General features: G+C 41.0%; 1 protein-coding gene across 1 annotated transcript; it reads left to right on the top strand.

Moving 5' to 3' along the window:
• Window positions 1–14801: 14801 nt before the first annotated feature.
• LOC149318295 (uncharacterized) lies at window positions 14802–59085 on the top strand. The gene is made up of 13 exons (XM_089508318.1): window positions 14802–15060; window positions 31871–31893; window positions 35504–35550; window positions 35822–35986; window positions 36533–36650; window positions 41653–41703; window positions 44253–44333; window positions 47126–47182; window positions 49782–49841; window positions 51350–51414; window positions 52397–52475; window positions 53493–53548; window positions 58869–59085. The coding sequence occupies exons 1-13, from the start codon at window positions 14802–14804 to the stop codon at window positions 59083–59085; spliced, it is 1278 nt and encodes a 425-aa protein (XP_089364444.1).
• Window positions 59086–72089: the final 13004 nt, after the last annotated feature.

Raw genomic sequence — 72089 nt, forward strand, 5'->3', positions numbered from 1 at the left:
AGTACTGATTCTCACAAGCAGGGTAATGAAATTCACATTTACAGAGAAGGGTGAATCTAGCAGAAGAAAGGAGGGAAGCATAGTTGTCCTTGTATAAACATATAGAAGTAGTTTTACTCACCTGTGCATAATCAAATAGTTGGTGAGGTGAGAATGATGCGGCAAGAAAGGGCCTGGAAAAAACAAACAGGAAGTTAGCAAACATGCAAACTAACTATTAGTAAAGCCATGCAAAGTATGCATACCTTAGCAAATGAAAAAGCTGGACCAAAATGCAATCAACTTGGCCTGCCTATGATGGGATGATGTGGTTGGTAGTAGTGGCAGATTGGACTGCTTAGTGGTACTCCTGTCCATGACAAGGGAAGGGAGATGCTGCTTGGCGAGAGCCATCCCTGAGTGTGGCAAGATTTAGACTTTCACCCCAGGATACTATTACTATGGTACTAGGAAGATGAATCTGTATGATTGCTTCCCTTCTCCTGTCTGCCATGCATTATTGTATCAGACATGCAAGTAACCAGCATCTCCAGAAGGTTCTTTTTAAAAAAAAGAAAAGAAAAAACAAGCCCTTCTGTGTCAGTAAGTGGTTCAAGTGTGTTGAGGGCAGATCAGAGACAGTGGGTGAACAGACCTATACACTTCTGGCCACTACCACAGAGTAGCAATCAAGAGATAAATCCAATGACAATGAAATGTACGGACTGTCATACTGTGCCAAAAGCAAAAGCCAATAGAAGTTTGTACAAGCTGCTAAGCTGATATTGATATGGACTGCTAAACACAGCTGGATTAGGATAGTAAAAATCCATACTTTGGCAAAATTATTTTGAGAGACTACACATTCTAGAACCCTCAGCCAACAGTGACCATGCTGGCTGAGCAATCCTGGGAACTGCAGTCTGAAAAGGTACCTTTGACAAACTCTAAAAATATGCCAGCTATATTTCACTTTTGTATAATTATCTGCTTGTTCTCTGCTATAATTTCCAAATCTTTCCCTGATGCACAGGTATTCTAGCCAGCTCCCCTCTATTTCATCCAGTGCTGCAGTTTAACTCCCTGTTTTAATTGCAAACTGGTTTCTCTAATTTATTGAGGTCAACTGAAGTTTTAGCTGCCTGTTACACCAACGTGCACCCTATTGATTCATTCAGGAAGATACTGAGTCCTGCTGGTTCTAAGATTAAATCAGAACATTTTATGGTTAGAAACATTGTCAGGCAAATTTGGATTGGGAAGGAAAAGAGAAATTAACATAGTAACAAGTGTTACTGTTGGTAGCTGTCTTCAAGTTGACTTTGACACATGGTGGCCCAGTGAATGAGACACCTCCAAGCCCATCTGTCCTCAGCTGCTCTGCTCAGGTCCTGCAGGCTCAGGGCTGTGATCTCCTTGATTGAGTCTATCCATCTAGTATGCAGTCTTCCTCTCTTTCTACTGCCGTCCACTTTTCCTAGCATTTTTGTCTTTTCTAGTGAGTCATGTGTTGGAAGTATAACAACCTCAGTTTAGTCATTTTTACTTCCAATGTTTGATCTGTTCTAGGATCCACTTGTTTGTTTTTTTGGCCATCCATGGTATCTTCTCCAGCACTCTTCTTCAGCACCAAATCTCAAATGAGTTGATTTTCTATTTATTGGCTTTCTTCACTGTCCAGTTAATATGATGATCTTAAGTTGGTGTTCAGTTTTTGCAGTTTAAGATCCTGTGTACTTTTTTCATAGCTGCCCTTCCTAATCATAGTCTTATTTCTTGACTGCAGTCTGTTCTAATCAATAATTAAGCCAGGGTATGGGAAATCCTTAACTATTTCCGTTCTCTCATTTTCTAGATTGAATTCTGTAATTCTTCTGTGGTCACTATTTACATAGTGTGTACTATTAAAACACAAACAGAGCCCTGATGGATAAGACCAAAGGCTCAGCATCTTATTTTGGCTTCAACTGCCAGGAAGAAGAAGGATATGAAAGTCACAACCCTCCCACCTGCTTGTTCCCTATAGGGTGCTGATATACCAAGAGCTTGAAATGTTACTTTTGGACCACAACTCCCAGAATTTTTCAACCAGCCTAGGTACTGGCTGAGTGACTCTGGAACTTGTAGTCCAAAAATAACCTTTTCCAATCCTTGCCTTAACCCCTCGCTAAGCCTATTAATGTTGAATTATAGCTTGTATCTCAATGAATGACTGAATAAAGGTTACGTCTGGACTGACTTTCCAACAAATTATGGCCAATGTCCTGTATCATAGGATACAATGTATAACTTTATGATATTGAAGCTACAGTAAAAGAGCCATGGTGCTTTCTCTGCTTGTGTAATGGCCCCAAGGACACAGCTAAAACAATGCTGTCCTCCAGGGAAGAAAACTGTTGCAAAATTCTGCATTTTCAAATAGCACCATAATAAATTGGCTTATAAAGCTGTAAATTCTCAACAGGATGCAATTAATGTCACTATTCACCATTGTATTTTGCAGAATGGATACCTTCTTTTTATCAGAAATATGTGACTCCATTTTTTAAAATAGAAACTTTGAGAGAAATAATACAACATTTCAACACAATCTATGGTGAGGAGGGGAAGGGACTTTTTTTGGAGTGGGGTATTGTACCATATGTATACATGAAGTAAGCATTCCGCCAGTCTATGCTATAGGTCATCACCATCATTTCAGCTATAAGACTGTCAGAATTCTTCATGAATTCATATTAACTTTACTAATCATATTTCATAAGAAAGCATATAGGACAGAATGGACTTCAGTTCATTAGGTTCATTTACAGCAGAGATGTTCAGTTTTGTGCCAGTGTTTCCTTTCTTCCTTCCTTCCTTTTTTAAGATTAATATTGCTCACTCTGTTTCTTCATCACTGTCATTCATGAAAATATAAAATTGCATGTGTGATCCCTGTTGGGTCCATATGTTTGACTTCGAGATACTGACAGCCCATAAGGTCAATAGACAGATGGTCGACGTGCTAAAAAATTGACAGAGCAGAAATTCAGCAGTAATATCCATCATTCAAGCTGACAGGCAAGATAATTATTAACCTTAAAAATCCAAGCAATCTCATGCTGTGTTTTTAATGCTGGATATATTATTCTCTCCCAAGACTACTCAGAAAGAAGGTAGAAACCAACTTGATGGCAAAAGGCCAAAACAAGAAGTTGTTGATAGTGACAACGTTGTTGATGATGATGGTTTTGAAATGGAGGTTGTAGGAATCTAAGGTTCCTGGCTCCAAGGAACGTCAGTCAAGAGTGCTTGCTCTTTATTCCCACAAGAAGTGCACCATAGGGAAGTATGATGTGATTCAGAATGCTTAATATTAATAATTAGCCTTCTGTCAGCTTCAGCCAGAAGCCATCCTGTTGCCTATCTAGCTTTGTTCTTTTTCCCACCCTTTAACCATTACCATGACCTCATTTATTACCAGCTCTTTGCCTGTTAGCTTTCCTTTCAGATACACTACTCAGAACACCTGGTGAGAGATTATAGTTTTTTGTGAGTTTTTCTGGCTATGTGAGAGATTGTTTTCATCTTAAGAGAGGCATATTAGCAAAGGTTTGGTCTAGTTCTCCCTCCAGTCCCCAAGAATACAGCATATAAGTGTCCAGAAAGTCATACCAATTAAATGTTGTCATTCAATATGATCTATATGTTTTTAAAACAAATAATTCCATGAGCTTCCTAAATGAGTATCTTTCCAAACCTAGTTGAATGCTCTGACTACAACATTATTATCCTCGTGAAATGAGAGGGCAATTTGATTTTTCTCTTTCTATAAATGTTCAACTTTTCTCCTATTCATGTGTTACTTTCATGTAGATGTTGTTGTGATATTATTTCTGACTATGGCAACCCTAAGGTGAACCTATCACAGGGTTTTCTGGGACTGATAATGTGTGACTCACCCAAGGTCACTCAGTGGGTTTCCTTGGCTCAGTGGGGAATCAAATCCTGGTCTCCAGGGTTGTAGTCCAGTGCTCAAACCATGCTGGCTTTCCTTTCAAGTAGATAAAAATATATAAACATTTTCTGTATTATGATTTTGGTCACTCAGATGACTGAAAGGAACACTATCCAAGTGAAAAAGAGTTCTAAACTCTCTTAAATGTCACAGTCCCTTACACTGAACTTGTCCCATGATTAAAATTAAGCATAAAGTGTTTTACTGGACTGATTAGGAGAAGTATGTTCATCACATCAGATTCACATTGAGTTTGTAATTAAAACCTCCTGCCACCCATTATTCTTTCAAGAGCAGTTTAATAAGGTAGCCATACAATGCAGTACCCTTGTGGTTTGCAAAGCAATATGAAAATCATGCATGCGCATAACCAATGTACTCTCAAAGCTGATAAATATGTTCGTTCATGTGCATGTAGAGTAGTTGGAGAAATAAACCATTTGCTGCTCATAAATGTGTAAGAAAGATTGAAAGCACAATGTGATTCTCAGGATGGGCCACAGTAATTCCTAATCTGCAATGATAAAAACATCCAAAATTATTTATCAAAAATAAGACTACATTATAAATTTTACAATTCTTGTATTTGCATTATGGATTTAAATCTTCATAAATTTTCCTTTCCACAGGCAAGAATGAATAAATTTATCATTTTTCTCATCACTGTGAGAAAGTCATCAAACACTGCAGTTTTCTAAAACTGTTCACAATTCAAGACTTGTCAGTGTAAAAAAAAACTTGCACTTTTTTTGTTTTTTGGTTTTTTTTGGAACACAAAATGGCATTTTGCATACAGTAACTTTCCTGTGCAGAATAAAAAGCATTTTATGTGCAGAAAAAAACACTTCTGTACGGAGAACAAATGTCCTGAAAAGATATGCTATTTTCTGCACAGAAAATGCTGTTTTCTGTGAAGAAATGTTATTTCTGTGCCTAGAATGCTGTTTTCAGCCCATAAAACTACCATATGCATTTTTCACACAAAAAGAAAACTGTGAAGTTTCCCACTCATTCAGGATTCTTCTCATTAGGGTTTGACACCTTTCTTTAAAAAAAAATCATATTTTTAAAACCTTCTCAAATATTCTTTCCAAACATTATCTGGATTGATTTGACCTTGTAGCACCTTTGATCTTTAAAACAAGGAGCAGAACCATTTAGAAACATACTAGCTTATTAGAGCTTTCTAAAGTTACTCATTAGGACTAGAACTCCCAGAATTCTCCCAGTCTGACCATGCTGGCTAAAAAAACTCTTAAGCCTGAAGCAGATGGATGGCAAGGAGTGGCTTCTGGCCACTCTGGTCATGATTGGGCCACAATCAGCCTGGGACAGTGGCAACCACATGGTCTGTTCTCAAAGTGGGCCACCACTGCATTCCCAACAGGTGGCTGCCTGAAGCAAATGAAATCCTCTTTTTCTGGTGGCTTTGGGCACCTTTGGTGGCCTCAGAGCTGCCTTTTGGGGTGCATGTCATCCAAATGCTACGCACTCAAAGCAGGCAGAAGCCACTTCTTTTGACCCATCTGTTCTTTTGGCTAGTAACCTCTTGTTTAAAGAGAAACTTTGACAAACTCTGCTTCCCCTCCTTTTGGGATGTAACTTGGCTTCTTCAATCAACCCACCAACCCTAACATTTTTACCCCAGAATTCAAAGATATAGCCATGTTAGTCTGTAGAATCAGTACATAGTGAGATTTTGTAGCCCCTTTGAGACTAACTGAAAGAAAGAAATTGGCAGCATAAGCTTTTGTAGACTTCACTACTTCCTCAGATGCATTTCGTGGAGTGGAAGCCGAGCACAGACATATATATGTCATTGGTATGTGAGGATGTAAATTCAAAATACAAATCCTTTGTGTATGGAAATGAAGTTGCAGGTTTTTTAGTTTTGGTTTAGTTTTCTAGTTTTAACAATGATTGTTAGTGCATAAAGATATAGGAAACTGGTCTTTACCCCAGCTATGTGGAAATAAAGGAAGCACGAAGGACTCAGAACTGGTGGTACATTTCTCCCTGTGAACTATCCCTTCCAAGCCATCTAGGAAAGCTATATTTCAGAACAGATTCAGGCTTTCACACTTGGCCCTAGTGGCAGCTGGTGGCTTCCATGTCAGCAGGGTGCTGGATCTACTCTGGCCTTCAGTCTGAATTTAAGACAACCACCCAAAATCCTGAATCCTATTTCCCATAATAAGATGAACAATGTGGATAGCTCCTTTAAAGCTTAGAAGAAAAACAGGAATGGATTCACTGTCTTGCTGAAGTGGAAGCTGCAGCTCTCACCTATGTTGTCTAGTTTTGCTTTTGCCAATCTGCCTGCTTTGACTTCACAATCTCCTTCAGAAGTCCTGAAGACCAGAACAAGAAGAAGAAGAAAAAAAAGAAAAAAAGGGGGGGGGAGTCTAAAGAGATTCTATAACAACGTTTAAATCCTATCATTTTACTCCTGACGAAGTCGTTGCCCAATGAACTCAGAAACACGAATTCCAAACACTTGTTGAGGCTATTCAAGGGACACAGTTATGTTAGCCTACATAAGCATATCTAGCATACATAAGCAAACATTAACTCAGCTAGTCAACTCTACAGCATTAAGAGGGCTATTACAAGATAATAGTAACAATAATAACAATAACAATAACAACAACAATAATAATAATTTATACCCCACTCTTCAGCCAAAAGGCTATCAGAGCAGCTTACAAATTGTTTATTAGACATTTTCCTGCCCTCAGGCTTACAAGCTAAAGAGACAAGACACAAAACGAGAAGGGGATGACAATAGGAAAGGAGAAAAGTCCAGCACATCTTCCCTTCCTCTGAGGCCTGGACTACAGCACATGGACTGGAGGGAGGGCCCTTCTTCTTACTCTGATTAGGCCCGATGGAGCTGGCCTGCCCTTCTCTCCCTCTGGATGGTGGATGGAGGGAGCAGTGTTGCCAACAAGCCCCGAGATATTCCCCAGAATATTTTACCAAAACCCCAAATCCCCGGAATTCCTCAATATTTATTATTATTATTCAGTCAAAATCCCCGGAAAGAAATTAATTAAATTCCCCAGATTCTGGGGAATTCGCCGGAAATTGGTAATACTGGGAGGGAGGACCTTCTTCAAGGCCTGATGGAGCTGGCTTGCCTTTCTCTACTTCTGTATGGTAGATGGAGGGAGGGCTTTCTTCTTTCAGCTAAGGACTGATAGAGCTGGCTTGCCTTTCTCTCCCTCTGGACAATGGTGGATGGAGGGAGGCCTTCTTCTTTTCAGGCAAGGCCTGATGGAGTTGGCTTACCTTTCTCTCCCTCTGGATGGTGGATGGAGGGAGAACCTTCTTCTTTCAGGCAAGGTCTGATGGAGCTGGCTTGCCTTTTTCGTCCTCAGGATGATGGTGCCTTCCCTCCAGTGATGGTGCTTCTGCTCCCTGCAGTTACTGGTGGTAGGAGGCTGGTTACATCATCCTGCAGCACTCTGCTCACCAGCACCACAGCGTTCTGTCAGATGACTCAGTTGATTGGCTTTTAAGATGGGTTTAGGGGTATTTACTGTTGTGACCAAGGTACCATAATCCTAAATGTGATCAGGAAACAGGTTTAAGTCTTTAACTAATTAAAAAGATGCCAGCCAAAACTGCCAACCAAACCTTAAGCCAATATGGATGCAGACTGTGGGGCAAAAGATTCCTACACATCTAGTCTCCCACTATACATGGTCCTGCAGTTTAAGAAAGCTGCAGATGCAGCCAGGATGACACAGAAACCTCAAGCATTTCTTTCCATTGGTTAGCTAGCTTCATACTGACCAGAACTTGCCTACACAGCCTATTAGGAATATTTGTCCTCAGGCCTTTGCAGAGAGATATAAGTGTTCACTTATTTGTCTTTTCAATGCAAGAATGGATTATTTCAGAAGTATTCTCTGGCTGAGATCATGAATGTATGGAATATTTTTCAAGCATATTATTTGGCCCTTTGAGGGGGCACATTAGGGGGGAAGTTGGTTTCCACAGGAAAATCATACCTTTTTGCTCAGAAAACAGTACATTTTCAACAAACTACTCTGTCTAACATGCAATTTTGTAAGTGCAACCCCCTTTTGCAAAAAAAAAAAAAAAAAAAAAGTCCTGAAATGTACAGACAGTTGCCTGTTTTCTGAATAGGCATCTTGAAATGCTGAAAGATCATTATCATTGAGGAGAGATTTTGTATTTAGCAATACTTCTTGGTCTTGAAAGATTGTGATGCTCTGGGCCACATGTCATGCCACCCCATCACAACAACTTGTGAAAGAAGGGAGAAGGGGTAACTGTTGTTCCATCTATGTCAGGATATGGGCCACTCAAGATTATATCACAACTGGTCCTCTGGCCAGAAACACTGACCTAAATCCTTGTCATATAACACATGTGTATGACATTTTGAAGACATTTTAATTCATGCTGCACAATGGAATGTTTCTGTGTTTTTTTTTTGTTTGTTTGTTTTTTTACTGTTGATTAGACATTATTTGTTTTTTAGACATTGAGATATTTCAGTTATTGTTTCATAATGAAACATTTTTTTTCCTGAATGAATGTTGCCCAAGGTTCACAGCTCTGTTTTATACCCTTGCTAACTTGTATAGTGTTTACAGTTAATCAGAAGAAAAGTTTGTATCAGAAAAATATATATCATCAGGTTAATAACATGTCTTAGCACCAGCATAATGAAACATCAATAATTGTACTGAGGAAAGTTAATTTTATTGCAGCTCCATAGCTACATCCTCTAGGGATATGTGACTCCCAGAATACTTTATAGTCAAACAACTGTGAAAAGTTGCTACATGAACACTGCTGAACTAACTTAAGTGACTAAATTTGGTCATAACTTTCATCATGAAAGTAGTAAGGACATGAACATAAATGTTGACTTGGCTTAACACCTGGCCAACATTTGATATTTCTACTAGCCTCTTTTAACCCAGAAAGTTACTTGCTTCCTGCTCATTGCTTTGGAAAGTAACTTTTGGAGTATAAATTCAACAATCCCTCAATCAGATGTTCAGTGGCTATGCTGCCATGTGGATCCCACTCTGGGAGAAACACAGGATATAAATGAAATAAAAAATAAATAAATCTTCCAAATAGTAATTTTTCTGATCTTTGTTCCTGCTGCCGCTGGAAATCTTGGAGAGGGAACTGGGTTAATTTAACTCTCCCAACCAGGTCTCCATCACACTAGTTAAACTGGCATGCCCAAGCAGGAATGAGTCTTGTAGGATGGAAGTCTTGTCATTTTTTGACTTAGTGTTCATTTCACAATTCATAATTTATTTTATCTCTGGATTTTGAATAGGGATGGAAATCCTTGTTTCTCTTGTTCTTATGTGCACAAATAAGAAACTGCATACTATTTCTTGCGCTTTTGACCTAAACTCCTCATGTCTGCAAGAATGTTTGGGGGCAAATTGTGCAATTGAACCAAACTACAATAGCGGTGATAGTTAATTGCACAAAATTACAATCTTTTTCATCAGTCTTTTCCATCAATCAGCCTTTTCCAAGTCTTTTTCATCAATCAGGTCTTTTTTCTTTAATCAGCCAGTTCTCCTCTAATGTGTGTGTGTGTGTGTCCCTTCACAAAAGAAAAAGTGTTTGTTTGTTTGTTGCATAAATTATGGAAGCCTCATGAAAAAGTAAAGTGATCTTTGTCTTCTTCTCATGCTGGAGGCAAGAACTCTTGCAGAGGCTGGCAATTTCTCAGGAGGCTGTATCAGCATGTTGAGATAGCCTCTTTCATAAAAAATAAGAATTTTTGTGAATATCCTTTACATTCTTAGTTTTTAATGGTTCAACCTATTAGAATCTTGAATACTTTTCTATGTTCTTTCTCTGGCACAAAAGAGTTAATCAATGTCACATTAATAGTTTAAAAGTTCTTTTTGGAGGTGGGGGCAGAATCAAACTCACTTTAAGAGTTGACCACATTTAGTGATCCCTTGCACAGCAGTGAAATGTGGGTAATAATTTCCCGTACCCTTCTTCTGAACAAGTGATGACTTTGAACACTTACTGCGCAGATGGGCATGCGCCAAGCTCAGATGGCTGCATCACATCTTTTGGACTGTTTCCTTGCTCTTGATGGCCACACTGCAACAGCATTTTGCATAAACAAAAGCAACCTCATGTCTGTCCAACTTGGTTATAGGGCTTTGGGGGCTGCTGTTTAGGATAGCCTCCCTTGAAACATTATTTATGTTGGCAAAATTAAGAAATAATAATACAGGGGGACCATGTTATCCTCTGGGGTTTGGTTCCAGGATCCCCCATAGATAACAAAATCCGTGGATGCTCATGTCCCATTAAATATAATAGCAGGGCAAAATGGTGTCCCTTATATCAAATGGCAAAATCAAAGCTTGCTTTTTGGAATTTATACCTTTTTGAAATACTTTCAAGCCGTGGATGCTTGAATCCATGGATAAAAAATCCATGGATAACGAGAGCCAACTGTATATCTCACAAGCAGTGTAATTAATATTTACATACAGTTTGAGTGTTGGATGATGATACTGGAGACCAGGGTTTGATTTCCAGCTCAGCCATGATACCCCCTAGGTGACCTTGGGTGAGTCACATACTCTCAGCCTCTGGGGAAGGCAATAGCAAACCTCCTCTAAACAAATCTTGCCAAGAAAATACCATGATATGGCACCTTAGGATTGCCATAAATTGGAAATGACTTGAAGGCACACACATTGATCAAAAATCAGTCTCATACCACCACTACAAACAGAGATAGACTAGCAGATTTTAGGTTTGCATATAGTTTCTAAATAACATTTTACTGTTTAATGTTTAATATGCTCAATCTTTATACATAGTTTCATTTTTAAAACATATTTATAGTTGTTTTTTTAAAAAGCCATCTGTAATTTGTATTGTTGTAAATTTGCTGATAGCCTGCTTGAATCCCTATATCAGGTGAAAGGCAGGATATAAAGAAATAAAATTTAAATAAATAAATAAATAAATAAATAAATAAATAAAACAGGCTCAGTCTTCTTTGTAGCAAGTAGATTTACTTACAAATACTAAAGGTTTAATAATTTCTAATGAAACATGTGCTCTTCAAAAAGGGAGGAGATAGAGAGAGAACTGAAGACTATCTGATCCAGCAAGAGAGAGGGTGTACCCAAGGCCAACAAACAGGAAATATCATGAATACATGCTGTGCTTAAACTGTTGGAGTGGCATGCAAACCACAAAGTACAGACATGCTAAAATTGCTATATCCAACTGTTAAGAATTATTGTGGCCCAGCTGAGTGAGCTTTCCCCCCAGCTAAGATTGCTTTTTCTTTTTGGCCAAAACATGGGTGAGAGAGTCCCTGAGGTTTAGATAAATGGGGGTGAGGCAGTTTTTGAACGACTGCATTGGACCCTGCAAAGGACTGCATTTGACCTGTGACCACATCTTCTTGTTGTTGTGTGCCTTTGAGTAATTTCCAATTTATGGTGACCTTAAGGCGAATCTTTCATGGGTTTTTCTTGGCAGGAGTTGTTCAGAAAAGGTTTGCCATTGCTTTTGCTAATGGCTGAGAGCAAGTAACTTGCCCAGGGTCACCCAGTGGGCTTAATGGCTGAGCTGGAAATCAAACCCTGGTCTCCAGAGTTATAGTCCAACACTCAAACCACTGCACCACTCTGCTTCTTGCGGCAACATTTCCCACCTCTGGTTTAAAGTAAAGAAATCATGTGAGTTCACGCCTTCCACTTCACTTGACAATGTGACTATTGGTACTTATACCTTTAATAATCTGGTTAGTGTACTATGGACTTGATTTAGATTTCTCTACCAGGAACCTAACTGTACAGACTAGAGCAACCCATGCACTGAGATGACTTTCTGCTTCCAGATCAGGCCTGGCAGTGGTAATGGCAGCATTGTAAGAAGAATCACAACACTTCCTTCAGAGCTCAGCTGCTTAAAAAGGTGGGAGTGTATTCTACATTGCATTCAGCTCCATCTTTCCCATTTTTAAGGTTAATGAAATTTCAAAGAACGGACTGAGGACAGAGTCCTGCCTCACAATAGGAGCCACAGTATATAATGAACATTCTACAGCTCTATAGCAAACAGAGCTCATTAGTATTGAAATTGTCTCATACATAGCTCACTTGCAATTTAGGGTCCAATAAGCTTTCTATTTAGAGCCAGCAATGCTATGAATTTATGTCTTGACTGAAAGCTGGTGTAATACTATTGCATAGACATGCAATTTCATATAGAGATAAGATACTGATCTGCTGTACTCTGATGATTCAGAACATAATTTGATATGCTTTTACCCTCTCTCTAGGATAAAGAAAACACCCTTTAATTCAAAGAAGAAAAACACAGTTTCTCTCCCCTTTTCTATAATAGTGCAAAGAGAGAAATGGACAGATTACACTAAGGTGTGAGAGAAAAAAGGGTGCTCAGAATTTCATTTCTAGGGATATTATATGTCACCCAGGGTAGTGAGCCATCCTAAAGTTCCTCTGTCTTCTATGGTTTATGTACACGAGTCACAGAAATATGTCTATAACACTGTATAATACTTGTGTGAAGTCACCAAACTGACCTTCTACCTCATGGGTGGGTAACCGCCATGGTTTTAGGGCCATTCCCACAAGAACCCATGTGGACTGCACTGAGCTACTGTAAACATTTGGTGATGTTGCTTTCCTCACACTTCTGTTTTAAAACATGGTACATAAAGAGTATGGGTCATGCTTTGAAGCTGTTTCAGGCATCATGAATTTCATGACGCTTTTCACTCCCTGAGCATTTTGTTTTAAAGCAACAATACAAAAAAGGGGGGTGTTACCAAATAGTTGCAACAACAAGCAGGAATTTGGAGGCACAAAAATAGGTGGACAGCACACCAAAGTGGGTGCTGTGTGTTGCCCACCTTTAATCTATATTGTGTAGCAAAATCCCTCTGTGGTTTCTGATAGGAAACTTTCCCAGCCTTACCTGTGATTTTTGACACAACATAGTTATAGCATTATGATTTCATTTTTCCAGCTATGGTTCCATCCTATGCTTCTGATGAATGCATATTGAGTTATTTACTTAACCTGATCCTAGATACATGCAAACTTTACACAAGTGTAATGAAGTTGGAAGCACTGTGGGGTTTTTTTAATTATTCATATCTACTGTTCAGCTGAGACTGTAATCCTATAGATACTGGCCAAAAATCAACTTTGGGTGGGATGGAGGTACTACATCTTCCAGATTCTCTGAGACAGCAAGGCCATTAGCCATGCTACCTGGGAGATTATGGGCGATATAGTGCAAAAAGCAATTGTGTTTAAGTTCTTGGGCATATTCTTCTTTAGACTAATGTTTATACCCATTGATGCATATGGGCAAACCCTTTCAGTTCACTGTTTCTCTTCCATCCCTCCAGATAGTAAATGAGAGCTGAGGTATGCATGAGATATGTCTGGGAATTTCCAAATTACAATTCCCAGCATTCCTCATCAATAGCTATGCTGCCTAAAGGTGGTGGATAGTGTTGCCATATTCCCGTTCCTCAGAGAAGTATATGCAATTTGCACATTGAACAAATCTGCATAATATGGACATTCAGCACAATGGTTTGGGTTTCAGACCCTCTCTAGGAAGGTTAAATTGCCTCTCCTGGAATTATCTAAAAGCAGCAATTTGACTTTTTAATAGGTTGCAGGATTGCCCTGCATTATTTAATAGAATAGCGTTTAATTTTTAATTTAAAAAAAAAAATCATAACCAGAAGTGGGCTCCAGACACTTTTGGGGGCTATTTTCCATTTTTGCAAATGTATGCTGCCTTCAGCGCATCGTAGTAGAAATATGGTCCACAGTTCCAACAAAATTCCCTACCCCCAAAATAAATAAATAAATAAATAAATAAATAAATAATAAATAAAATTTTTATTTCTATCCCGTTTTTTGCCAGGCAATCAAAGCGGCATACAACAAGTTAAAATACATCCATATACAGTGGGCCCTTGGTATACACGGGGGATCCTTTCCGGACACCCCCGCGTATGCCAAAATCTGTGTATGCTCAAGTCCCGTTTGTTCCCAATGGCAGGGAGCATGCACACGCGCCGCCTTTGGGAACAAAACTTCCCTGGTCTGCCCTCCTCTCCTCCCTTCCCTCCCTGCCTCCCTCCCTTTCCTCCCTCTTACTTACCTTTCTGGCCTGGGCTGGGAGGCCTCTGGCGGCTGCTTGGCCTCCTCGCTGCTGCTGCCACCGCAGGAAAAGCCGGGCGCCGGTGGCAGCGGCAAAGACCAAGCCTCAGCCTCCTCGCCACCACCGCAGAAAGACCCGATGGCGGTGTTGGAGGCCTCTTGGCCCCAGCAGCACTGCCACCGGGCCTTTCCCGCAGCGGTGGTGAGGAGACCGAGTCGCAATGGTGGAGGTCTTCAAGGCCTCCAGCGCCGGCACCCGGCCACCTGGAGCCTCCACCACTGCAGAACGGCCAGGTGTCGGTGTTAGAGGCCAAGAGGCCCCCAGCACCGACACCCAGCGGTTCCGCGGTGGTGGTGGCAAGGATGCCAGGTGACAGTGCGGGAGGCCTTGAAGGCCTCTGGAGCGGCTGCGCTCTGCCTCCTCACTGCTGAAGCTGCCGGGCCTTTCCTGTGGCGGCGGCAAGGAGGCAGAGCACAGCAGGCACAGGAGGCCTTGAAGGCCTCCCGCACTGCCATCCGGCCTCCTCACCACCTCCGTGGAAGGGCTGGGTGTCGGTACTGGGGGCCTCTTGGCCTCCAACACCAGTATCCGGCCCTTCCACGGAGGCACTGAGGAGGCCATGTGCCAGCGCCAGAGCCTTGAAGGCCTCCTGCACTGCCACTTGGCCTCTTCACCGCCGCCACGGGAAAGGCCCGGTGGTGGTGCTGTTGGGGCCAAGAGGCCTCCAACACTGCCATCGGGTCCTTCTGTGGTGGCGGCGAGGAGGCCGAGGCTTGGCCTCTGCTGCCACCGCCGCCACCACCTGGTTTTTCCTGCGGTGGCAGCAGCAGCGAGGAGGCCAAGTAGCTGCCAGAGGCCTCCCAGCCCAGGCCAGAAAGGTAAGTAAGAGGGAGTGAACGTAGGGAGGCAGGGAAGGAAGGGAAGAGGGAAGCAAGGAGAGGAGGGGAGGAGAAGGAAGTTGTCCCAAATGGCAGCGCGCGTGCACGAGTGCCACCATTCAGGACAACTTCCTGGTTTGCCATCCGCGGATGCTCCAATCTGCGGATGGCAAATCCACCTATAAGGAGGGCCGCCTGTACATATAATTCCCCCCTTAAAACAAGATTAAACAGTATAAGATTAAAAACTACATATTAAAAACCAACTAATCCAAATAATAATCATCATGGGCAGAGTTCACTAGATGGGAAGTCTTATTTGTGGCCGAGTATTTTATTCTGGGAAGTCCTGCTGGAAGAGATCCGTCTTAATGGTTTTTTAACAGCTAGATTGGTAATTTGACGGATCTCGTCCAGCAGACCATTCCATAAGCTGGGAGTGGCTGCAGAAAATGTCCTCTGGGAGGTCGCCATCAACCTGGTATTTAAGGGTTGTAGTAAATTCCTCCCTAAGGACCTGAGTGTATGGGGTGGATTATATGGAAGCAGGCGATCCCTTAGATAGGTTGGGCCCAAGCCATGTAGGGCTTTAAAGATGATAACCAACACCTTGTACTGTGCCCAGAAACTGATAGGCAGCCAGTGGAGTGACTTCAATCTTGGTGTTATATGGTCACTCCTTGCTGTTCCTGTGACCAACCTGGCTGCCATATTCTGTACCAACTGGAGTTTCCGGACTAGGCACAAGGGTAGTCCCATGTAGAGCGCATTGCAAAAATCAAGTCTTGAGGTTACCAGTGCATGTACTACAGTTTCGAGGTCACCCTGTTCCAGGAAAGGGCGCAGCTGGCGTATCAGCCGAAGCTGATAGCAGGCGCTCTTGACCGTCGCATTCACCTGATTCCTCATCTGAAATGGTGGATCAAGAACACCCCCAGACTGTGAACACAGTCCTTCAAGGAGAGTGTGAGCCCCTCTAGGACTGGAGGTTGCAACCCAATCCCTGGTTTGGGGGCCCCTACCGTAAGTACCCCCGTTTTGTTTGGATTCAACTTGAGCTTGTTTTCCCTCATCCAATCCAATACTGCCTGAAGACACTGGTTGAGGGGAGACATGCCATCTGTCGTTGTCGCTGATGACCAGGACATGGAGAAATATATTTGGGTGTCATCAGCATACTGATAATACCCAGCACCATATCCATGGATGATTTCTCCCAGCGGCTTCATATAGATGTTAAATAGCATCAGGGACAGGATGGCGCCTTGAGGGACACCACAATTAAGCTCTGTTTTTGAAGAGTGACTGTCCCCGAGTATCACCCTCTGGAACCTGGCCGAGATGGAACCACTGCAAGGCAGTGCCTCCAATTCCTAACTCTCTCAGGCGTTCCAGAAGGATATCATAGTCTACTGTATTGAATGCCACTGAGAGGTCTAGCAGCACCAACAGGGTCATGCTCCCTCTGTCGATGGCTAGACAAAGGTCATCAGTTAATGTGACCATGGCAGTCTCCACCCCAGACCCAGTCCTGAAGCCCATTTGAAGTAAATCTTAACCATTATTCTCTTTCTTTTTCCTTTTTGGTTTATAGAAGAGATTATAAGAATGAAGAATAGAAGAGTATCCACAGACCAAAAATATAATAAAACAAGACTAATAAATTAGAAAAACATGATATTGGCCAAGCACAGGCCTCATGGTTTAGCCGATAAAGAATACAAATCACAATCAGCTGCAGCATTCAATTGCTTTGAAAGGAAGTGCAAACTCATGGGCTGGCAAAAAAGAAAAGCAAAGGCATTTCAGATTGCTGTGTGCTGTGCTGGCTCCTGCTGTGCATACTTACAAGGTTGCCTTGATCCATGTCTGCAGCACCTCAAATGTATGCAAATGTGCCAGAATGCCCTTCTGGGCAATAAAACAATTCTACTAGTTAGAGATATTGAAACTCCATTCACTGTTAGAAAAGATCATTTCAAGCTCTGATCAACTAAGAAGCTAGGTTTACCTGAGGCAGCTTTGGATGTGACACATTGAGCAGAGGAGAGATGTCACTGACTATGCTGCTACAAAGCAGGAGAATGTCATCTTCCTAGTAGCACTGTTATTAGATTAGTCCTGTCTCTGTGATGTGAGATTACCACTCTTATGAACAATATGAATAGGTTTGTAATACCACATGGACCCATATTGCGGAAAAGTTGCTTTTACATACCAGAGCCCCCAGAATCCCCCAGCCAGCCTGGCCTGTGTCCATGGTGGCTGGGGGATTCTGGGAATAGGAGCTCCCAAAGTAGGCTTTACTAAAGTCAGTTGTGCAGTTAGGTACCTTTGACCATAGATGGGAGTTGTATAATTCCCCCATCACCACCCATAATAGTGTACTACAACTTCCAGCAGCTATAGCCAACATAGCCACAGGTGAAGACTGGGAATTGCATTTCAACAACATTTGAAAGAACACACAATACCCATCCCTGTTTTAAACTAATGGCATCTCCTTCTTCTGTTTATGCGGTAAGGTAAACGGGCAAAGCCGGACCTGCTGATTTGAGGACTTTCTCTTTATTTTGCTGAATAGACTCCAGGAAGTCTGCCCCAAGAACCTTCCCCAGCTTCAGCGTTTTCAGCTTTTAGACACACCCCACTGCACCCAATTTGACTTCATTTTGTACCCTTGGACACAGCTGGAGACAAACTGGTGGACATAACAGACCTTTGATTCAGTAAAGAATGACTTTGGATCAATCCACTGACTGATTTCAACAGCACTTAGTGGGCTTAAATCCAAGTATTTGAATTTAACAATATTGTGGATTGTGGGCTGTGGATATCATTATGTGAAGATTAACCTGAGTTCAATTATTTGACACAGCTCTACAGATTTAATTCAATCTATTGTGTCTGACACCCATGAGTGTGAATTCCTGTATCATTAATCCAATTGAAAAATGAAGATGTGTTTCTTTTTGCTTTCCACTCCCTATCAAAATAGCATACAATTTGTTCCCATATTTCATCCAAAAAACCTATCCTTTGTTGAACTAGATAAAGCAGAGATATCAAATGGCTCCTTTTAAGAGTGCATTTACTGTTTCAAAGTGTTTAAGAGAGCAGGAGGCAGCTCATTCAGCTATTCATTTGGACTCAGTACTGTTAGACATGGATCTTAATGGATAATATTGATTGAGAGAAGCAAAGCAAATTCCTCTCTCTCTCTCTCTCTCTCTCTCTCTCTCTCTCTCGAAAAGAAGAGTTTTCAAAAAAGGGTATTTGGCATTTCACTGTCATGACAGCACAGTACTGTAATATACAACCTTCAAAAAGCTGTGCGTAGAATCCCAGCAAAAGGAAAGTGTTAAGTGTTAATGGAGTGACAGGTCAAAGCCAAAGACACTAAAGGGAAGGTTTCAAGCAGAGTTTGGCATTCCTGTTCCCATAACATATCAAACATCTAGGCTCTTGAATTAGTCCTCCTGGCATGGGAATTGTGCCAGGCACAGAAAGACAGTGGCATCACCATTATAATTTGAGAGTGGCTTTGGCTATGTGAAGGATCATTATCACCTGACTCTTGCCATTGTATGTACCTGGAGCGTCTTAAGGAAGATTGTTACACCCTTATAAAATCATAGCTTCTTTAGTACAAAAATTTGCTAAAGACATACACTTGGGTTCTTGTCCAGGATGAAGCCTTTCATGAATTTGCAATAATGTGAAAATCCAGAAATCCTTCTATTTTTGAACACCAATTCTCATTAGACTTCTTCTCCAAGAAGATGTAGTGATGTGAAAGTGTGCATAGGAGACACGAGAGGCGGGAAGACTCTGGGTTGGCCACAGTACTGCCACAAATTCCCCCCTTTCTTCCACATTCCAGAGCAACACTGGGCAGCTGTCTACACACGTGTCCTGATGTGTCACTGAGCAGTACCACTGCTGGTGCAGGTCACTATGCAGCCCAAAGAGGGACTGCACTCTGGAACTGTCTTTTCCCTGGAAGAAAAGGAAGGGGTGAGCAGCTGACTAACATGCCTGGATGTACCTCCTCACTTCTTTCCCTTCTTCTCTGCTTTGGCATAGAACTTCCAGGCAGATTCAGAAGATGGAAAAGCTATTTCAGGATGAAAGCAACAACTTTGGTGGTGATGGCTTCACTCCTTAGTGTGGCCAAACAGTTGCTCCAACTGAACTGAAAACCATGACATCACTTGTCTACTGCCCACAGGGTTGTATGAGAATAGGTCAGGATGGGTTCTGGTTTAAGCATGCTCTTCATGGGATTTAGGCCCTTTCCATTTCCCTTTGTGTTTTTTTCTACAGCAATTACCGTTTTCAGCTTCTCTGCTAACACAGAGGTCGCAAGAAAGGCCTTGTGACGCTTGGGTATGCCTGTGGCTCATGGCCTTCTTGTCCGTCTGGCTGCTTTCATACAGCAAAATGCCTATGGACAAACCTACCTGAATCACCTCAGACCTCCAGCCTCAATTTGGGCATATGTATGTCCCTGCCCTCCTTTTAGGCCTTGGGACATCAGGCTGCTGGCCCATAGACATCACAGGGAACCTCAGCTCTAGATTGTTGGCTTTTCTAGAGTTTCAGGCTTCAATTGGTCACACCTTTGGGCCTGCCTTGTCCCCTGTATCCTCCAGCCTGTTCACAGACTTTATTCTCCCACTCCTCCAGGTCCTCAGCCACAAATCAGCCAGTCAGTTTTCTGGCTTTGTGAATCTGATCTGTCTTGCAATATTGCACTACCTTCAGTCTGTGGCCTGGGGGGAGCCTTAGTCTTTCAATTCTGTATGTGTATTACCAACCCTGTCTTCCTCTGAAAAGAACAAAGCACATTGGGAAGTCATATTGCAGCATATAACCAAACTGGAAAAGGACACAGGTTCCTTACAGGATACAGGAAAGGATGTGCTCAAACCCATTTCTGCCAGTAGTGAAACAAGGTGGTCTAAGAATTTAATGCATCTGAAGAAGTGGGCTCATGTCTACAAAAGCTTATGCTACCAAATTCTGTCTTTCAGTTAGTCTCAAGGCTGCTGCAAGATCACTTTGCATATTAAGAATTCAAGGATTACTAATAACATTTTGGCTCACCTTCTAATACTTAGGGGTGAAACAGACTGGCTAGAAATGCTGGCATCAGGGTGGAGTGGTGACTGCACAGCACATGCTCCAATTCCTCCACCAGGTGGCGCAGTGGTTAAATGCCTGTACTGCAGCCACTCACTCAAAACCACAAGGTTACGAGTTCAAGACCAGCAAAAGGGCCCAAGCTCGACTCAGGCTTGCATCCTTCCGAGGTCGCTAAAATGAGTACCCAGACTGTTGGGGGCAAATTAGCTTACTTGCTAATTAGCTTACTTGCTGTTCACCGCTATGATCTTTGGAATAGCGGTATATAAATAAAACAAATTATTAATTATTATTATTATCATGCCGTCTTCCCAACCCCATGGTGGGAGGGGTGTCACAGTGCTCCTTTGGCACTGCATCAAACACACTGCACCAAAAAAACACCAAAAAGCCACCACAGCCACTGCAAAGGCAGCTTTTTTCCCACTCTAAAAGGAGTGGCATTTTGCCGTGTTTTTTAGAGCCAGCAAAGTGCCGGATTGGGGTGTGGTGTGCGAGTGCCATGGCCCCAATCTGGCACTGAAATGGGTAGTGGAAAGTCACTTCTTTGAGGAAGTCCGATGAGCCCCTTAGTCCTTCAATTCTGTATGTGCATTACTGGTTAGAGTGTTGGGCTGGGAGATTTAACTTCAATAAGTTAACTCCAGCCAGATTTAATTCCAGTAAGGGAATGGATCAAGTAAGAAGAAATAACCAACCAAGGAGCACCTTCTACCAGCCCTGTCTTCCTATTGGAAATCCATATTGCAGCATCTGACCAGTTTGAAAAAGGACATGAGCTCCCTACAGAATAGTGGAAAGGATGTGCTCAAACTCATTTCTGCCAGTAATCTAAAAATTTGATGCATCTCAGGAAGTAGGCTCAAGCCTACAAAAGCTAATACTACCAACTTCTGTCTTTCAGACAGTGTGCTGCAAGATCCCTTTGCATACTAAGAATATTTGACAAAAGATCACATACTAGGGCAGTGATGGTGAACCTTTTGGGGTCTGTGTGGTGGGGGTGGGGTATCTGCCCTCAAGGCAGGACTGCCTGCCGGAAGCAGGACTTCTGCCCTCCGGAACAGGGCTTCTGGTGTGGGATGTCTCCCCCCCTCTCTTTCTCCAGCCTCCAGCTGTCTCTGAGAGACAGCTAGAAGCTGGGAAAAGTCTGGGAGATAGGGTTGCCAAAATTCTCTTCCACAAAACTGGGGCAAAGTGTAGGAAAAAATGTAGGACATGATGTAGGGCAAAATGTGGGGTGTTCAAGAACAATGGAGGGCATGATCAACTAAAAGCCATATGTATAAATTCATGCTGCTCAGTCATGCTCAAAATGGAGGACATTTTGACATTCTTCCTGGACAGAAGATTGAGATGTAGCTTTGTGTGGTTAGTGTGTTGGACTAGGACTCTGGAGACCAGGGCTCAATTCCCTGCCTGTTGGGTGACCTTGGGCAAGCCACACCCTCTCAGCCTCAGTGGAAGGCCATGACAAACCTCCTGTGAACAAATATTGCCAAGAAAACCCCAGGATAGTTTCACCTTAGGGTCTCCATAAGTCAGAAAACAACTTGAAGGTACACAACAAGCCAGGGCCAAAGGAAATGGAGGGGCTGGATCTGGGGGTACAGGGCCCTGCTGCCTCATCGCCCCCACCTTCATCTGCCTCCCCCCTTTACTGAGCGGCATATCAAAGTGAGGAGAAGGAACTGTGGAAGAAGGCACAGGTGCCCCAGGGAGCCATGGTTCAAGAGGATGAAGGAGCAGGCCCTCCTGATGCCTAGCCCCAGTTGAGGTGGAGGTGGAGGAGGAGGCTGCCCCGGCCATCCCTTGCCCATGACCGCCATCTCCTTCTGTTGCTGCTGTTGTTGCTGCTGCCTCCACCACCTCCATCCTCCGCTCAGCTATGGCATGGCCCCACCACTACTACTATTACCACCGGCCCTCAGCCTCAGTGGGAATTGCCGCTCTGGCTCTAAGCCGCCGCCTCCTTGGCCTCTGCCTCCAGAGGAGACTAGCAAGTGGCCCAGTGAAGCAGAGGACAAAAAGCCTGGTGGCTCTGGCCCCAGCAGCAGTAGCCCAGCCACCACTCCAGGCTCACCCTCATTTTCTTCCCACATCCCAGCCTCCTTCCCTTCCTCCCTTGCTCCACAGGCCCTGCCATTTTCCCTCCTTCCCTCCCTCCCTCAGAGAAACTTTTCTCCTCCTCCTCCTCCTCCTCCTCCTCCTCCTCCTCAGCCTCATAGCCCCATCAGTCCCCTCCTCAGCACCTGGCCCAACCATCTTCACTCATTTGGCTCCCTCAGAGGTTGAGTCCAAGGCCTCTAGCTCCAACTCACTTACCAGGTGAGCCACCCAAATCCATCCAAAAAGTCACTGGATTTCTATTGCAGGAAGAGCTGCCCACCAACTGGGCTGCCCCCCTCTTAAGATGACATTGAAGACCCACATCCAGGTGAGCCCCACACACATCCTACACCTTCAGCTGCTTTACTAATCTGTTGGAGTCAACCCTCTACTGAAAAGACAGGTATGGTCAAATGCATTGGTGGTGGGATTGGTAGTCTCAAGCCCCCCTTTGATTGTATAGGTCATTTGACAATTTTTTGGGATGCTTAGGGACCATGGACTGGGGCAGAAAGTAGTGGGATCCATCCCTCTCTGTGCCAGGGACTTGGTCAGTAGTTTGTGTCTCCTTCTTCTACAGGTCATTATGCAGCCAGACACTTTAAGCCCTTACCGTTTGCCAACCAGGCCCATCCCATAGGAGACCACTTGCTACTTTCACAAAAATAAATAAATAAATAAAGAATTGGCAATACATGGATGTTTCCCCCTTGCAATTCAGAGAGATTGCTCAAAAAAAGGTAAAGAAGAAATTTACAGCGCTTTATAAATAAAGGATAATAATAATAATAATAATAATAATAATGGCTGCTAAAGGTAAGGAACGTTTTTGGAAAAGAGAAATTTACCACATTTGGGCCAGTAGACTCCCTCTACTAATGGTCCTAGGATAGCCCTAGCAAGGCCCTCTCCCTATTAAAATGCCTTGATATCATTTATAGAAGGTAAGTAGACATACCTTCACTATGACAAACATTTCAAGGTAAGGACAGCCATTAACCTCTCCCTCACACCATCTCCAATGAGAAGAGATGCAGCCACAATTGTGAATAGGCCTAATGACACTGGCCAGGCCCTTGGAGGTCAACCATTAAGATAGTTAGTTGCTACCTACTTAACAGGGGCACCTCCAATGCATTGACCCACAGCACTAGGAGTTGGAGAGTTCAACCCTACCTGCTTGTGCTGGGAATCTGTGGCCCCATAGCATGTACAGCATGTGCACCTGCAAATATGTTTGCTTCATTTCCATAGGCCCTCACGCTTTTACATCCTTTTCCAACAGGAATACCACAAAAGGAATCTCCAGCCCTTATTACCTCCAAATAGCTACAGTCTGGTTGGGTTACTTGTTCTAGTAACATTACTTAAAAAGTATTGTGTGTGATACTGTCATTTGCAATATGGGTTTAAATATTAGACTAGAATCCCATTTCAGAGAAATCAGTATGCCTTTATGGTGAATAATTTGATTGTGGGAATGGAATAGATATTTGGAGCTGAGGCAAAATTCAGAAAAATATGGTAGGATTGTGGGCCTGTTTGTCATTCCCTGTTAGGGTTTCTTCTCTGGGGGCAATATCTCAAAATGTGCTCAATGAGTTTCACCTTATGTATCATCTCAACTTTCCTGGGAGAAGTTCGTGAATGCAGTGATCTCTGAGGGCATGTGTACAATTAGGTATACATCATGTTTGCTTGATTCATGCAGATTGTTTCTCTTTAATATTGCAAAAATAAAACTGTTTCTTTCTGCATCCACTGCCAAGATTCCGCTCCATTTTCGCAATATTAAAAAGAAAAAATCTGCTAGTGGTTTTATGATTGGATTAATGTAATCTTCTTTTGACGGGGCTTCCACTTTTCCAACTTCATCCTCTAATCTCTGTTCAACAGTCAGCTGCATGTATTATCATGTCTGTTCACTGTTTCGATCACATCTCTTGTTTACTGTCATCCCTCCAATGACTCCCTCTCCCTTTCTGTATTTGCTACCAACTTCTGTTGGTGACTTTCAAAGCTCTGTGTGGTCTGGCCCCTCTCTACCTGTTGAAGTTGGTGTCTCCTTACCTTCCTACCCATGCCCTACGGTCTGCTAACCAAGGACTACTGTAACAGCCAAGGATTTCCACTTCTTTGACTTGGATCTACCCCTTTTCACTTGCTGCCCCCTATTTGTGGAACCTTCTTCCTGCACAAGCACAGTCCATTTCTTTGTAAATAAATAATCCAGTGAGACAACTAGGGTGGTGTATAGCTGTAGGCAAGGTTCAGAGATAGAAAAACGTGACTTTAAGTCAGTCTCTTGCCTTCTCCTACCCCACTCTTTGGACTTTTTGCTTATTTTTGCTTTCACTTTGATGGGGAGATATTCTAAATGGACTCTCCTGATGGGATGTTCGGTGTCCTGTGCTGCCTTCAAAATGTTCAGTTCCTTTTTGGGAGGGCCCTTTGTCAGTGTGTAGAACTGTGATCCACAGTGACTTACCTGGACCATTTTTTATGTGTAGTCACTCACCATTTGGGACCATGTCAGCACTTTCTCCAGCCCCCTTTTCAGCTAGCTGGGTTATTGGGAATTTGCCTGGTGATGAAAATACTAAGGGCCAAACCTACTCTTTACGTCTCTAGGCACTAAAACAGATGTGCTACAACAATATTTTTAGCTTCTCCACCAGAATCTTTTTGACCTGTTTTTCTTTTGTGTCTTCAGACTTGGTGGAAGGATCTCACCCTGGGATGGTCTTCTAGAAGGCCAGCAAAGGGAAAGCAATTTAGGTCACTTTCCCCTGGCACCAGGGTTTGCTTACCATGGCATGGAGAGGGGAGGTCACAGGGACCCAAGCCCTATACAGCTACAATAAATTGAGCTCTACGAGAGAGAGTTAAATAAATAGAGATATATAAATAGTTAAATAAATATTCTGTCTCTTTCTTTGATGTGAGTATGTGTTTGTATGGGGAAGCGTGAGATAATAGTAAGTTTAGAGGAACCTCCCAGTTGTTGTGTTATGTAGATGGGAACTGAAGACCAATAAGATCTGGAACTGGACACACTCTTTTATATCTACTAAAGGATAAGCAACTGCAGTGAGTCTGGAAGCCCAGTTTATTCCCCAACTGGTAACCTCCAGGTGCTGAATGAACTGTCTGAACACTCCATCAAATGAAAAAAATGGGAATGGCTGAAAGTCCATTCCTGGTTTACAAAATGGATATTGCTGCTGTTATTGTTCTTGTAGATGTGGATGATGATGATGATGATGGTGATGATGATGAATAGTTCAGGAGGGCACTACTACATATTTCAAAGGAGAATTGCCAGTTCTTAAGTCTTCAAGGAAAGGGAATTCACTATTGGGGGCAATTGGCATTCTGGGAAATCTGGAGGGGTGAAGAGCTGCTGAAACAGCCTTTTAGGGGTTCACTGGTCACCCCGCTATACTATTGTGCTTATTAAAAATAAATAAAAGAACAACTCTGTATCATTATCAGTTCCCAGTTCCAGAAAGAAATTACAAGTCCTCTGATCTCAGTAAAATCAGCTTACTCCTTTCAGAGCCCCCAAAGAACTGACTGGTATCATTGTTGACTAGCTCAGATTCATTATCAGTCTATTAACTGGCATCTACCTGACCACAGTTTCCAGACATAGATTCAATTATGTGGCCCAAAGCTCATTCCTCATACATGGAAAACTCATCCCCTTGGGCTTCTATCTCTATCAATTAGCAGTACAGTCCCACAAGCTATGGTGAAGTGATCATTTCCCATCAGACCAGAAGTTGCCAACAATGCTGTTCTGATTGACTGGCAGCATATTCAATACACCCAAGCAAGTCCTTCTTTACACAATGCATAGTTATAGATTACAGACTCCCTACTAAAATTACTTAGAGCTGTCAAATTATAATCCAATGATCTCTCCTATTTTCCAGATTAACTTTCTTCCTGCTGGATCCCTGATTATTTCTTACACAATAAAAGCAATCTGACTACATAAACAAATTGGCTGTCTCCATCGGATAAGAAGTAAGTTGTTAGCAACATCACTGTAGCACTGTTCACCTCTCCCCCAGCTGTACAGCTGTACATCAGTAGCAGCCTATGCAGGATGATACTGTGTTAGATTTATCTCACTGATTTTGTATGACAGTTCCAGAGTTAAGAAGAAATGCATCACCAGCTATATTGACGTTGTAAGGGCAGGCAGAGAAACACCCTCAGTACATAATCCACAGTGCTCTGAATTTGAAAGCATCTAGTAACTTCTGTCTAAGCTAGCTAGACTTAGTTATAGGTTATTTCTCTTTAGAGACATTGCTCATAAATCATCTGTATGCTCTAGCAATTCTGCACTACACGTTTGCTGTAAAATAACCATTACCCTGGTTTAATAAGCCAGCAATGAGGAGTTCATAAAGTGTGCTTTGTTTTGTATGTGACATAGCCTTACTGAAGATTTACATTTGGCCCCTATGGTGTGTTTGGGTGTTTCGTATATTTCAAGTTTTGAAACAGTGTTGTGGCTAGTCTTACAAAGCAAAGAACACTCCTCAGTCCTGAATGGGAATGGCTTGATGCTGGGCAATGGAATGGGGCCATTTTGAGGACACTTTCAGATGCAGTAAAATGGTTTTTTTTCTCAGACTCGCACGTTCCTGAGCGTCCCCTTCCCATACTCATAATGGGGGGGGAAATGAGTCTAATTTATTGCCATGGTAGAATTAGCCATTCACAAGAAAGGCATTTCCTACAAGCTAATTTAGGGCCAAAATACACTGCAGAAATAATCCAGTTTGAAACTATTCAGTGGCTCAGTGCTAGGAAATCCTGGGAATTGTAATTTGTTGTGGAACCAGAGCTCTCTGACAGAAAAGGCTAAATTTCTTAGAAAACTATACTTCCCAGAATTCCCTAGCATTGAGCCAGGATGGTTAAAGTGTTTTCAAACTGGATTATTTCTGCAATATGTTTTGGCCCTTAGTGAAAATTAAAAGAAAAGTATTTATTCAAGAATGTATATACAACTGGAGATGAATTCCAAACCTCAACCTCCCTTAGTTCCTACTCTAATATAAATTTCAAAGAACACAAAGTGATGAGGCTCAGAGACAAGCGACTTAGCCAAGAAACTAAGAGCAAGGCAGAAATGGGCTTTGATGCCCAAATGCTCAATTACATATTTCTTCCTCCTCCCACAATCACATACACATGCTCCCAGGCAAAATGCACACAAAGTAAACAAAGTAAAAGCAGCAAACACATAGGCACTCAACACACAAATCAGGTAAAAAATCCCCTTGCTCTTGAACAGCCCTCCACCCTACCTTCCATATTCAGCCTGCTTATTTTTGTCTGAGACATGACTCAGCCGCATTTCTCCAGAACCTGAAGTGGCCAAATGTCCAAGGTATGAATATATTAATATACCGATGAATCTGATGAACAGTTAATTTTCTGGAATTTGTCATGTTTTGGAGTGATAGAAAAGTGGAAGGCCTTTTCGTACAAAATCAAGAATATACAAAATGAAGTGTTTTTGAAGCAGTTTTGCCATCTAGTGGTGTAAAAAGACACAACAATCCTCAGTGAACACATCAGAGGATAGCAGGGCTAAGTAATTCAGATGGTTTCTATACTTTTAATTATTAAGCTTTAATAAATGAACTAAGTGAGGAATTTCACCTAGTGTTATTTGGCTGTCAGAATGTTATAATAATGGCAGAGCTGGTCTTAGAGGAGTTCTATTGAACTGCCAAAATATTTGAAGTGAAGAAGTCTACATAACTTTCACCCTCCAAGAGCAAACTGTAATATAATCTATTATATAAATTCAAAAGAAGCTGAATGTGGGTAGCGGGGAGGATCATGTTGTTGTCAAGTGAGGCTATTACACAGTTAGGATTTTAACATAGATTTTAATCTATCAAGTTATTCCATGGAGAAAGTGAGTCTGTGCCCAGGTCTGCACAAATATTACCCAATGGAGTATTATTGTTTTGTCTTGAAAATTTCAAGGGAACTAGGATCTCTCCATTCCTACAATTTTTGTCTATTTATTTACTCACCAGTATTGAGTTTTGCTTTCAAGATGGATATCTGTAGTGGCAATTTTGTTTCATGAAATGGGGTGTTCCAAACACAAACATATTTTGGGACATATCAGATGAAAGGCAAAACATAAATTCAATTAATTGAAGGAAGGCAGGATCGATGGCTGAAACATATCTTGCCTTCTTGTTACCACAAAAGAGCCAGGGTGCATACCTAACCAACCACTGAACCTTTACCTGCTCTTATGTAATGCCAGGTCGGTCAAAAATAAAACCCACATCGTCCATAATTTACTAATGGATGAAGAGGCTGACCTGTTGTGTTTCACAGAGACCTGGCTGGGTGACAATAGCTTGGCTATTTGGGTTCAGGCCCTACCAGCTGGGTATCCCATCAATGAGCAGAAAAGGGGCGTGGGTGAGGGGGGGAGTGGCCATGGTCCACAAAAACAATTTTACCTTGACTAGGGCGCATTACAGACTGCCCCTTTGGGGTGGCCTGTACCCGCCCCTTTCCCTGACGGATCGGGGCCTCAGCTGCCACAGCGGCAGCCCTGAGACCCCAATCCGCCATTTTTCCAGGCCGCAGGATGTGGCCTTTTGCTGCTTCCCGCAGCCTGGAAAGGGGTGTCCTTGGGGCTTCAAACCCCAAGTACTCCCCGACAGTGGCAGGGAAAAAAAGAAAGGGGCTGTTTGGCCCCTTTCTTTTTTGTGTGACTGGCACAGCCTTGTAAAGGCTGCGCCAGCGACACAAATGAAGGAAGGAGCTCCATTTCAGAGCTCCTTCTGGCACTGCAGAAAGGGTGCCACAGGTGCCCTTCTGCGGTGCCGGGACATCATGTCCACGCCGCTCCATTTGGAGGCGGCACAACCGTGACGTCCTAATGGCAGCGCCCATGTAGAATGGGCGCCGCCATTTTGTACATACTGTGTACATACTAGGGTTGGGGGCATCTGAAAGAGACGCCCCCGGGTACCCCTAGTACATACACAGTACGTACTAAAAGGCCCATTTGTAAAGGGACTAGGTTACTTATACATACAATCGGCCACATTTAGTGTATTTACCTTAGCCTGAAAGCCAGGGATAGTCTGGGGATTCTGTTGGTATACCGTCCACCACATTGTCTAACAGACTCCCTAGCTGAGCTGACACAACTGGTCTTGTAGCTGGTGTTGGAGTCACTCAGACTTTTAGTTCTGGGTGACCTCAACATCCCCCTCAAGGCCAGTTTAACCAACTTAATTGGTGGAACTCGGAGGTTCATGGTTTCCATGATAAACATGGGCCTACCCCAGATAGTCTCTGGGCCCATGCATTGCACAGGTCATGCTCTTGATGTGGTTTGTTGTACGGAATAGGCAGATCTGTGGGCGGAGGCAGTCAATCATTTCCGCATTGTCATGGATGGATAATTTCCTAACCAAGGTTGGACCCCCGTCGTGGGTGGAGGACCTATTAAAATAGTCTGCCCTCGAAGGCTGATGGAACCCATCAAGTTCCAAGAAGCCCTGGAGGGTTCAATGGTTGGTATTGCCGATGATTCTGTCGAAGCCTTGGTTAATACCTGAACAAAGATCTCAACAGGGCTATAGACATTATTGCACCCAAGTGTCCTCTCCAATCCGCTTCCAACCACTTGACTCATATCTGATAAGACATGTCATAGGAAATTTCTTAAATCCTATGGAGTGGCAATAGATGCAGCAAAGAAGTCTTTCAGTTCTGCATCTATTGCATCTGTGAAGTCTCATCTGGCAGAGGTGTTCAGGATGGTAAGGATTTAACACAAATGCCCTCCACCCAGAACCCTTTATTAGAGCCAACCAAAGCCTGCTGTGACACTTTCAATAATCACTTTGCGGTTAAAATCTCTCAGATAAGAGCCGACTTGGACTCCAGCATTATTACAGAGGCAATAAAAAAGGCATCTAGCGTCTCCGCCTATACTGTTATACTGGATCCATTTGAATCGGTTAGTACCAAGGATGTGGACAAGTTCCTTGGTAGTATGAAAAAGTCGACCTGTTCCCTCGATCCCTGACCATCTTGGCTGGCCGTCCAGGGGGGAGACACAACTAAGATGTTATTAAAGCCTATAATTAATGATTCCTTTAGGGAAGGCCAACTTCAATCATGCCTCAAAGATGTCGTGGTTTAACCACTTCTGAAGAAGCCTTCCTATGACCCCCTGGACAAAAATAACTACAGGCCGGTGTCACTTTTACCATTCTTAAGCAAGGTGATCAAGAGGACGGTCGTCATTCAATTCCAAGCAGTCTTGGAGACCTAGAAACAGTAGTACATGCACTAGTAACCTCTTGGCTAGACTTCTGTAACACACTTTACATGGGGCTACCCTCATACCAAGTTTGGAAACTTCAACTGGTACAAAATATAGCAGCCAAGCTGGTTGCAAGTTCATCAAGATCTGATCATATAACACCTGTATTGAAATCCCCCCACTGTCTGCCTATTAGTATCCAGGCAAGGTACAAGGTGTTGGTTATTACCTTTAAATCCTGACACGGGAGCACCTTCTCTCATATTGTCCGCCCCACCCTTTACGGTCCTCTGGGACGAACTTACTTCAGTCTAGAAAATCCAGACTGTCCACTGTCAACTAGAGGGCCTTCTAGCTCCTAGGCTATGGAATGACCTGCCGGAGGAGATCCGCCACATTACCACCTTAGCGGCCTTCCAAAAGGCCCTTAAGATGGATCTCTTCCGGCAGGCCTTTTCAAATTAGCCTCCCTTTCCCAAGCATGATAGCATATTCTCCCTCCTACTATAGAGTCCATTCCTCTTTTCCTCAACTCTGTTGATTTTTATCAATATAACGTTTTATATTGTAATTTATTTAATTTTTTTTATCATTTGGGATGGGAAGTTGGGAGGGAGATACATTTTAATTGGATTAGATATGTAACAATTGTTTTTCCATGTTGTAACCCACCTTGATTTCCCGTGAAAAGGCAGGCTATAAATAAATCATATTATTATTATTATTATTATTATTATTAATTATTTTATTACTGTTGTGAGAATTATTATGTTGTTGTTTAGGAGGGAGGGATAATAGGTTTTATTTAAATTTGTATTGTGGTATTTTATTGTACTGTAAACTGCCTTGATCCTGTTGGAGAGGCAGGATAAAATATTATTATTATTATTATTATTATTATTATTATTATTATTATAACTTATTATGCCCTAAGGAATGGTGTCCTTTTGATATTCTTGACTGCTTCATAGCCATACACTGCAGGTAAAATCATTAACACATATCTGTTGGTCTTGCAAATAAAATGTACTAACACACTTGTGCAGATGTTTTTCACTTAGGAGACTACCAAGCCCTTTATGACCTCAGTGGTTACAGATGTACTAGATACAATGATGCACACAAAGACACACAGCACACATATTCATGCATGGACTCAGCTAATCTACAGAGAAAATCAAATTAGACATATTTGAATATATTTCTTGACAGATAATGACATGAGTGAAGCTAAGGTAATGTTGACTGTTATGAACAAGGTTGTATGGTTGTTTTTAGTTCTAAAATTCCATAGCAATTGTGTGAGTAGAAATTGAGTTGTTGCAGTAGAGACATTGTAATCCAGTGGGATCCTTCCACCTTATCTCTTCCTGTCCTCATGGTTCTGATAGCACTACCACCAAGTGAATTAACTAATTCCCAGGTCTTGTTGGAATTGAAACTGGACTTGCTGAGAATACATGAGCTATTCACATGACAATAATTAGCTCCAAAAGAAACAGTATTTTCTCTAGAGAACATGCAACCTAAAGAAACAAAATGTGACAGGAGCAAGCATAGAATAAATTCTCTTCAACAGCTCAAGTAATGAAGTAAAAGTAAAACAGGAATCTACCTTTATACTTTTTCCAGTATTGTCTGCTCTGATTGGCAGTAACTCTACAACAGGGGTGGGTGCAGGGGTTAAACTTTGTCCCTGGCATGGACAGTGCCCAAAACCAAAACTGGAAGTAACCTCCAATTTTGATTTCTTTGTATTTTGGAGCAGTTGAGGGGGTGTTTGGTATATATTTTAGCTGTCCTGCACTCCTGGAATCTTCTAGAAGGAGCACCTCACTGATATGAGGCAAATTTAACACCTCCCAATTTGAGGATGGTACCAGATCTTTGGCACTCTGACTCTTGGGACTTCAGGAAAAGCCCCTAGGGACAGCATGTGGCACACTAGCTGCAGTATTCCCATCCCTGCTCTCAGCTCATACAAGTCTTGATCCTCATCTGATAGCTGATCAGCTTGAGAACCCAAGGACTGAATCTGGGACCTTCTGGATTCACACAATATGCCCAGCCATTAAGACTTACATACATACATATATACATACATACATACTAATTAGTCACCCTTTCTTCCAATACCAGAAGTCATTATTGGCTTCCTCACTAGAATATCCCACCTCCGTGGAAACTTGTACTTGTAGCTTAGGAATCCAGAGTGCTTATCACTACATCATCAAATAAATAGCAATATCAAGATGCAAGTCCAAAGACATCAAGTTACCATGTATTTTAGTACATTTTAGACATGTTCATTTGTTGTATGTACAGTGAGTTCAACTGATTCAGTGGTTAGTTGGGACTAATTCTTGGATTCAGACATGGGACAAACTTCCACCAGGTGCTGAGATAATGTTAAAGGCCACTTAGTAAATGTTTTGTGACAGACAGGCAGAAATAATAATAATAATAATAATAATAATAATAATAACAACAATAGTCTGCAACATCAATAACAATATGTCCAGTTAGATGCCAGATCAGGACTATCTCAAGACATAGGATTTCAGTGCCAAAACTGAAGTGAGACTTCAGGATGACACTCTTTTAATTTCACTGAGGGGTTGACTGGTGATGTTACAATGCACAGCTCTTGATAATACTGTTAAGCTTGGCATCTTAAGTATTAACCATATTGCATGGTGTATACCTGTGAAATAATTTTAAAAAACAGAGCACATTTACAAACGAGGATAAAATACACACAATTTTCAAGACAGCATACTCATTCTGAGATTCCTCACCTTTGCCCTAAGGACTGAAGAAGAGAGTCAAAGACTCAGAGCAAGGCTCTAGAAACTGGGAACCCTATGCCTGGTAAATAATTATAGAACTATTAGAATTAATAGAACTCGGTAGCTTGCGTTGAATAGGTAAGCAGTGGAGGCCATTTGTCTCATCTCAACAGCAGATTGTCGTGGACCAGCAACCCAGTTAAGATAAATTTTGTTACATTAGTATGCAGAGAATTTTGTCTCTGAATTACGTTATGTAACGCAAAGGCAGCCATATTATGTTATTATGTATAATACTCTCCTTTTAAAAATCATTTACAAGCAATTAAATTTTAAAATATAAAACCAGATTTTACAGACAGTAAATATACCTCTTGATGGATAGATAAGGGCCACTTGACATATTAAATTGGAAAATAACTCCCTCCCCTGTCCCCTTACAATTAAGTGGGAACTCCATAGGGAGTATATCTGCAGTGTAGTCATTTTGTGAGTGGGGGATGTGCTTCATCACTGAAACATTGCATTTGTGTGTATAGCATGGATACATGTACTCCTCTAAATTTTACTCCCAAGCCTGTTTTCAGGCAATTTCAAGTTGGAAGCTACGTACTGTGAATGTTTAGCTCAGTTTTCATGTGCACAATTAAACCGTAGGACATTTATTAATGGCTGGATAGTGCAAGCATGACTCCAGGCTGAGGAAACTGAATATGTTCAATTTCTGAGTGCAGAAAATAGTGGTGCTTATAATCATTTCCACAATCAATGCCTAAGGCTGAAAATCCTTTGCAGACTGATCTGGGGTTAAGGTCTAATCTGCACTGCAAAAATAATGCCATTTTACACTGCTTTATATGTCATGGTTCCATACTGAGGAATTCTGGGTTTTGTAGTTTGTTGTGATACCAGGATTCTGTGACAGAGAAGGCTGAATATCTCACAAAACTACAAATTTCAGAATACTATAACATTGAGCCATGGCAGTTAAAGTGTTATAAAACTGCATTATGTTTGCAGTGCAGATAAGAGTCCTAATGAACACTAGAAGCACAAGCCTAGCATCAAGAGTCAGCACCACTGAGCCACATAATCGCTCAAGATCTCAGGAAGACCAAATTCCAACCATCCAGACAAACCTAAATGCCAGATGCCCCATTGTTGAATAAAGGCAAACTAGAAGACACCAAGTGCTGGAGCCTGAGCAACTGATTGACTGCCTCTGAGGTTACAATGCAGCACCACTCCAGACTGATTCTACACTGATAACCCTGAGGCATTGTAGTGGGCATTAAATTTGTGAGCTGTGAGTTAGAGCAGGTTTTGTTATTATTGATGCCACACCTCATTCCTAGCCCATCATGCTAGAGCTGGCAGATAATCAAAAATAGGCTCATTTTGGAAGCAAAGAGGGGGATACCTGGGGAACACTATAGAACACATCAAAGCAGATACTGGCCCTACAGTGGAATTCACTTCCAAGGAATCATAGACTGTGCAGCACAGGCATAGAACTGCATTTGCTCTCACACTCTTTGCTACTGTTGCTTTTTCATTTGATTGTTCTGTTGTCTTCCACTTTGTCCAAATTTAAATTGTATGTTGCCTGAAGACAAAGAACTTGCAATATGAAGAAGTAGCAGTAGTAGTAGTAGTAGTAGTAGTGTGCCTTCAAGTCATTTCTGGTGTATGGCAACCCTATCTGACTTATGGCAAACCTATCACAGGGTTTTCTTGGCATCTTTAGAGAGGCCTTGCCATTGCCATCCTCTGAGACTGTGAGAGTGTGACTTTCCCAAGATCACCCAGTGGGTTTACATGGTCAAGCTGAGCTTCAAAACCTAGTCTCCAGAGTTACAGGCCAGTGCTCAAACCACTATCCCATGATAGCTTTTGTAATAAAACACCATATATCTAAGTGATACTGTGGCCTGGTAATGATGACACTTGGAAATAGATTGATTTTACATGAACTAAGCAACTGAACAGCTCACAAGCATTTTACTTCCAGAAATTTAAAAATCAAAATCTAATAAACTGTTATTCCTGCCAGCAGATATCCGAAAGCTGTGTAGCTGTCAGTACAGGAACCAAGAATGCCAGGTAAGTATCCTTAAGCTAAGAGAAATGGGGCAAGGATGCGAGTTTGTAATAATAGGGACAGGAAAAAGATCACAGAATGTTATTGTATTTTCCTCACAAATAAAATGGGTTCCAAGCAGATCAGTCGGACTACCATCTCAATCACAGACATATATGGTTTTTAAAACACTAACCATACAATCATCATCAACAGAAACCCACTACATATTTCTTCTCAAGTACCATGTCTGTGATAACTGAGTTGTATCTTTTTTTTTTTGGCTCATCCAAGGCAATCCTGGATAGCAGCAAAAGGAGCCTCCATCTTCCAGTCCAGGCATATGAATGCATGGCTGCGAGAACAAATCAACTGCCTCATTAATGAAGGGAACAACATCAAGGCAAATATTTGGGATTTACAAGAAACTGTGAGGAACATGAAAGCTGAGCTCAAAAGGTATACATGAATAATCATGGCACGGGATAATTGACTGATTCCTTCTTCATTAGGAATGGAAGAGAAGTTCATTACATGCCAAATGTTTGTACAAATTATATAAGCCTTTACTTTACTAAGTAATTTCTTCTATCCTGACCCTCCCACTGAAACCTGATGGGGACACTAGGTTTGGTTGTAATTCCAGTTAAGGTGGAGAAGCACCATATTTTGCAGAGGACTGCAATTCCTCTATATGAATGCTCTCAGATTTTAGTCCTTTGTTTCAAGCTATCCATTATTTGAGGGTTTGTTTGATCCAAGATTGCAAACGAAAAATCATAAGGTTCACTAGGCATCCTAAAGTTATCTATCACTTGGCATTTTGACAGTGGACTTAAAAAGTACACAGGTCATCCAGTCATAGTCTTCCCTGCTATGATGAGAAGTAATATATTTCTCTAGAGATGGCAGGAATTGTTTCTAAATTTCCAAGGAGAAATAGGGGGAGATATTATTGTTATTATTGCCATTATTGTTCTTATTTTTATTCTGGTCCTTACACAGGATAAAGCAAGCTGAAGATAAAATAACTTATTTAGAAACAGAAATTGAAACAGCAAGGAAAAATCAAGAAGGGGAGAACACAGGAGCATCTTCAGAGGATCAGTACCTTAAAAAGCTGGTATGCCATAATGAAAAGAAATATCTTGCATCAAATTGAGTTTTTACACATATTATGTGGCACCAAAGATGTGTTGGTTAAATCAGTGCTGTCTGTTTGGTCATACTGGTCGTTTGGTTTAAAGGAGTCTTCCTCAACCTAGCAGCCCTCTAGGTGTGCTCTCCAGCAGTCCTCCGTGTAAACTACAACTTTCAATGTCCCTAACAACCATAATAGTAGCTGTAGTCCAACATATCTAGAGGGTGACAGGTTGGGAAGTGTGCCCTGACACTACGAGACACCACACTGAAAAATGATCAACTTCTGTGAGATTTGTCTCATTACTTTTTGTAAACATTTTGTGGGAACAAAAATGCATTTACACCCCCCCCAAAAAAAATCTTCCAATGTGAAAAAATCAATTTTTAAACAAGCACAGAATCTCTTATCTTGCCTAGTGTATAGATATTTTTAATCTATCTATCTATCTATCTATCTATCTATCTATCTATCTATCTATCTATCTATCTCATTCTTGCCTGCAGGACTGACATAAGCAAAATTTTATATCCCTAACATTATGATGCTCAGTTCTTATGAATAAGGAGCTAGATGGTGGCCACTTTCAGTGCTCTCATTTGGAAGGTCTCTGCAAGAACAGGGATATGAAATATACACAAGTCATTGGAATCGTAACTTTATCAGACTATACCTTCCAGAACTGCCCAACCAACATATTTAGTGATGACTGGAGTGTTCTGAGTTGTAGACCATAAAGATAACTTCTCCAGGCTCTGCAATATATTATGTGTATCCTATGCTATTCAACCCGGTATGATGAAAAAGAAAAGTGGGGAAAATAGCTATGAGAGATATTACAACATCTGCTTGGCTAAGCCCTTATTGCCCACAGAATGACCCCAACAAAGAGTAACAGTAAAGCAGCAAAACCTACAACTAAGGCAATACTGGATGGTTTAAGTAAGACAAGACTTGCCAAGTGAGGACAATGGCTTGCATATGGCTCCCAGAACCATTTTTTGTTTCCCTAGGGCCGCATGAGCTAAGTATAATTTTTATCTTTTTTAACAAAAAAAAAAACCCCTGTGTCCTCCAATGATTTCTAATGGTATTTACACAATGTTTTGCCCCTTCTGGGCCATGTTGGGCACAGAAGAAGACTTTTAAAAAAACAACAACTAGAAGAAGTAGTACTTTTTAAAAAAAAACTCCTTTCCTAGGTGTAAAATGGCCTACAGGGAACAAAAACATGGGGGAAATGCCACCACACCCCTAGAGAACATTGCTGTGAGTTGGAGGGGAAATTATTTATTGTTATGTATTAAAATATCTATATTTTATATAAATCTATTACCCATCCTCTATCAAGATCTCAAAAAGCAAGTGACACAATTTAAAACAATAAAAATTAAATTTAAACATATTAAACTACACTAATAAGTTCAAAACAGACTTTAACAATTTTTCAAAATAGCAATAGCAGCCTCATTTATGTACCACTACATACTGAACTAAGCAGTATCTAAGTGGTTTACAACTGTAAGCTAATTGCTCCCAAGAAACTAGATACTCATTTTAGTGACCTCGGAAGGATGCAAGCCTGAGTCGAACTTGAGCCCTGGCTAGTATTGAACTCGCAACCTTATGATTTTTGAGTGAGTGGCTGTACTACAGGCATTTAACCACTGTGCCACCAGGGTTTTGAATGATATCCATTGTATTTGGGATAGGTTAATGAGGTCAAAAGGCTTTAATGAACAGCCACATTTTAACTTGGTGCCTAAATAACATGAGTGTTGGCACCAATTGAGCTCCAACTGGGATGCCACAACTGAGGAAGCTCCCTCTCATGTCCCAATACAGTGTGTTAATCTTACTGATGGGGCACAAGGAACACCCCCAGCAGATTTTAATCCTCTGGTAACTACATATGTAGAGAGGTGCTCCCTAAAGTATCAAGGTTCCATACTGTTTAGGGCTTTAAATGTCATCACAAGCACCTTGAATTCTGACCAGAAATGTATTGAGAGGTAGTGCATTAAAAAAAAGAAGAAGATAGACATGATATGCTGTCTATATGGTACTCTAGTCAGCAGGTGAGCTCTGGATTTTTGCACTAGCTACAGCTTTTGAGTCTTCTTCAAGGGCAACCTTACATAAAACATATTACAGCAATCTAATGAGGTTATCAGTGCTTGGAGTACTGTAGTTAGGTTATCTCTGTCCAGGAAAGACCATAGCTGATGCACCAGTTGAACCTGGCATCAAGAACTCCATGCTATAGAGTCCACTTGGACTCCAATGACAAAGGTGCGGTACAGACCTCCCAAAAAGGGAGGCCTGCTCGTGCCTGTTTTTCCTCCACAGGAAAGCCGCAGCCGCCCAACTTCACAGCTTCCCTGTGGAGGAAAAAGAACCCATAAAAAGCGGGTTCTTTTTGCACCGCCAGGCAGACATCGCAAGTGCACCAATGATGTCAGTGATGTCACAGACGTGGCACAATGTGCTATGCATCCATCACATCATGATAGCGGTGCCCGTATACACGGGGCACCACCATTGTTATGGTGCCGTGCCGTACTAGGGTTAGGAACTGTGTGGTTACCGTGCAGTCCCTTAACCCTAGTATGGCACCAGCACGGCGCTTTAGCCCCATGTGTACCGCACCATGTGGATCTAGGAATACACCAAAGATACATACTTGCTTCTTCAGGGTGAGTGCAACTCCATCCAGTACAAGCTGTTTACCAGATTTCCAGACCTGAAAACCACCAATCCATAGAGCCTCTGTTTTACTGAGATTCAGCTTCAGATTATTGCCCCTCATCAAGCCCATTACAGCCCAGCACATGCACAGTGCCAGCGTACTCTGATGATAAGAAGAAATAGAGCTAAGTGTCATCAATACTTACAGCACCCCACTCCAAGCCCCTTGTAATTTCTTGTAGATACAGAACAGCATGGGGGTTAAGATGCAGCCCTGTGACACCCCACAGCTTGACAGCCATGGGGCTAAACAGGAATCTCCTAATGCTGCTCTCTTGAACTAGCTCTCTAAATAGGAACAGAACCACTGCAGAACAGTGCCTCCTATTCTAGTCCCACAGAGCCAGTTCAATAAGCTACCATGATCAATGGTATCAAAAATTACTGAGAGGACCAGGAGGATAACAACAGCAATAGCAGCTTCATTTATATACCACTTCATACTGCACTAAGCAGTCTCTAAGCGGTTTACAACTGTAAGCTAACTGTTTGCAACAAGTATTTAATGACCTCGGAAGGATACGAAGCTGAGCCGCTCCTGAACCCTCTGGCTGAAATTGAACTCACAACATCTATGCCACCATGGTAACACCCCCACTGTCTTTCCCCCAGAATAGGTTGTCAATTAGAGCAACTAAGGGGCCAAACAGACCACCCCAAAGGGGTGGCTTGAAGCCACCCCTGGGAGAGCTGGGTTGGGCAACAGCAACTACATGCCCTGCCCCCAATCTGGCTTTTAGTCAGCCCAAAAAGAAGTGGCAAAATGCTGCTCCTTTTTAAGCCAGCAAAAAACTGGCTCTTTCCCCCTGCCATGGCTTTATGGCACTCCATTGGCATGTGGCATGTAAACACAGTGCCACCGGAGCATCATCAAGCCAGCCACCATGCTGACAGCCAGATGGCTTCCAGGCAGCGTTGGGGCATGCGCTGTCTAAATGTCATGCCCCCAAAGCCACCGGGAAGCCAACTTTACTGGGCTGTCTGTTTCAGCCTTAAAGCTATTTCAATGATATGCTCTGCCCTGAAACCAGATTGTAGCAAGTTTAAGTAGTTTCCATATACCTCTGCATATTCAGGGAGGTCTTCTTCAGGAGAATGTGCACCAGCACCTTCTTCAAGACAGCAGGCATCTCCCCTGGACATAACAAAGTATTTGCCACACCCTAGATCCACCTGGTTAGTCCACCCCTGCTATATTTTATCAGCCAAGATGGGCAAAGGTTGAGCTTACATGTAGTGGGCCAAACTGCACCAAACATATTGTCTATACCATCAGGACTCAATAACTGAAACCAGTCACTAGGGTTAGTGTTACCTGATGCAGTAACTAATGGTATCACACACACTCCATTGACTTTCTCCTGTACCAGACCATACAGAATCCTTAATAATGTTTTTTGTACTAATGCAACTCATAAATTATAATTCCAATATATCACACAATGTAATGACAATAGCTGTGACATAAACAACTAGCAAAATTGAAATTATATCTTTAAATTACAATATCATACACATAGCCTAAATGCATTTACATGTACATAGTTCCATGTGGTTAAAGCAAAAATTTGGTAAGATGTGATATTTTTAAAGGAAATGTTAAAAGAATATTTTTTAAAAAATAAAATTTCAAATTTCAAATTATTAAAAAAACAAGGCCTCTCCTTTCTTCTCCCACTGAGCATCACCCCACTCACACCATCTCTTCCGATGAGCTCCAGCATTTTAAAGGCATGCAAACAAGTGCCACAGTTTGTTTCTGCCTAAAGGCAGATGTTTAGGAGGCAGTGGTGTCATCCCATTTAGGGTGTCACTTGGTGCTACCTGAACCCCTACATCCCACTAGTGACACCACTTAGTGAAACTGATCCAATGAATCATAGAATCATAGAGTTGGAAAAGACCACAAAGACCATTCAGTCCAAGCCCCTGCCATGCAGGAAGACACAAGTAAAGCACCCCGAAGAGATGTCCATCCAGCCTCTGTTGAAAAACCTCCCAAAAAGGAGACTCTACCACACTCTGAGGGAGTGTATTCCACTGTCAAACAGTTCTTTCAGAAAATGCACGGTCAAGCCACTTTTCCCTGTCCATCTGCCCCTTTCCCTGTAGAAAAGTAGAAGAGAAAATCAACAGAATTGGTGGAACCTGTGTGCTAGTGGCATAAGAAACTCTTTTTATCTTGAAAGTACAATATAAATTTTTACAGCTAACTGTTGATTATTTTCTTTCATAGGAGAAGGACAATGAAAATTTGCATTTGAGAATCTTCATGCTTTCTGAGATGGTATAGAGTGCCTTTCATTTCTGTGTAGAATATGACATAAATGTTAATATGCATTTTTGAGTTGAAAACCAAGAAAACCCCATGATAGGTTTGCCTTAGGTTCCCCATAAGTCAGAAATTACTTGAAGGCATACAGCAACATTATTATGATGATGTTGAGAAGGTATCACTTAAGATAGATATTGCTTTCCCTCGTGAACCAACAAATGAGACAGGTAGAGATCACAAGCAGTTTCTTGAATAATTCAACATTCATTTAGAACAAGAATGTGAAATGTGTGACACCTGAAGCTCTTTTAAGCTTTTCACAGCATCTTGTTATAATTTTATGAAACCCAAGTTTCTTTTTTAAAAGAGGAATTCTAGAAATCAGAAAAATGAATAATCTAAGTCAGTATAAGACAGATTCCTATGTCTTACCCTACCCTAGAATGCCCTGCAACTACTGTACTTCTGGGGCTTTGTTGTTGTTGTTGCTGTTAACTACCATCAAGTTGACTTCGACTCATGGTAACTATCTGAATGAGAGACCGCCAAGTCACCCTACAGTCCACCACCCTGCCTAAGTCATGCAGAGTTAGAGCTGTGACTTCCTTGATTGAGTCTATCCATCTGTAATGTGATGTTCCTTGTTTAGTGAGTCATGTCTTGTAATGATATAGGCAAAGTACAACCGTCCCAGTTTAGTCATATTGGCTTCTAGGGTAAGCTAAGGCCTGATTTGCTGTAGAGCCCATTTATTTATCTTTTTAGCAGCCCATGGTCTCTGTAGAACTCTTTTACAGCACCACATTTAAAATAATTTGATTTTCTTCCTTTCAGTCTTCTTCGCTGTCCAGTTTTAACAGACATGCATAGAAATGATAAATAGGATGGTCATTCCTAACTTTAGTATTCAGTTATATACCTTTATACTTCAGGATCTTGTCCAATTGGAAACTATTATGTTTCTCTGTATTCTGTCCTAGCAGGGCAATCAAATGAAAACTTATTCACAATAAATATGTTAGCCCTTAAGGCACCATAAGACAACTGCTGCTACTTTACAAAGACAATGGCAGTAGCTCTGCCATGGATCTCTCCTTCTAGGTTAGATTGCTCTGAAAATAATATTAAACCTATAAAGCTGTATGAATGGCAGTTCTGTATCATTTGCATTGGTCTTTCCCAGCCATCAGCAACCATAAATTCTGAGGGACCCTGACCACAATATTTCTGCATGTGGATCTCAGTCTGTCAGATCATGGGTAAGACAGAGGATGCCACTGAATTTCATGAACCCCACTTTGTCAATGTAGATATACGTGTAGTTAAGGCCAATTCACATCAACCATGATTGACTGAATCTATGTAAAGCAAAGATGGCGTACACCCTCAGAAGTGTTCCATCAATCCTCACCATTATCTTTGCTGCCTAGGGATGATAGGAGTTACCATCCAACAACCTTTGGAGAGCTCATTGCTTATTATTTGTTCCATAGTGTCTACTGATTGCTTGCTTCCCAGTCATACTGGACTGTCCTAAGCCGGTAGTTTTATCTTAAAAAAAAAAACCAATTATGCTAGCTTTTCAGTCTGAAAACAAATGGAAGCTGATATTGGCTCATTAGTGTTTGTTCTGACCTGACAAAAGAAATGTTTTCACAGCTCTACTTTTATCGAATGCCTGTATTTATGCAGTGGATAGAAAACAGCATTTGTATCTGGAATTTCTCAATTGTACGCTCATTTGACATAGAAGTCAATGGTCTGCCTGAAGGACTAGAAATTGACAGATTGTGGTCCTTTCTCACTGCATAGTTTTGCAATTATTCTCCAATCCAATTTCTAATAGAAATAATATTACTGTTATTTAATAGTCAGTATTGAGCTGAATCATTGTGAAATTCAGAGGTGACCATGTCATGTTGCTGAGACAAAATAGGAAAAGGCATTTGCTCCTCCTCCCATCCCACCATCCACGTCAAGGAGTGTGCAGTGTCCTAGATTACAAATTATTCTCATATCTTAGATAGAAAAGCCCAGAAGCTCCCTCTCTATCTCTGACAGTAAAAATATAACAAACTAAGGAACTAACTATTACTGTCTTCCTCAAAATTGGAGGGTTAAGACAACCTTCTCACTCTGTCTAATAATAGTGCCAGACCTGGTGAAACTGAGTAATATCTAAAGTCAAATCAAATTTATAATATGAAAGATCAATGGTTAAGATTATCCTACAGGTTATATTTGCTAATAAACATCCCGACTTGGGTGTAATTGAAGTTAAGGAATGTGACTTTCTTGAAGAGGGTATATGTCCTGTTTCTTCTGTTAATTATTCCTTTTGGAAGTCAGTCTACTCCGCTGAAACTGCTATTAATTGGCTGCATGGAGAGCAAACTGCTAATTAGGAAAGTTATTAAAAATGGAATCCAGGCCACTGGAGTCATAACTGATTTAGCCCTTAAGCACTGGAGATGTAAGCGAATACAAAATAGATACAGTGTGTTGCATGTTCCATGTTGAACTGAATGTGACTATTTCTATATGTTTATGCCCAACACTAGAGTACAGCTTTAACATCAGCATCGAGGAAGATCAACCAACAAAGTTACCTGCAGCTCTGCTGCCATGTCAATAAACTACGAGTGAGTAAATGTAGATATATGATAGACTTAAAACTCTGGCCCCATACAGACAGGGCAAAATAAAGCTGCTTCGGGTCACTTTGGAGGTATGCTGTTTAAATGATGCATGCATCCTAAGAGTCTAGAAGCTGCACCAAAGCCACGATTCAGTCCTAAGGACTGGCGTGCAGCTTTGATGCAGCTTCCAGACTCTTAGGACGCATGTATCATTTAAACAGCTTACCTCCAAAGTGACCCAAAGCAGCTTTATTTTGGCCTGTCTGTATGGGCCCTTAGAACAACACAAAGATACTTTTCCATGGGATGCCAAAAGTCTCGATGAAGTTCCTTTATTTTAATGCAAAATAAACTGTTAATTATTTGAATGGAGGAATAATGGGCGAGTCTGAAAATTAGTAATCTGTAATTAGTAACCTTGAACAGCTCATTCAAGGACTGGAGCATTCATGTTGTCAATGACATGAATGCTATCAGCTGCACTGGTCACGCCACATTCACCTGATTATATGGGATACCAGAGAAATAGTTCCTTTCTAATCTAACTCTTTGTTAATCATGAACTACTAACTAGCATCTGTGTTTGTCATGTGCACAACATTCCTCTTATCCTGAGTGAATTTGAAATTTAATCCATATTTTCAAAACACAGTCACAATGATGTTTATCACACTATACTCTTAACGAGCTATGATTCCAGTGTGACTCCTCTAGCTGCCTCCTGCTGCATTGTGGGATTGGCAGTTTTAAGGAGGGGTATTTAGAATTCTCAGGCACAGAAGTTCTCTGCCTGAGAATTCTAAATACCCCTCCTTAAAACTGCCAATCCCAGAATGCAGCAGGAGGCAGCTAGAGGAGTCACACTGGAATCATGGCTCGTTAAGAGTATAGTGTGATAAACCTCAATGTTTTTGGGATTGTATTCATCATTTCAACCATTTTTGTGGTTTATACTGCTTGGGGCAAGGTTCTCTAAGTAGATATAGATAAAAATATAGATGTAGATATATAGAGAGAGTTTATTTACTACCATTTGATGCCAGTCATATGGATTTAGGGCAAGAGTAACTATATATTTAGAATGATTTTTTCCCAAACACAAGATTCCAAGCACAACTATTATAAAGCTATTCCATTTTCTCCTGCTCAGTGCAATTTCTTAGTAAGAAAAAAACTAGGAGGAAAAAAATAAAATGAAAAGATGGAAAAGAAACAGGAAAGAAGACAGTAAAATTACATGGAAGAGACTGGCTATTAGCAAGACATCTGGATGGAACAGTGTTTCTACCACAAGACCCACTGAAATGAATAGAAATATAGAATTTCCTTTTGCCTAGGAGGCCGGCGCTAAAAACCACATAACACCATATTGGAAGAAAGGCCACAACTTTATTAGCAACAGCAAACCAAAACAGAAGGGTTGGCACAAAGCATAAGGTCAGGATCTGAAGCATCAACTAACCCCTCGGTTAATCGATAAGCAGCATGCCTGGTGACCGCCAGGCGTTGGGATGACCTAGGGGCTAAGTACCGCAAACTGGCCGCCATCACACCAGGCATTCTCTAGATCACAAAGCCCCTAGTCACCGGGTGGCATATCCATGTTGTGGCCCCCGCAATGGCCACAACCCTTGCACAGCTTGCCCCCGGGTCTCAATTGACTCCCAAACCAGTGCTCCATAGCCCTGGTAACCAAACCAACCAGATCCTGTCCTATGCTGCCGCCCCAAGTTGTGACAATACACCCAATAACCCAAGCGGAGGGTGGGTGGGAGAGCCGAGCGGCAAATGGCTGCGGGGCCTGGCCTCGTGGCCAATATATAGCCAAGGCCCTGCCCATCACCCCATACTGAGGCTCCTCCTCCAAAGCCGCCCCAACCAATGGGCCGCCCTGGAGGACTGGAGCCCCACCAAAGAAACTTCCTCCGCCCTTACTAGAGCGGCCCGGGAGGAAGGGGAGGGCCCTTCCAGCCCGAGCCACCAATCGGGGCGGAGGGCAGGCCCCAACCCGGAAGTTGGGGCCAGGGAGCCGCGCCGGCTCCCTTCAGCAAAGCGGCCGGCCCGGGGAGTCGGGCAGCCGCTTTTTATTGAGGATTGTGTGAAAGGTCTTAGTTCATTTACGTCATATATGGCGCTATTTCTCCTGGTCAGATGGAGAAGAAAAGTATGGGCACCCCTTGCTTCTGAGTTATCCCATGCAAGATACCCCAAAATAAATAAATAAATAAATAATATTTATATTTCCCACCTCTCCCAAGGATTGAAGCAGGATTACATCATTAAAATAATACAATGCAATCCAAAACACAATCTATAAAATACTAATACTGAATTACACATTCCTGTTAATTCCTTAAAATATCCAATTGTCAAATAATTATACAATCATAATCAAGGTGGAGCCTTAACCATAGTCTCTTATACAAAATCTGGTGGATAAGCCTGCCAGAAGAGATCCATCTTAAGTGCCTTCTTAAAGGAGTCTAAGGTAGTAATAAGACGGATCTCTTCTGGTAGACTATTCCACAATTTAGGAGCTGTGACAGTATATGCTCTATAGGAAGTTATGGTTAATCAGGTGTTACAGTATTGCAACAAATTCTTCCCAGAAGAATTTGTGCACGGGGCGGATTATGTAGGGAGAGGCTTTCCCACAAGTAACTCGGGCCTGAGCCATGTAGGGCTTTAAAGGTAATAACCAATACCTTGTATTGCACACAGAAGCTAATTGGGAGCCAGTGAAGAAATTTTAACACTGGTGTTAAAATACTTTGTTTTGCTTTTGTTTTAATTAGAGGGAGCTTCAAGAAAGCAAGTTGACCTGTGTGGAGGAAGATGAAGTTTTTACAAAGGTAAACTTAATTATTGTGAATGTGTAACACAGTACAACTAATGTCAAACAATTCTGGGTTCCATTGATTTGATCCAGTGATTCCCAGTGGGTGGTAACCCCTTGGGGGTGGTGGAAGCTTCCAGCAGGCAGTGAGGTAGAAAGGAGGTAGCAGGGGGGTTGAAGAGGGGGAAAGGAGGTGGCAGTGGGGCATTTAGTCAAAGTATTGGTGTGCAAGAAAGACAAAGGAAACCAGCTGTCTTTAGAACCATGGTGGGGATTAGGATTGCATGAAACTTCTTTTCAGGGTCCTCAAAAAAACCACTACACAGCCTTGCTGATCATTTTGTGTCGTGGTGTCTCCCGCTTTTTGCCTGCCCATGTGAGCTCACTCCCTTACTGGTGTCTTTCACTACTGGTGGCAATTGGGCAATTATGTGAGGCTTGGGCTTCTGTGGCTCATAGCGGCACCATTTTGGGATAGACTGGAGCAAATAGTCAGAGCACATGGTGGTGGGGAGAAGTGGTAGCAAAAAAGGGCTTTCAAATTTGGAACCTTGCTTAAGTTTTGTGAGCTTTGCTGGGACTTGGCTCGCAAGATGCAGATGCACTGCTGCTCCTGCTTTCTTTTATCGGAAAAAGTGAGAAAAGAGGTAGCAGACAAAACCTTTTTGTGTTTGTGGGAGAGTAGACACATGAAGCTGTGTGGGGAAGCCATGTCTTCCACTCTGGGCATTTCTAAAGAGTGGGATATAAATACAATTATTAATAGTAATAATTATAATTAGAATATGTATCTGGGGCAGTAACTGTGCTTGATTATTGGAAAAAGTCCTTTGTCTTGGGGTGGCTCCTGTAAATCTCTCCCTTTCCCATCCCACACCAGTTTCCAGTCCAGAGCATATGGCCCCTGTAAACCCCCTACATATGCACTGGCTATGTCTTTCTTTGCAATGATGGATTGAGAGTCCCTCTTCTCTGGGGAGAAGCTTCTCCCTTGCACCTGTTCACCCTTGGGAGCAGCAACTGAGCAGCATGCAAGAGGCCTCTTCTCTGCACTGGCCTTTGCTGCAAGGCTGGCATGGCCGAGATACTTCTTGGTCACTGCTTAGCTAGCTGCTCAGTTGCTGTTCCCAGGATGACAGGGCACAAAGGGAGCAGCAACTAAGCAACCAGTGAAACAGTGACCAAAAAGACCCTTGCCTGTGCCAGTCTTTGCTGCAAGACTGATATAAGCAAGAAGCTTCTCAGTCACTGCTCAGCCAGCTGCTTGGTTGCTGTTTCAAAGGTGACTTAGTGCAAAGGGAGCAGTGACTTAGATTGGCTGTTTTGAATTTGCAGTAGAACAGTAGACCTAATATCAAAAAATATGCTGGAGGGGAGGCACTAGGATTGTTGCCCAAGAGGAAAGGGAGGGTGGCCCAAAAAAGTTTGGGGACCACTGATTGATCTAACATTCTTATTGAAATCAGCTAGTCTTTAATGTGCATAGCTTTGACACTAGAAAGGCTATGTCTCATATTCATTAGAAACTTCCTCTTGTTATTACACCATTCCTTCTACTATATGGGAGAAAACACTAAGTGTGTTATTTTTGAATGCTCAGTCTCCAGTTACCATTGGTTATCAAATGTTTCAAGAAATGGTTCAAGACTCTCAATCTTTTGAGCAAACAACCAGGCTGTTCTAAATCACTTGCTAGCTCTCCTCTGTCTTCTGACATTGTCTCAAGTGGTGGACATTGAAATGTGCTTTTTATAGGGATATAATCCTGGCCAGGATTATCCTTGCCTTGTAAATGAGGCAATTGCTTGTCTCCCCCATTTCTCCTTGGGATAAAATTGTGAGGTGTTTTTTTTTTTCTTCATCGTGGAGAGGTATTGTAGATTTTCAAGACTAATTTTGGTGGTTTCCTAGAAAATGCAGGAAAAAAACCTATGACTTATGTTGCATAGATTTGTAAAAGTTACAGTATTGGATGAATTGTGTGTATCTTTTGGTTACATTTCTGTATCTCTGTGATTAATCAGTCTTCTGCTTGTTCTGTGTGCGAGTACTTATCTTTAGAAACGGGAAAGAAACAGTAATTTTCACTGAGAAATTATGAAAAATATAAGAAAAATTGCTTAGTGTCTGATTCTCAAGGCAAGACATGGGGTAGAAGGAGACAGAGAATGACAGGCTGTCTTGCCATTGCAAGCCCTCCTGTTTAAACCAAGCGATGAGATTTTTTTTCACATCCCTAGTTTCTCTTCAGGAAAAATATGTACAGAATATATGACTGAAGGCTGAAATACCCTGAAGACACCAGATCTTGTCTGATCTTGGAAACTAAGCAGGTTTAGCCCTTGTTAGTACTAGGATGGGAGCCCTCCAATGAATGTCAAGTGCTGTAGGCTGTATTTCAGAGGAATGAACTGGTAAAACCACCTTTAAGTATTCCTTGTTTTGAAATTAGTGGGGTTGCCATAAATCAATGGGCAACTTGTAGGTATGTGCGTGCGTGCACACACACACACCTGGTGACTACCTCAGGCAGTAGGAATTGTCAACTTTGCTGAACAAAGATAGAAAACATGGAAACTTAGAAAGATGTGTCAAAATATGTACTTCTTTTTCAGATGAAACATCAAATCAGGGAGCTAGAAGAGTATATACAAGAATATGAAGTGAAAATACAGGTAAATGTAAGCTATTGAATGACAGAATGTGAATACCAACAGGTGCATAATTTAGCCTCAGTCTCAAACCCATTTGCTAAAGAGTAAACCTTGTTAAGCCCAGTCTGATTAAGTATACATAAGATATCATTGTAATAAACCAAAATAATAGTTTTACGAGATTTTCCAACTCTGGGTGCTTGGATTTAGTATCACCCAAGGGTGGTAATGTAGGAATTATAATACATTGGAGGTCATATTATAATGACCAGAAAAATCAAAGCAAATGATAAAAAGAGGACTACCTGACAATAGAAATCTGTGCTAATGATGGGAATGGTTAACTCTTTACAAATAAAAAGATATCTGACTATGCAAAACAACAACAACAACAAATCTTAAATAATTTCAAAAATTAGGCATGATTTCATGATGTCTGACTGTTTTCTCTTTGTTATAATCAACAGAAGGACTTGACAATCACTATAAATAAGGTATATAAGCAGTTATGTAGGCAGATCCTACATGGGTTTTCTCAGTAGTAATTCCCTACAGCATTCTAGCATAATATTATAGTTGGATAGTTTAAAAAGTGGTATGTAATGTATATATTTTCTGCTGGATGAAGCTCTGAATACCTGTACATCCTTTACAAAAAGGAAAGAAAAAGAAACAAGCAAGATTTTTTTTTTCTTCTGTAGTTCTCCATGTTACAATTGTTTAATGCAGTGGTTTTTAACCTCTCGAATGACACTAATGCTACAGGTTGATTTGCCTACAGGCAATGGACAGTCTCAACAGCATAGCTGCTTTTTTGAGGATCCATTGGAAAAGGCCAGCCATATTTGTTACTGATATGTCCATACACAAATTGTTCTGTTACTAACCATTAACCATGACTCATTTTGTTCTCTTGGTATTGTGCCAATTAAATGCAGATTGTTACATGAACACACAGAATAGCCATTTATATAGGTCCTATCTTATTTGACACTGCACTCTGAGCAGTTATGACTATGTAGGTCTGCTGCCAAATACTTTGGGAATGAGCTCATTTTTTTGTAGAGAACACAGATACTGAGGTCCTGCTTCTGGATACGTATTATGCAGTTCTGCCCAGAAAGAACTGTGATACAGTTCTCCTCTCCTATACTACTCACAACTATGCCACCATCCCCAAGGAGGTCTGGAGAATGTCTTCGTCATTCTGTATCTGGTTATAGGCACACAGATTTTTTTCCAGTGCTCCTCAGTCTCCATTGACCAGTAAATGTGAGGAAGGCACAAGGAAGGGTGAGTTCTACAGGTGTTTTGGTTGTTGTATGAAGAAGACAGTGAATTCCTCCCCCTAAAAGGACCAAATACATTCTATATGTAGGTGCCACTTTCATTTAAACCCGCATATGTCACTGGAAGGATGCTAGCCATAGTTATCATATATCACAAAACTGCCCTGAGCTTTGAATTGTGTGAAGTGTAATATATTGCTCAGGGAGGCTTCTAAAACTTGCTGGATATTTTGCTTTTAGGTTCTTGAAGACAGAGAGAAAACCCTGAAGAATGAGCTGTCAGCAGTTGTGAAAGACAAGACTCAGTAAGACACTCTATGAGTCCAATCCCCCCTGTAGCCATAGTCAAATCTTGAAGCATGTCAGCCGAATGGAAGCCATAGTAATTCTGCTGCTGAGGATTACTACAGCTTTGGCTGCAACATATGTAATGTTACTGAAGGAAAAAGATAGTTGGGAACAGCTGAGATTGCCTATATTTTAAATTCTGACAATGATCAAGAAAATGGTAGATTCACAGCATTTTCTTAAGCCACACTTGATGAACCTGTGTTGAGATGGGCTCAGGTGCAAGGGGATGGGCTGTCCAGTGCACAGAAGAGGGTCAGATGTTTATAAAATGCATGCCAAATTTCTGGGATGAGGGTCAGTGGCATTTTTACCTAAACCTTGGACCAATTCTGTTTTCAGAGTCCCAAACACATTATACTTCCTCTCCCCAACAAACTTCCAGATTTTCTCAACTTCCTTATTTTATTCACCTTGGTGGACCTGCTGCACTATATCCTCATGTCATATCTATAATTTCACAGACATGTCACAGGATCTGGAGCAATATTACATCTGGATAGGCCATCGCCTGAATGCAGTAATATCTGGTCAAGTGGTAGTTAGTAGGACTAGGGAACTACCAAATAATAGTTGACTCTCCAAATAATTTTGAACTACAACTCCCATCTGCTCTAATTAACATAGTGAAAGTTGTTGAATGATGATGTTTGCAGTCCAGCAACATTTGGAGTTGTTTACATGTTTCTATTCTTCATGTATAGTGTGACCTGTCAAAATAATGTCATCTTGTATTATCAGGCATGGTTGTGCCATTCAGACTTGATTCAGAGTTCCATTCAGAAGCTATCAGTTTCTTTGGAAAGAGCCAGAAATAGCCTAATTTCTTTATATTTATATTGCCACAAAACAGGTGTTATAAATATCATTCAGTAACTTTCTTTGTATATTACCTTTCCGAAATATGTTAATAATCCAGTCTATTCTTATTTCTTCCAGACGTCAGATCAAGTTTCAAGGCAAGTTTTTGAACCTTCATCCAAAGAGCTTGATGTATGAAATAGCCAGGGCTGAACTGGTCAGTAACTTTGTTTTACCCAATAGAAAGAAAACTATCTGGTCAGCCTTGTAAGCACACATTTTAGTCAAAAGGCTGGTTAATTTTTTTTAAAAAAAATAACAAAGTTATTGCAAATGAGCCCAGTAACACTGGATGGCACATTAGGCTGGGCTATTTGATTGTGCTTTGTGTGCATGTGGGGTAGACTGGATGCTATTTAACCCCTTCTGAAGGGAAGGAAATGGAAACAGATAGTGTATGATTTTGTAGAGCCCTGAAATAGCTAAAATATCAGTTGTATCAAAAAATTACCACATGTACTAGTGGTACTTTTCATTACAGTAGGCCATCTCTATAGGTGGGGGTATGGTTCCGGAAGCCCCCACAGACCCTAAAAAAGAGGGATGATTGAACCCCATATCGTTCAGTGTGTCCTCATTAACATGCACACTTCAGTGTATGCATGTTCACATTGCTGCCATTGAATAATATGAGGCTTGGTGATCTGCAGGTGGTCAAATTAACTGATCCAAAGCCTGCGGATACAGACAACCCACTGTACCATTTTGTTAAATAGCCAAGACTCCTGTCCTGTAGACAACATGTTTATATATTACCTTCAGGATCAGGGCAGTGAGCCACTAATACCAGTGGAACACCGAAGAATACCAGCAGAAGAGGATTGTTACCCATATGTCTTGTTTGTAGACATCCCAGAGATATCTGCTTAGGGCTGAGGGATATAGGATCGTGGTCTAGACAGACCTTTGATTTGATCCAGCAGAGCTTTCTTTATATTCCTGTGACATTATGTGTCACAAATGTTGCTGTAGCTGATAAACTAAAAAGTTATGTTTATACCACAACAACTAAAGGAATGGTACAAGACCATGCTATAGTTTAGGAGCACAAATACTTTACCATTCCAATAGTGAATAAATTACATCATCCATAACTACCACAGTCTAACACAGAGTATATGTTCTGAAATCTTTGTAACCACACACACACACTCAAATTTCTTTTTATCTATAGGAAGAAAAAATGCAGAGAGAAGAAAAATCTGGGAAGAAGCAGCTTTGTGGTGGTAGGTTAGTGAAGAACACATGTATTGTTTGTTAACATTTATTATTACCATTCATCTTTTTTTAAAAAAAAATATAAACCTCTAACAGCACAGACATCTTGGGAAGTAACAACACTGCTTATTTACACAAAAAGCCTTCTTTAAATGACCAAATTACTATATTAAGAGACTGGCTGAAATGTTCCTTTCCATTTTAAACTCTTTTCCTCTTGATTAACTAAAATTATACAGCTAATGGACTTAAAGTTCCACCCATGATGCCAGAATTATTCCCAACAACACCATGGTCTGCTGCATCCAGATAAAATGTTTTGCAGGTCTGGAAGCTTCATCAACATTATATAACATTCCACACATTCATAACATGATTCCAAATCATTAGTCCAGAAAACATAATATGTCAAACAGTTTCAATGAAATTTCAGGTGCCAATGGCATCAGACCAATATGTTTCCTAATAGGTTTTGTGGTTAAGCCAGTCTCTGGAATATGAGGGCCAAAACAGGCATTATTTTAATGATGCAGCTATCAGTGATATATTTTCCCTCTGTTTTATTCTACAGGAAGTGCTGATGGGGTTAATATGAGTCAGGATATTTATGGGTGGAGGAACAGGGTTTTAATTCATCCTGGATTCAAAACCAGACAGTCCCACTGTATCTGTAATTGCTATTGCAATATAGCTTTCCATTCTTCTAATAGTGCAAAATAGTGTTCAATTCTAGTTTTGTGCTCCATGGTGGGCCAAGTGCAGATAGCAACCACAGTGGTGGAGACAGGATGAAAAGACCCTTACTAGTTTCCTGATCCAGACTAGAGGTGCTTCACTAATTGTAGAATAAAGCGGAAAAAGCCTACCTTTGGCCCTGAGATGGATCATATTACAGAGGCTAAGTGGAATCAGCAAAAGCATTTTTTTTTTACTGAACTATTTTCTGAGCAGAACCAATTCTGCCATGTTTAACTTGTCATTAAGACAACTCTAATATATGAGACTTGATGTTGCGGGGGGGGGGGGGGAGAGAAATGATAAAATTACCCCTATAACAGCTTTCCCAGACCTCATATGTTCTGGATGAGAACTTCAAACATCCCCAAACATCAATCATGCAGCTGGGTGCAAACAGCTCCACCCAAAACATGGTGGGCCAGGTGGAGAAGGGTGCACTAGATTAACATGGCTACTCCTCCAGACATTGGCCCTGTTTACATGGGCCTTTTAGTACGTCCTGATGATGTACTAGGGTTGCCCAGGAGCATAGTTTTTAGACGCTCCCTAACCCTAGTACATTGCCAGGATGTCAAAATGGTGGCACCCTGTCTACATGGGCATTGTCATTTTGATGTGACAGACACCTAGAGTCCGCACGTCCTGGCGCGCTTGTGACGCTGCAAGTGTGCCATTGGCGCATTGCAGCATCACAAGCATGCCGCATAAAGAACCCGTCTTTTAAGGGTTCTTTTTGTTCCACGGGGAAGCCCCACAGTCTGAAGGCTGCAGCTTCCCTGTGGAGCAAACTACGGCGGCATATCCTGCCATTGCCACTAAGAGTGAATACATATTATTTAGTAAGATCTAGAAATGTAATGAAAGGGATACTGATAATGTTGAAAGTACTGAAGAGAGTTGAGAAAGTGCACATAGCAGAAGAAACCTAGGCGGGATAGAGACGGGCAAAAAGGGGTGTGTTCATGACGTCATGAAGGTATAGCCTTCAGACGGCCCTTACCTGAATGCCGCCATGAACACGCCGCCTGCACGCCCCAAGCGGGAAGAAGCGGCATTAAAAAGGTGCTGTTTTTCCCCGCTTCTTTTCTATATACTGCGCAACTGCGCAGCTCCGTCTATAAGCTGCTGCACCAGTACGCCAGAATTGTTACGCCGCTAATTTAAGTTGCCCATTTAAAAGCTCCATGTCTGCTGCGTTGCATAATGAGTCGGGGTCCTGGAACATGCGCAGTTTGCACCGAGACACTAATTAGAGCGTCAGATGCCATGCAGATGTGGAAGCTGCAGCACAGCTGCACTGTATTTTAATGCTCGTAACCCTAACCCTAGAGCAACATGTACGCATGCGCTGCTAGAATTGGGGAAAGTTTGGAATTTAAAGTGAACCCCTACACACATTCCTGTGCCATTTTCACCTAACAATAAAAAACCCATAAAACTTTAAATATTTACATATGTACAAGGGAGGTGATGGGGGATGGCAGGGGGACAGCGGTGGCAGCGGCGACAGCTGTGGCTGTGCATTGCAGATTCAGCAAGAGCGTGGGGACCAAAGGAGAGGAGGCATCCATGATGCTGGTGACACTACCAACGTGCAAGCGGACAAGGATGCCAACACCAGCTGATCACCAGCTGGCAGGAGACCACCATTGTTCTTGGGCAGGGCGAGGGAAAAAGTTTAAAGGGGCCTGGGCGCTTTAAATGTGCACATAGGCTTTCTGCCGCCAGTGCTGAGCACCGCAGCTGCACAGCTGCACATCCGCCAGCCGGCAAAAGAAAAAAAAAGCCCCGTTTTTGGGTGCCCGTGCAAAAGCTGCCTCTCTCTTTGCAGCGTCCTCCGAGGTGGCGGTATGGAAACTGCGGGTCAGAAACGGCTCCAGGTGAGGCGTCTTCACTGCCCCCCATGTGGAAGCCCCATACACCTGAGCCACGCCCCTGGGGCGGGCGGTCTGGAGGCTCCGTATTCAGCAGAATACACCTCCAAGACGTCTTCCCCTGCCCGTCTGTACCCCGCCCTAAAGTTGTTTTGATCTGATTTTACATGGATTTTTTTTTAAACTCTGCTGGTATTAGTAAGCCAGAAACACTGAAAGCTGAATATGAATGCATTAACATTTCAAATAAAGAATAGTACTGATCTTTGGATATAGGGCAGAATATAAACATGTTTATTAATAACTAAAATAAATATTAAGGGCCAGTGAAAAGCTCTCCCCACACAAGTGAGATTTTTTAAAAAAACAGTATTGGAAAATTTGTTGTTTTAATATAGGTGAATTAATATGTGCAAATGAGAAAAAAAAATAGACATTTTCTTGCTGTCAAGGGATGCATACAAGGGATGCATGTTAAAATGAATAATGATCCCAAAAAAGTATTTCTGTGAGATTAGGAAAGATTTGTCATATATTTCAATTATTTTTCAACTTCAGGACTTTTTTGTAAGAAATTCAGTTTTGCAAAAAGCACACACCCTTGTTTCTTGCACTTATACACAGCATTTTGTGCAAAAATTGTATTTGGTACAAAACACACTATTTCTACACAAACTGTCAAAAATCCCCACTTTGTTATAGCAAGGAGAATATTTTGCAAGTATTTGTTACATTCCTAGGAAGAAGTGACTAGTCAAAGCTCGAACAGAGCAAGGTATCACATTTTTGCAAGTGGTATGTCATCAGCATTGCACAGATGAAAACCAAAACACGTGTGACCAAGCAACAATAGGTTGTGGTCAAGATGGCAAAAGTTTTTAACATAGAAGAACATAGCAGCCAGGAGATGCTGCAGTAGATTGCCTCAGCCTACTGGGAAGGACAAGAACCTGCACTCTCCTCTCCCACTGCTGAGATATTGGAGTGCAAACTACTTTTTCACTTTGAACACAATTTGCACAAACTGGAATAAGCTGAGGACAAAGTGGGCAGGGGAGAGCTAGAAGGAGGAGAGAGAAACTCAAACATTTTACAAGCAGCTGAGAAAGTGGGATGGCAGAAAATTAATCAGGACTGTTCCTGCCAAATCAGTACAGTTGGGGGATATATATATGATATGTGCTCTTTGAAGATGGGGCATACGTCAGTGTTAGAAAAAAATGCTTTGGATGTAGATGGGCCCAGGTTCATTTACTAACATTTCCCATTAAAATGGGATAGTAGGGGGTTAGACAAAATTCCACCTGAGATCTTAGAGGTCAACGGATACCAGTTAGAACTGAAAGTTCTGTCCTTGGTGGATCAGTGCACCAATTCTTGCTTTTCCCAGACATGCTGCTCTTCATATTTTAAAATATTAATCTCTTTAGACCTATTACATGGACAACGTGGCTTTAACACCTTCCTAATTGTTGGGAGAAAGATGTACCCTCATAATATAGCATGTGACTGGGCGTGAGATGGACAGAACAAAGAAGCTTTTTATTATTTTTCCTTATGAATGTGTGCTTTCAAGGTGTTTAATAATTATTCTGTAACACTTCCATAGTAGTCCATTGAAGTATATTTGGTTTAGAAGTATGCCTAAGAAGACTTGCCTAAGCCTTTTTGCTGAGCTTCAGTGTTATGGATCAGGGAATATGGTTCTACCACATTGAGTTCAAAATTACAGCCACTGCCCTAAACCAATTACAAGGAAGTCAGACATACTCCCCTGCTTTGTTCATTTTAAGCTATTTTTACAATTGATGCTTAAACAGTCTCCCCTCCACCAGATATAATTGGAATGCTATTCCAAATTAGCTTAAATGTACATTCTGATTCAGGAAAAATGCTTTATTGCACTTTTCTGCATTACCAACAACAAACCCACCAATTTTAATATATTCAGACATTTGGTAATAGGCACCCAAATAGTGTCACTTGCTAAATACCCTTGAAGTTGCTTGTCCTTTATTCAAAGCCTGAAGTATTCTTGAGTCTGAATGACATGGGGCCTGTATGGCCCATCCATGCTGTTTGCATGGAGCTTTTTGCCACTGAGTTTCTAGGAAACTCTGTGGTAACAACTAACAAACCAGACAGCCCTGCATGCCCTGTACCTACCTGGTGGTAATGGGTCCATGGCACAGCAGCGAGTGGCTGTGTAGATGCCAGCCCATTACTGTACCACTCAGGGACTGACCTGGGACAAGATCTGGGGCAGGATAGCATGGACTTCGCCTGTGCTATCCTTCCCATCTGATTAGTGCCAAAGTTTTGCAAACCACTTATACACTGTGAAGTCAAAGGCTTTCATGGCCGGCATCCATAGTATTTTGTGGGTTTTTTGGGCTATGTGACCATGTTCTAGAAGAATTTCTTCCTGATGTTCACCAGCATCTGTGGCTGTTATCTTCCGAGAATGCTTGCCTATACCCAACTCTTTTCCAGGCAAGCATTCTCAGAAGATGCCAGCCACAGATGCTGGTGAAATGTCAGGAAAAAACTCTTCTAGAACATGGCCACATAGCCCGAAAAACCCACAAAAAACACTTATGCATTCTTTTTGGCCCATCAGCAAACAGGGACCCTTAAACAAAGGCCAAAATCAAATGGCTTTTTCACTTCTTTTTTACTTTATCCAATGAAGACTTTCTGTTTTTATTTTTCTTTCATAGGGCAAAGATAGTCTGGATCTTCATAGTGCTGTGGCGGTTTACTGGCATCCTGCTGGTGATTCTTCTCCTGGTGATTCTAGTCATCTTCTTCATTCTCAGTGTCTGCCTATCAAATCACACTGTGACAGAGGCATATCAGCGTCCTGTGTGGCAGTTCCTGGGCTATTATTTCCAGCCATATATTGAATTGTACAATGATGGCATCTTACCGAATTGATCTCAGAACTGAAAGAAGCTGTTGAATAGAAAGCCTGTCATGATGTATCTAAGAATGTGGATAAAGCTGATATCCTATCATAGTTTCCAGGTCTGGGCTATTTTCCCTCACATACACTAATGCCCATCATTGTTGGTAATATCCTTCAGTTTATGATCCACAAAACTGAAAGGAGTACACCACTGATGCACTATACAGCTCAAGTCCAGGTTATTTTAAACACATAGGCTCAGAACACATGGGCCAAATAAGGCAGCTTCTGGCCATTTTGGGGTTGTGGCATTCAAATGATGCATGCCGCCAAATTGGCCAGAAGCAACTCCTGCACTGCCAGGAGTCCAGCACCACAGCAAAAAGCAGCAGAAATAATTCGGCTTCTGGTTGCACTGGCTTGGGACTGCAGCAGCCATCCTCTTTGGAAGCAGGCTGTGTGGTTGCCGTGATCCCAGTGTGATTGCAGCCAGAGTGGCCAGAGGCCTCTTCTATGGGGCCATCTGCTTTGACCCCTTGTTATAGAATAATAAAATCATAGAATCATAGAGTTGGAACAGACCCCAAGGGCCATCCAATCCAAGTCCCTGCCATGCAGGAGTACAGAATCAAAGCACCCCTGAAAGATAGCCATCCAGCCTGTTTAAAAACCTCCAAAGAAAGAGACTCCACCACCTTCCAGGGCAATGTATTTCACTATTGAACAGCTCTTACTGTCTGGAGATTCTTCCTAACATTTAGGTAGAATCTCTTTTCAGGTAGTATCTGCCTGTATGTTTCCTGAGCTCTAAAAATTCAAGGGAAGCATTTCTCTCTATGTCACTGTCTTTACAGACAAATTTGTTAGAAACATGATGGGAGAAAGCCTTCTCTGTGGCTGCTCTCACATTTTGGAACTCCCTCTTAGGGAAGGTAAGATGGCTTCTTTCTTGCTGTTTTGTTTTATGTTGTTTTGTTCTTTTGGCAAAAGGTTAGGTCCTTTTCATTTCAGCAAGCCTTTGAAAATTGAATGCTAAGAAGAGAAGGGGTTTTATGATGTCATATAGATGACTTGAAGGCACATACACAAACACTATTTATAATCTTTACTTTAAAATAATATTATAAGTTGTTTTAATTCACTGTTAAATTAATACTGTTTTAATCTCTACTTTTGTATGTTTTTAGCTATATAGGTTGAGCATCTGTTTATCCAGAATTCCAAAATCTGAAATACTTCAAATTTCCAATTTTTTTTAGCTACATACCTGTACTGTATTTGTGATGCTGGGGAGAGACGTGTTTGGAGAGAGACAAGAGGATCTATGAAATGGCAGGAGGTATAGGTTTTTACCAAACACTATACTTTAATTCCTGCCATTCCATAGACGCTCAGTCTCTCTCCAGCTTCATTATGTCTCATTGTGTATATACAAATATAGGTATTCCAAAATACTATATATAGAACACTTCTGGACCCAATCATTTCTGATAAAGGATACAACCTGTATGTGTTCTATTGTAATTTTTTTTCTCATTTGTAAGTTCTCTTGAGTCCCAACCTGGGAGAAACATTTTGTCAGTGAAAAAATGGTGGTGGTGATGATGAATAGCAAACTGCCAGGATCCCTACAAATATCCTGAATATCTAGGATCCCTAGAAATATCCTGTCTGGTAAAACCATACCTTTCTTGTCTAGGGATGAGAAGTTTTTAGTGGAAGTGGGGCAGGGGGATCTTCCTGATGCAAAGAAAAGAAGAGAAAAGAGTCTCCAAAAACTGCACAATTTTCAGGTCATTTTGGTTTAAATGTTTAGTATAATACTTTCTTGATTTGGACAAAAGTAATTTTGTAAAATAAAGTAAGTGAACAATTAAATTATTCTTTCTTTAACCAAGGATTATATAGATTGGCAAAGATTTAAATTCTACAAAAAATAAAAATAAAAAGAGTATTTTCCTTCTTGTAAAAAAAGAAATTTGACATTGTCTGTCTTCAAGAAACGTGTTTTTGAAAGAAGGATGTGAGATTGCTAAAGCATAGAAAAATTAGGGAATGAATATGTAGCTTCTATAAATAATAGTAAAAGAGGGGTAATTATGTACTTAAATCAACATTTAAATTCAAAAGAAATTTTCCAAGATAAAGAGGGACACTACTTAGGGGTAGAATGTATTTGGGAAGACAAAAAAGTGTTAATAATAGGTGTTTATACCCCCAAGTAAATAAAGGACAATTTTATTTGAAATTACACCAAAAATATTAGAATTTGATTATGAACATTTACTCATATTGGGTGAAGCGATCCAGCAATGCTTTAAAGATAACTTAAATAAAGAAACAGAGGCCCAAAACAGACGGGCGGGAAGCGGCGTGCCAGCACCAATTCTAGGATTTGGGAGCACACACCAACTGCATGCTCCCAAACCGTAATCCATATGGATGCTGCCATCACGGCAGCCTCCCATCCCCATGTGGGCAGCCATGATGATGCAGCCTTCCATCCCCATGGAGGCCGCCATGATGATGCAAGATTTGGCTATTAAAGGCTTGAAAATCAGAAAAGATGAGCACAAGATTAGAGCATTTGCCGATGACATTGCATTGACCCTAGAAGAACCACTAGAAAGTATACTAAAAGTAAAAACCATATTAAGAGATTTTGGTTTAATGTTAGGACTGGAAATAAATGCAGATAAAACAAAAATAATAGTTAAAAATATGACCAAGAAAGAAGAAAAAGAATTAAGTGAAAAAGCTGAATTCAAAATAGGGGAAAAGGTGAAATATTTAGGTATTGTAATAACAAAAAATAATTTGGATCTATTTAAAAATAATAATGTTAAAATTTGGAACGAAATCAAAAAGGATTTAATGAAATGGAAAGATTCAAATTTGTCAATACTGGGGAAAATAGCCTCTATGAAGATGAATGTATTACCCAATTCCTGTTTCTGTTTCAGACAATTCTGATAATACATAATGAAGCAGTGTTTAAGGAATGGCATAAAGAAATTTCAAGATATGTATGGGCTGGAAGAAAACCCAGAATAAAAGAGAAAAAAATATTTGATGCCTAAGAAAGAGGAGGTCTGGGACTTCCAAATCTTAAATTGTATTATAAGACAACAGGCTTGGTATGGATAAGGGACTGGATGGTGTTACAGAACACCAGTCTGTTAAATCTGGAGGGAGAAGAAATTAAGTTTGGGTGGCACACCTATCTTTGGTTTAACAAGGAGAAAATAAACAAAGGGTTTAATAACCACTATATTAGAAGATCTCTGCTGAGAATCTGGAAAATATACAAGGGAAAATATACTCCTCATACAGCCCTCTGTATTTCTGCACACGAGGCCTTTTACAAAAGAGAAAATATATTAAAAGATAGATGCATTTAATTCAATTTGAGGGGAAAGGATCCAAAATAAATACAGAAGAAGAGTTAAAGAAGGATAGAATTCCATGCCACTAATTCCTCTATAGGCAATTGAAAGAGAAAACAAAGACAGAAATAAAAAATTATGGCACTGAGAAAGAATTGACAGAATTAGAAAAAGTCCTATTGAAGAAAACCAAAAGATATTCTCTTCCAGGTCAGCATTATCTGAAGATGCCAGCCACAAATGCTGGTGAAACATCAGAAATAAACTCTTCTAGAACATGGCCACAGAGCCCGAAAAACCGACAAAAAAACCCAAAAGATATTATCCAAACTTTATAAAATTGTATTAAAATGGGAAACAGAGGGAGAAATAATTAAGACGTCAATGGTTAAATGGGCACAAAATGTGGGTCATGTAATAGAACCGGATAAATGGGGGAAAGTATGGAATAAAACAATGAAAATCTCTTTATCTTAAAATTTCAACCCTTCGGGGGTGGGATTTCTTCTCGCCACCCTCCCGGGCCTTCAGCTGCCTCTCCAGAGACAGCTGAAGGTCCAGAGGAAACGAGGAGGGAAGAAGAGGAATAGGCACATGCCTCTTCCTCTTGCTGCTGCTGCTGCACTACCCCCAGCCTTCAGAGTGACAGCTGAAGGCAGGGGTGGGCCTGGAAGGAGGAAGAAGAGGTACACATCTCCATTTCCTCCTCCTCCTCCCCCCACCGTCCCCAGCCATCATCTGCCTCTGGAGAGGCAACTGGAGGTGAGGAAGGTTCTGGAAGGAGGAGGAAGAGGTGTGCGCCTCTTCCTCCTCCCCCACCTCCGTGCCACCCCCAGCCTTCAGCTGCCACCAAAGAGGCAACTGGAGACTGGGAAGGGGCTGAGAAGAGGAAGAAGAGGTACATGCCTCTTCCTCCTCCTCTCCCCATGCCGTCCCTGGCTTTCAGCTGCCTCCAGAGAGACAAGTGGAAGCCAGGGAGGGGCAGGAAGGAGGAGGAACAGGTGTATGCCTCTTCCTCCTCCTTCCCTTGCACCATCCCCAGCCTTCAGCTGCCTTTGGGTCTTTCCCCCCTCCAAATAAATTTGACTATGTCCCTCTGCCAGTCTTTGCATATTTTATCCATTATTATAATAGGCAGCATCTGAAATAAAAAAGGATTTTTTGCAAGATAGACATTTTAATGCTATTCTTCCTAGAAGAGACAAGTTGAACCTTTTCTAATTTAACATCTCTTTTAATCCCATTCCATAGTTTTTTATAATTGTTTTCAAATCGATGGTTTTTGTGGGGTTTTTTGTAATTTGGATCCCGAAAATATTTAATTTTCCCCCTATTTTGATACCCCCTATTTTTTCTATTTTCTCTTCTTCTTCTTTTAGCACATTTTTGGTTATAATATTTGATTTATTCTTGTTAAGTCTACAACTTGTCCCCACTTCAAATCTCACTAATGCACTTATTAGCAGTATAGTATTTTCCTTTGGGTCTCCTAATACTACGTCATCAGCGAAGGCTCTTATTTTATAATTTTGGTTTTCACAGCTCTAATGTTCTCATTCATTTTTATATCTTTTATAAGCAAATCCATAATTATCAAAAATAATAATGGTAATAGTGGGCAGCCCTGACGAACACCCCTAAGAAACTTTATAATCTCTGACCTTTTTCTGTTGATTCTGATGTAAGCCCTCTGATTAGTATGTATTTTACCTATCCAATTTAGAATTTTATTTAGATAAGTAATTTACTTATCCATTTATCTCTTTTAACACTTCTATTACTGTACACCAATTAAGTGAATCAAAAGCTTTTTCAAAATCCAAAAAGAATTTAATTTAATTAATTTATTTTATTTTATTTATATACCGCTATTCCAAAGATCATAGCGGTGAACAGCAAGTAAGCTAATTTGCCCCCAACAGTCTGGGTACTCATTTTAGCGACCTCGGAAGGATGCAAGCCTGAGTCGAGCTTGGGCCCTTTTGCTGGTCTTGAACTCACAACCTTGTGGTTTTGAGTGAGTGGCTGCAGTACAGGCCTTTAACCACTGCGCCACCAGGGCAGTGGTTAAATAAACTCATTTTTTTATCGCTATGATATTCAAAGCATTCTATAACATCAATTACTATTCTTAACTTTTGTCTCATGTATCAGTTTGGCAACAAGCCCCATTGGTCCTCGTCAATCAACATCTTTAAACATTTTTAATAATAATAATAATAATAATAATAATAATAATAATAATAATATGGTTTATTTATATACCGCTATTCCAAGGATCATAGCGGTGAACAACAATAATACAACAGTTAGTCTGTTTCCTAAAATTAACGCAAACATTTTGTAATCATTATTCAAAAGTGATATTGGTCTGTAATTCTTGGGGTCTTTTGTATCGTTATCTTCTTTTTGTAACAAGATTATCTCTACTTCTTTCCATGATTCTGGCATATTCCCTTTTAAAGCTTCATTCATTACATGTTGCAGCGGTATTCCCAATTCATCATTAAATGTTTTGTAAAAAGAGCTTGTCAAACTATTTACTCGCAAGGTTTTCCTACTTTAGAATGTTTTATTGCTTCCTGTACCTCTGTTAAGGATATTGGTGAATCTAATTTTTTTTAAATATATTTTTATTGATTAAAAACATAAAATACACATAGCATAAATGTAATACAAAAATACATACATAAAAATCATTTTAAAAATTCACACAAACAACAACAACATTCAACAATTAACTCCCTGAGCTAGTAGAGCTCCCTGTTTCTACCGACTGTTCTTATTTTCACACAGATAAAGTTATCTTCCAATTCTGCTATAACTTCAGATATACCTTTATTATCCTAATATATTTGGTTCTTTACTTGTATATTTGCTTCTTTACTTATTTATTTCCAAATCAGTAATCCTATACATCCGATTTTGTTAATATATCCCATTGATCACTTATACATTCCATTGTCTGTTCCCATATTTTTACATATTCACCCAGTAGGTCGCCTCTTAGAAGACATGTCGATTTGTCCACTGTTACCATATCCATTACTTTTAATAACCATTCTTCTATATATGGTGCTTCAAACACTTTCCACTTCTGTGCTATTAGTAGTCTGGCTGCTGCCACTAAACAGTGAATCAATCTTACATTCTTTTCCCCTATTTGATTGTCCATCATGCCTAATAAATAGGTTTCTGGCTTCGTCCGAAATTTTATCTGTAATATTTTTTCAATTATTTGATGGATATGACCCCATTTTTTTAAATTTTTCACATTTTAGTTTTCACATTTTAAATTTTAAATGTCCACCACTGATGGTAGTAAGTCCCTATTTCCTTTTTGCATCTCCAACATTTCTTATCAACATGTTTGTACATCACAGATAATCTTTGGGGAGTAAGAGGCCACCTATAGTGCATCTTATATAAATTATCTTTGATATTTTGAGATAAAGAGATTTTCATTGTTTTATTCCATACTTTTCCCCATTTATCCAGTTGTATTACATGACCCATATTTAACCATTGACGTCTTAATTATTTCTTCCTCTGTTTCCCATTTTAATACAATTTTATAAAGTTTGGATGATATTTTTTGTTTTTTGTGGGTTTTTCGGTCTATGTGGCCATATTCTAGAAGAGTTTATTCCTAATGTTTCATGAAGTCCCTCCTCTGAAAGGTGGAAGTCCCACCACCAGCACCGGGTAACACCCAGTGCTGGAAGACCTTTTAGTTAGGGCACTCAGCCCCTAAAAGTTTTGCCCGCACTGAAATAGAACAACAGGTAAGAATATGGTTAAATGGGGAAAAGATACAGTCTCTCAAAATCTATGGGAAAACTTACATAAGATTTTCTTCCAATGATATCTCTCACCAGAGAAAATTGAAAAATAACAATTGCTAGAAATGTGAAAAAGAAGCTGTTACTTTTTATCATTGTTGGTGGGAGTGTGATCAGGCAAAAAAATACTGGAATATGATTAACGATAAACGAAATACTAGAACTGAATTTGTGTCCGAAATCAGAAATTTATATTTTGGGAATTTTGGAAGGAGATCTGGAAAAGAAATTTGGTAAAATTATATTTTACATGATGTCAACTGCAAGGAGAATGTATGTCATCAAATGGAAGAATAAGGTGATTCCAACAAAAGAAGAATGGCTGTACAAGTTATTGCCTAGTAAAATACCTTTGGAAGCTCACAAACAGGATCTAGTTATGACCATTCTCTCTTATTTCTTCCTTATCTCTGTTTTTTAAATGCTTTTATTGTATTTTAATGAATTTCATATATTTTGTTATTATGTCCACTTTGTGATCTTGTACTTCAAAAATGGATAGGCAGAATACAAAATCATTTTGACTGCAAAGAACGTTAGCTTTCCTGTCATAGCTAATAGTGGTGGCAGACCCAAATTCTTATATTCTGGCCACAATACAGTCTGAAGATGCATCATGGCATTTTGCTTTGGAGGCCATTAGTTTGACCAGTCTAAACCTTACCTTGGTGTTTGCTGGATTCAAGTAATTAATCTCAATGTTTTATCTTGTAATTCTGGCTTCATTTAAGGGGCACAGGTAGAGAACAAGGTTTCTCTTATTGTGAAATGGATCTCTCTAGGAGCATACAGAAGTTGCTATAATTAAGTAAGTTCCTCCTTGAACACCCACCTTTTCCTTCAGACTCCAATCATGTTTATATCTTGGCCAAGCTAGTAGGCTAGTTCAAACCAACCTTTCACCTGAGATGGTGGAGAATGCATTATATTGATATGGCCTTCTCCTTCCTTGCTGTTTTCTGTACATTAAGAAGAGCAATGCATTTTCTTCCAATATACCCATTTCTCCCAGCCAAAACATGGAGGGGGGGGGGGTCATTTGACTGGTTTCTTGATTTTAATGTGCTCATGATAGAGATGTTACCCATGCAACACTCTAAAACCTTTTATCTGAAAAGGTGCCCTATATTAAGTCACACCTCTTAATAGTCTATATGCATCACACATTATCCCAAACCATACAATCAAAGTATTATCTCTGTGCTAGTTTAGTTATCAACTTAGAATGTAAATTCTAGATATCATATCACAGTGTGTGTTTTCTTTGCTCTTTTCTGGCAAGATTAAAAAGTCCCACATCCTTCATATGATTTCTCAAACAGGATCTGACTAGAGTGGAAAACAAACAAAGCAGTGTTCCACAATGCCTGATTCTTTGGCCAGTGCATTTTCAGACAATAACCACTACATTGGCCTAGTAAACATTGAGTTGAAAAGAGATTTCTAGAACTTCAACAAGGTTTTCACATTTGAGCACCCTGGACAATGTTGAGTTGGCAATCAGATGGCATTTTTCCATTGCTGGTTGCAGCTATGACCACCAACCATGTTCTGTCAGGTAAAACCAAAACTAGAGTCTGAAGAGCCAGTAATATTTATATTCTGGCAAGCCCCACACATAGCAGCTTTGATCATGTTTTACCCACAATCAACTAGATTTTTCCATGACTCTGTTTTTTTATTCCTCCACATGCATCTTGGTACTTTTACTCCTGAAAGTTATTCTCTCATCACTATGGGCCTTTTCCTTAAATATATGTTAGAGCTAAGTGTGGCAAATATACAGAGCAGAGTTTGGAAAAATTACTCTTGAGTTTAAATAGTTTTGAAAATAAACTTTTGCAAAATTCTGTCCAGATTGAACATATACTTGAGCTGATTATCAGGAAGATCTGCTCACTCACAAAAAAATATCATTATTTTTCTGAGCTATAGTTGCCAACCTCTTAAGTGAAGAATAAGGCTTCCCTTGAGTGGGATGAAAATGTTGATACAAATCAGACTGATGCAACACAATCAAAACAAACAAAAATTTCATAAATCATGAGATACTATTATAGGGTTTGCATCAGTAGTTGTATCCTTTGGAAGTATGGAAAGGCTATTGGCGATAATGATGGTGCCCTCAAACTCCTTTTCTGTGCTCTGGTTAACACTAGGCAGGCATAATTTCAATTTCTCATATTGCCCTAGAGTGACATTCAAAGACAATTGTAATGGTAACCGACCGCTGAAACCCAGAAAAACCACTGCTGCCAGGGCAAAGGCACCTTTTTCCCGGTGAAAAAAAGGAGCAGCTTTCTGCCGCTTCTTTTTGCACCAGGAAAATGCTGGGTTGGGGCTGTGGCATGTGGTTGCTGTGGCCCTGATCCAGCACTCAAAGGAATGGCCAGAAGCCTCTTCTTTAGGGCAGTCTGTTTTGCCCCTATGATACTCTGCTACCACCATAATCCTGTACCTTCCTCCAAAAATATGCCCAGATGCCTTAATATCTACTGAATTAAAGAGAAGTAGTAAAAAGAGACCACATATTAATACTGGTGGCCCCATAGATGGCCCCATATTGGGATATTTAAAAATGTTTCTAGTCCTAGAGATGTGGTTCTGAATATTATTGCTCATTCCAACTAGAGTAGACCGACTGAATTTATTGGTGAATGTCAACATGGAAGTAAACTATTAGGTATAACCAAAACTGGACTTTGAAAAGCCACTAAAATGTATATTCTGGCAAGCTCCACATATGATCTAGCAGCTTTCTATTATTTTTTCACCCATGATCCATCAGGTTTTCCATGGTTACCGTTTTTATTCTGCCACATTCATCTTGGTACTTCTGCTCCAGAAAGTTATCTTGTCACTAGTGTGGGAGGCTCAATATTGGTTAAAATTATTGCTTCCATATTTCGTCTCTGGTTGGGACTAGCAATAGCACCGAGGTCATGTTTTTTCTTTGGCAGAGCAAATATATATTCTTGCTATAAATCAGTTTCATAATACATGAGCTGCAAAGACAAGACAGCACCTCTAAACAAATAAAGAACTGACTCATACAACTGCAGTAAAATGTTGCTGGAACCAAGGAGGTTTTCACATTTTTAAAACATCATCCAGTGGTAGGGATGGAAAATATATTTAAAACTATTTTTTTTAAAAAAAAATGAGATAAAATGTATTTTTGAAAGATTGAGAAACTCAGGAAGAATCCTGGACTGATGAGAATATTTGCTGTTTGCTCCTTACTCTGCGCAAAATTCACAAAAGGATGTTTTGCACAGAAACCAGCATTTACTGTGTAGGAGACAGCATTTTCTTTGTAGAAAATAATATCCCAGTGCAGAAGTATTAATTCCTGTTCAAAGGTGCTGTTTTGTACACAGAAAATGTTTTAAATGGGGATTTATTCTGCATAATATTTGTATGTGTTTGAGTGGTTCAGAAAACACATTTCCTGTAGAGAAAATTTCTATACATGAGAAATTTCTATACATGACTTAAAATTTCTGCACTGAAATATTATTTGCCATGAAAAAGAATGCTGTTTTCTGCACAAAACAAGCAAGTGTGAATTTTGTGCAGTATATGTTTCAGTATATGTTTGAACAACATTTGAAAATGGCATACCTTTTGAAGACTTTCTCACATCAGCAAGACAATTGCTGAAATTACTTGTTGCTACCTTTGGGGGGGGGGGGAACTTAGGCCCAGTACACACTGGCACAAAGTGCCAGCCTGGGGCCAATTTTAGGACTCTGGAGAGCTGGGTGTCCATACGCACCTAGCCCTACTAGCGGCGCCCATGCACCGTCTTGCCACAGCCCCACCCACACAGGGTGCACAACTGATGCATCCACATGCTCAAACAGCACTCACGAGAAGTGGCGGCACTATGGCGTGCGAGCACCATTATGGCGCTCCTGAAAGGAAGCTGCTCTAGGTGGCTTCTTTTTAGAGAGTGTGTCAGTGCTGCACATGTGGTTGTCACTGCACCAATGAAGGGCAAAGACAGGCAGCATGGAGCCACCCGCCTGTATCCCCTCTTAGTGAAGAATTACATCCCTGGTGGTTCCCATAGGTATCTAAATGAAGAACCAATCTACCTCTTATATTACCATGTAAACCAATGTAAATATAGCAGTTGAAAACAACCAGCAGTTCAGTTGTTTGTGTTTTGCAAAAGCAAAACTTCTACAAATCCTTTCCTTATACACGTTAGAGTTGGCATTTTTTTGTATCCGGATGCAATATTTACTGCTTGGCATGAATCATCCTATACAGTTGGCCTTCTATATCCACGGTCTTGAGACTCATGGTTTCAATTGTTTGTAAGGTCAAGGTGCTAATGTGGGCATTCCTCCTCCCTTTCCCTGCCCAATCTCTCCTTGGGAAGTCCAGGGAAAGATTGGGGAGATGAAGGAAGGAGGTGCCTTGTCTGCCCAGACCCTTCTCCTCCCCCGCAAGATCCTTCTCCACAATCCTCCACCTGGGCAGCCCAAGGAAAGGATCTGGGAGGAGAAGGGTCTTGGAGGGGCTAAGGCACCTCTTGCCTTCTCCTCCTGATCCTCTTCTTGGGATGCCCAGGGAAAAGATTGGGGAGGAAAAGGGTCTCAGGGGGACTCACCAGATCCTTCTCTTCCCCCCTAAGACCCTTCTCCCCAATCTTCCCCCTGGGCAGCCCAATGAGAGGATCAGGGAGGAGAAGGGTCTCGGAGGGGCCAAGACACCTCTTGCCTTCTCTTCCTCATCCTCTATCTGAGTTGCCCAAGGAGAGGATGGGGAGAAGAAGAGGCAGGGAGCCAATTAAAGGGATGGGAGGGTGGGGGAAAAAGGAGCATGCACTCCTGCTCCTCTTCTCCTGCTCACCCTCCCCTTTAACTGGCTTCTGAGTGGGGGCAGAGTTATTCACAATTTTCCCATATTTGCAGGGGTCTCATTCCCCTAACCCCCTGCCAGTATGGAGGGAGAACTATATACTTCTAGCAAATTAATTCCCTGAGCCCTGAACTTTATGTAGCCAAACCGGCTCCATCAGTACACAAAAAGAGGTAATATAAAATGTATAACAAGGGAAGCCTTAGGTTTGCAGAAATGGGAACAAAAAGTTTGGAGAAAAACAATCTTAGGATGGCACCCAAAAAAGTCCAATGAGGAAAGAACACTCTTAATTGGTCACAGAATGTTGGCTTTTGATTGGGAAAGCATAAAATGGTGGGGGAGAGGAACAGAATGGGAAATCCTAGAGAAGGCAGTAGCTGGATTGCTAAACAAGAACACCACACATTCTGTTAATAGCCACACTTGTTACAACTAAGAACATCATTCTTTTCCCATTGCTATGTTTATCATATAGTGGTTTCAGATAATATAACTTTAATAAGATAAACATGGTTGCTTGATTATTTAATTGGCTAACAAAGGAAAGATAAGCTTTAATGGGAAGAAAGTTTGTTATCATTTCAAAGCAGTAGTTGTGAGAGGATGCAATCTTATCACATTCTAAGTTGATTAAGGTTAAGTGGTGCTTTGACTACTTACATAAATTTGAATCTGAGTCTCTCCTACATGCAGAAACTAGATGGTTGTGCTGTGTTGTATTGGGCCTGTTCACACAGAATGAAAATTGGGCATTATTTGACATAATCACTCATGTGATGGTTGGGAGAAATCAGAGAATGGCTTACTTTAAATCCTCAATTAACTCCATGGCTGATGCAGGATTTGAAATCAGACATCTCATTTTATCATTCTAACTAGGGAAATTCATTGGATCATGGGCACATCCTAGGCATTATTTGGAATTATACA

Source organism: Sceloporus occidentalis, unplaced genomic scaffold, assembly GCF_023333645.1.
Source record: "Sceloporus occidentalis isolate IW3139 unplaced genomic scaffold, rSceOcc1.0.p SCAF_2, whole genome shotgun sequence".
NCBI lineage: Eukaryota > Metazoa > Chordata > Lepidosauria > Squamata > Phrynosomatidae > Sceloporus > Sceloporus occidentalis.

Excerpts from the sequence above, each read along its gene's own strand:
- LOC149318295 (XM_089508318.1), top strand. The coding sequence starts at position 14,802 with ATGTGCCAGCGCCAGAGCCTTGAAGGCCTCCTGCACTGCCACTTGGCC. Across the intron at positions 35,551-35,821 it reads ACAGGAACCAAGAATGCCAG|GCAATCCTGGATAGCAGCAA; the intron begins GTAAGTATCCTT and ends GGCTCATCCAAG. Across the intron at positions 49,842-51,349 it reads AATATGAAGTGAAAATACAG|GTTCTTGAAGACAGAGAGAA; the intron begins GTAAATGTAAGC and ends TTTTGCTTTTAG.